A 58854-nucleotide genomic window follows, 5' to 3' on the forward strand; every position below is an offset into this window, starting at 1 on the left:
CTCAAAGAACTCAATAAGGTTTGTGAGGCACGACCTACCCTTCACAAAACTGTGTTGACTATCCCTAATCAAATTATTCCTTTCTAGATGATTATAAATCCTATCTCTTATAATCCTTTCCAACACTTTACCCACAACCGAAGTAAGGCTCACTGGTCTATAATTACCAGGGTTGTCTCTACTCCCCTTCTTGAACAAGGGGACAACATTTGCTAGTCTCCAGTCTTCTGGCACTATTCCTGAAGACAATGACGACATGAAGATCAAAGCCAAAGGCTCTGCAATCTCCTCTCTAGCTTCCCAGAGAATCCTAGGATAAATCCCATCCGGCCCAGGGGACTTATCTATTTTCACACCTTCCAGAATTGCTAACACCTCCTCCTTATGAACCTCAATCCCGTCTAGTCTAATAGACTGTATCTCAGTATTCTCCTCGACTACATTGTCTTTTTCCTGTGTGAATACTGACGAAAAATATTCATTTAGCACCTCTCCTATCTCTTCGGACTCCACGCACAACTTCCCACTACTGTCCTTGACCGGCCCCAATCTTACTCTAGTCATTCTTTTATTCCTGACATACCTATAGAAAGCTTTAGGGTTTTCCTTGATCCTACCTGCTAAAGACTTCTCATGTCCCAAACTGGCTCTTCTTAGCTCTCTCTTTAGGTCCTTCCTGGCTAACTTGTAACTCTCAAGTGCCCTAACTGAGCCTTCACGCCTCATCTCTACATAAGCCTCCTTCTTCCTCTTGACAAGAGATTCAACTTCTTTAGTAAACCATGGTTCCCTCGCTCGACCACTTCCTCCCTGCCTGACAGGTACATACTTCTCAAGGACACGCAGTAGCTGTTCCTTGAACAAGCTCCACATTTCAATTGTGCCCAGCCCCTGCAGTTTCCTTCTCCATCCTATGCATCCTAAATCTTGCCTCATCGCCTCATAATTGCCTTTCCCCCAGCTATAACTCTTGCCCTGCGGTATATACCGATCCCTTTCCATCGCTAAAGTAAACGTAACCGAATTGTGGTCACTATCACCAAAGTGCTCACCTACCTCCAAATCTAACACCTGGCCTGGTTCATTACCCAGTACCAAATCCAATGTGGCCTCGCCTCTTGTTGGCCTATCTACATACTGTGTCAGGAAACCCTCCTGCACACATTGGACAAAAACTGACCCATCTGAAGTACTTGAACTATAGCGTTTCCAGTCAATATTTGGAAAGTTAAAGTCCCCCATAACAACTACCCTGTTACTTTCGCTCCTATCCAGAATCATCTTTGCAATCTTTTCCTCTACATCTCTGGAACTTTTTGGAGGCCTATAGAAAACTCCCAACAGGGTGACCTTTCCTTTCCTGGTTCTAACCTCAGCCCATACTACCTCAGTAGACGAGTTGTCATCAAACATCCTTTCTGCCACCGTAATACTGTCCTTGACTAACAATGCCACACCTCCCCCTCTTTTAGCACCTTCCCTGATCTTACTGAAACATCTCAACCCCGGAACCTGCAACAACCATTCCTGTCCCTGCTCTATCCATGTCTCCGAAACGGCCACAACATCGAAGTCCCACAAGGTCCAAAGATGTGCAAGTTAGGTGGAATGGCCATGCTAAATTACCCAGTGTTCAGGGATGTGTAGGTTAGGTGCATTAGCTATGGGAAAAGCAGGTTTAGGGGGATGAGTCTGGGTGGGATACTCTTCGCAGGGTCAGTATGGACTTGTTGGGCTGAATAGCCAGTTTCCACACTGTGGGGTTCTGTAGAATAGTTTCTCTACCAGATGTTGGACTCAGTAGCATGTAGTTTTCTATTTTATTAGGAATCATTGAATTATAATGAAGTTTAAACTAATATGACAGGGGGATGGGAACCAAAGCAGGAAGCTGGAGGGAAGTAAAATGGGGCCAGAAATGAAAGGTGTTAGTGGGAAAAGTGAAAATGGAAGGCAGAGATGCCAAAGACAAAAATCAAAAAGAATCACGTTACATTATAATTCTAAAAGGGCAAAAAATGTCAAAAAAAGAGCCTGAAGGCTCTGTGTCTCAATGCAAAGAGCATTTGTAATTAGGTGGATGAATTAACTGTGCAGCCAGTTATTAATAGTTATGATGTAGTTGGGATCACTGAGGCGTGGTTCCAGAGTGACCAAAGTTGGGAACTCAACATCAACTGGTATTCAATTTTCAGGAATGATAGACAGAAAGGAAAGGGAGGTGGGTAACATTATGGGTTAAGAGCAAGAAGAAGGAAGGACATTAGTCTGGACACTGTGGAATCTGTTTGGGTGGAGTTGCAGAACTCCAAAGGGGGAAAAGCAGTTAGTGGGAGTTATGTACAGACCACCAAATAGTAGGTGTAAGATTGGGGATGGCATCAAACAGGCATTTACAGATGCGTGCAGTAGGGGTACAGCAGTTATTATGGCTAACTTCAAACTGCATATTGATTGTAATTTCACCAGTGAAGCGATATTGTTCTACTCCGCTTGGAATTTATATTGTCCAATCTGTTATGGAGAGTTGTCATTTCCGGTTTTGTTCTATATGCGTTTGTATATAGGGTCAAATTCTATATGTTTGTTGATTGCATCATGGACTGATACACCAGATACCAGGAGACAGTGGGTCAAGGATAAAGGAGGAATTGAGGGAAATCCTTACTGGTCAGGAAATGGTATTGGGGAAATTGATGCAATTAAAAGCTGATAACTCCCCAGGGCCTCATACTGTGCATCCCAAAATACTTAGAGAAGTGGTCCTCGAAATTGTGGATGCATTGGTGATCATTTTCCAGCATTCTGTAGACTCTGGAAGAGTTCCAATGGACTGGAGGCCAGCTAATGTAACCCCACTTTGTAAAAAAGAAGGAAGAGAGAAAACAGGGAATTTCAAATGCTTGCCTTTTTCCGGTCTTCTCAAGTGGAATTGCTCAGCATTCAAGTAAGCTGATATTAATTGTGGAAGACAAACTGGTTTATTTCGTGTGGAAACTACTAACCAATAGTGACATTCTATCTCACCTGCATTGTTTGTTGTAACATCAAAATAACTAACCAATTACATAAACTCAGCCTTTGGGTACAGGTGTAACTTTACTCTTCCAAGTCATTATCACTTAAGGCACTTTCTGTGCCATTGACTTCAATCCCATATTCTGCATACTACCTTGCTGCTTTTAGTTTGACAGCAAGTCAAACAGTTGGCATCTAACCTTCTTTTGCATGTGTATGCATGTGTGATTGACCATTTGATCTGACAATTAATGCGATTACTGAGTCAGAAACCACAGGTGGAATTTTTGTTAGAGTGTAAATATGGATCTGGGCTCCAGGATGTCCACCTGGAGTCAGGGTGGATTTTCTCGTGTAATTTTGTCCGAGTCTTTATTACATAAGCATGTGTGGTTTAAAGTCTGAACCTTTGTGGCAAGTGGCTTAGTGAACCAGATGGGTTTTTCTGACAATTGAACAATTGATTCATGGTCATCATTGAAACCTTTATTCCAGCTTTTTTGCTTATATTTGAATTTAAATTCCACCATATGAGTCAGGATTCAAACCTGGGTCCCCAGGACATTATCTGGGTCTTTGAATTAACAGTCCAGCAATAATATCACTAGAGTGTGACCTCCCCTAAACTTCACTATTATCAATCATGGAAAATCTGTGGATATAGCACAGAGACCCCAACTGAACTCTGAACATATCTGAGACAAGACAGGAGGCCTTAGCGTCACCTCATCAAGTGTGATACTGCAGATTAATCTTGAGCACAGGGATGTCTGCTTTCCTTGGGATGGAAATAATATACCATCTCCAGTGACCAGGACTACATGGACTGAGGTGGTTACAATCATCGGTGATCCTAACACCCAGGCATGAGACTGGCTACAGTAATACAAACAAAGAATGATCTTTTGCGTACTTCCAAGGTAAATGCTTCATGCCTCAATCTATTTCACTCAGCGTAGTTAATTTGTCACTGCACAAGGATGTAACATAAAAATTGAGTGCCATATCTTTATCGTATATTTCATGTGCAATGTCTCTCACTTCACTGGAAACATTTATTTCACTCTATTTGCAATGGGGTGTTGCTGCCCCTCTGCCATCTGCCAGAGGTCACATTTCTAACAGAAGCAGAATTGCTGGCCTCAGCACCTCAAGCACCACCAGATCACCCACCTTTCATTGCAACCGAGTTAAAATACAGATCATAGAGCTTCCACCAAAGTGCACCAAAAGTGAAAGGACAGCACAAAATGTGGTATGGGCCTGAACACCTCTCTCAAACATCATGTGATTCTGAATGAATTTCCATCAATTGTACCTTTTTGACCACACTGAACCACCTCTAATTAAGAGTCTTACACTTTCAAATGCCCCAATATTACATTCTTCTTTCACTTAATGCAAATAGGCAGTCACAGCAATGGGAATTTTTATCTTTAACTTTCCTTGTACTGATTTATACAGATAATGCCTCTTAATTCATTTGTCACTTTGCATCAGAAAACTGCACACAACTAATGGGATGCCCAATCTTGTGGACTTTATGATCTTTGCAGAGATAGCTGGAGAACATGGGAGCTCGCTTGCACTGTATTAGAAATTGGAAATGTTTGGTTGTCATGTGAGTTATCCTCCAAGCGGCTGATAGGAAACACCAATCAAGGAGCAATTTTTGAACTAAACTTTGATTAAGGATGGCATTTTGTATGATCTTTATGCAGGATCCACAATATAGAGACAAAGAAGAATGTCAACTTTTGGTGAATCTGAGTACCCAGGTTTATTTGTTTGAGATCCAGTCAGCAATCATCTGAGGAGGAACAGCCTGGTCCCTCAGAATGCATTGTTAAGGCATTGCTCTACCAGTTCAACTCTGGGTAATTTATCTAGAGTAGGCTGAAATTGGTGAGCACTGCACTGGCACAGAACCGTAGGCAGAGGAGGAAGAATTGGATAACATCTCTGATACTTGGAGGCGTGCTGGAGAACAGGCCGCCGTTAAGGCCGGTATACTTGATTAGCCTTTGAACTTGAGCCATACATAAGTGCAGAACATCTAACAGAACTGCCAGAGACCTAGCTTGGAACAAAGTGCAGTTTCTGTCTAACGCTGGGGCCCTGGTTTGACAGTCCATGGTTGCCTTGATGGTCTGGATGGCAAAGCATGGAAACGTCTGCTTTTTGGTTTGGCAAGAAGGGGCTGAAGGAGATTGACCTCACGTTCCTTAACTCCAGAAGGAGTAAGGTACCATTGTAAATTGACAGAGAGGATGAGTGATAAACACAAAGTATTGTCATCTCAGGACACTCTGGAGGTGCCGTGGCAGCACCTTCCCTCTGCCAATGAGTCACATGCCTCCATCACCTCAGGCTCAAGGAATAACACATGCGCATGTGCAGAAGCCCTCTATAATTAGGCTCTTTAGACTCTGGGCCTACCAGAGGCTACCTACAAACATTATCTGAGGCAAGATGACAGTCCAGTCTACAGGCTTTCAGAAGTCAGCTGCATCCACTGAGGTGGCATGACATTGTAACATTAGAACAAGGAAGGTGAAAGAATTTGAAATCATATTGCGAGTGTGTGTGTGTAAAATCTATGTGCAGTACTACTGTTTGATGAAATATCACTTTTGCATTCACTTCTGTGCTCTCATTCAATATGTCAAAAGTTCTAACTGTTCATGGTATCATTGCAGACAATGTGGAGACGCCATGGTGTAATTAAATGATTTGATGCACATTGAGTGCATTCTTGGGAGGAGCTGTAAGTTTCATTCATTGTTGTCATCTGGGAGAACAGGAACTTATTGGAGTGTGGGGAAAGCTGTGTTTTAGGAGAGATTCAGCACAGTGTAAGTCCTTAGCATTTCTTTCTCATAATGGGGAGTGCTTGCAAACTGATTTGTCACATCTCTGCAATGCTCCAGTATAAACTACAAACTTCACATTGGCCAGTGAAGTTAGGATTCAGCCTGAGAGAATGGAGTACAACAAGTTCAGATGGAGGCTGGGTGAAGGGAGCAAAGAACTTAAGGCGATTGATGTAACATCAACAGTTCGCAATAAAGAGAAAGGGTCCAGGTGGATTTGGAATTATAAGTCATGAATTTTAGTTTATGTAATGACCATTTTAAGACCAATGTGGGATAGAAAGTATTCTGAAAGGGAGTTAATTGATTTCATGTTGCTGCCATGATTACGTTCCAAGAAATACACACACATCCTCTGGTTTCATGAGAGTGAACAAAAAAGCAGTGTAGGGTAAGTAGAAAGTCGAATTCCATCAGCCGGTGTTTTATGTATAGCAGTTCAGAACAAATTGAGAATTTGTACAAAGAAAAAATGAACAGGATTCTTTCTGAATGAAATAATTTTCTGTTTGGCAATCTTTATACAGTTGCTGGTATAGAAAAGAGCAGAAGTATTTATCACAAATTAATTAATGTTTGAATTTTATTGATTTCATTTGGTTTATAGTAAGCATTTTAAGTGAAATATTGGCCAATAGTTTTCTTCCTGCTGGCATTGTGTGATTTCCTTTTTTTCTTAGAAATTATATCTCTCTATAGGAAGCGTAACAATTGCTTTAATAAAATCTGATGATTCTCATCACATACACAGTTAATAATGGCGTCAAGTGATAAGAACCAGAGAAAGAAAAAGTAAGTTATCTTAAAGTAATCTGCTGACGTGACTTATCAAAGATTTAAAAAGTTACTGCCATAGCTATGAAATTTTGAGACAAAGACAAATATTCATTCTCCACTTTCTTAATCTAGCAACCAGATTTAGTTGTTCTTCAATAATTCTTAGTAAAGATAAAACATTATTATAGCCCGTATCATGGAGAAATGAATAGCAACTGGATTTGGGACAGCAGTGAAGTTTCTGATTGACATACGCTTTTCCATTATAAATGTGTTCAGAAGCCAGTGTAAAAATACAAATATAGTGGTCATGTAAATCACAACAAGAAGTCCTTCTTTCAATGAGTTTGTGAAATAAATCATGTGGCTATCGATGAAGTGCTGCACAAAATTATAACTGCTAACCAGACTGCAAATCAAAAACTGTCATTGCATAGGTAGTTTGTACAAATAATTCTTTTTGGACGGAAGGAGGATATAGACCCTGCCAGTCAGTCTTTGGATGAAATCCCAAACGGTCATGTGGTCTGTGATAGCCCTCTCCTTCTAGAAGGTATTACCATAGTTCCATTGTTTTTCACACAAATGAATACTTTATATGCATGGGCATTGCCTTTCATCAAGGTTGTGATCTTGGAGAAATTTGAGACTTTTCAGGCATTGTTTAGTACTATCTGAGATAGTGTTTAATTAAGAAAATTTGATGTATTATAAAAGAGAGTTCCAGGTCATGAAAAGACCTTGCTAGGGGAATAGATCCTGATGATAAAACCAAGCAATCAAATGTTCATTCCTCACAATTACTCAGAATCATTGACAAAATCTCAGAATTCAAGCAGCTGATAAAAGTACAGTAAGGCACCTTGTATGTGAAATGCTGTTGTATTTTGTGATGCAGGTCTTGATGAATAGAATAGAATAGAGGGTTGGATAGTGACAATGAGTGATCATGATGCACAGAGAGACAGCCATCACATCCAAAGTCCATTTGCCCAGAGTTGGTATTCAGATGCCAAATATTCCAGAGAAGTCTTGTGAATGGTGGCACATGTTAATTGTGTGATATGCAGGAAAAGCTTTGGCAAGTTGAAATATTGTTGGACATTCAGAACAATGGCCAAGAGGAGAGGTCCATGCAGTGGTGGAATGTAGTTAAAAAGGGTGGAGAGTAAAAAAAACATGGTGCAAATGCTGATGGTGGGTCAAGAAGTGACTCAAGTATCAGGAACCAATTACGTATCAGAGAAAGACTCTTCAATTGTGCAAGAGAACATGCTTGCAATATTAGGAATGAGAGATATATAATTGTAATTAGAGGCTGTAACTTGAAATGAAGTGAAGACCATGGAACAGTCATGAAAAGGAGCTAGATGCAGAAGTGTTTGTCATTGTGAAGTTTTGGTGGCTGAAAACTAATAAGAAAGGCAAAATAAAGAGCATTAGATAGTTAGAAAATATTTGTGCTTGCAGATGGGACTTCTGTAAGGTTGGACTAATTGCAATTGCTGCAGGGTTTTGAAGAGCAACTGATTTGCTATAGATGTTAAAACATACTGTTTCAGAGTATTTTTTGTTCCTTTAGTTGCAATATCAATGGTGCATGAAAGAATTGACATAAAAATTATGTTTTTTGTGGTGTGATTGTTTTGAGCAAATTTTTTTTTGTGTTACCTGTTGAAACCGGTTGAAATGCAATGGGTGATAGCCATTCTTGGTTTCATTTCTCAGGCAATGCCGTAACCAATCAAACTCAACTTTGGCATCAAGGAGCTCAAGCAAAACTAGAGTCAGTGAGAATTGGAGGGAAAACTCTCTGCTGGCTGGAGTCATACCGAGCACAAAGGAAGGTTGCTGTAGTTGTTGGAGACAGTGGACCTAATAGTGACCTCTGGTGTATATACACCTCCAATCGAAACTATTCCAATTTAGCTCAACTTTATTGCTTTTCGTTTGTTAGCTATGTTTCTAGGTTTTCTCTTATGTGCCTTCATTTTTCTGACACATCTTATCCACCATGGTTTGAAAGTCCATATGTATTTAATCACTTGCATTCTTTACATTTACCCAGTTGCACACTTCAAATAAACTCTTAGGTTTATCAAACATAATTAGAGTTTAGTAAATGTGTGCTGGTTAACTTGACTATCGTATACACCTCCAAGTGCTTACCAGTTTTATCTTGACTTATGGCAGCTGCTAGAATCAGTTAAAAGTGTCAATTTTTCAAATCAGCATTTAAAATGGTTGTTTTGTGTTAATTATATATTTCTTACCTAAATATAATTCCATTGCAGTGAATATTTATAAGTATAGTATGTGCCAAATGATCCACGATAAACTGATCAAATCCTCTTCACTTCATCTTCCTCATACCTCTGAAGGATCTCAGTGGAAGATTGATGCAAAGATTCCTCTTTCAATCTATCCCTAATGTACAGTATTCCAAATACAATTGTATTTTAAAATACCACAACATCAAAAACAGAATGTTAACTTTTTAGTCGTGGAAATCACAGACATTTTACTGTGTTAAGGCACTATATTAATTCAAGATGATGTTGAAACAAATCTAATATAGTATAGATTCCCTCTTCCAGAAGAGAAGAGTTAGGGCAAGACTAAAAACATTTCGACTAAAAGTTATGTGCACAGGTTACTAAGATTGAAATGGGTATCAGCAACTAGGTAAGGTATTAACTACCACTAACATTAATTTTGCCTTCAAATGTCGCTGTCAGTGTTTGAACAAACAGAACTGATGACTTCAATGGTAAAGAGGTTTTTGTAACCAGTTACATAAGCCTGCATTTTCATTTTTATTTCAAAATCTGCTAAATAACTCCAGATTTTCCCAATCTTTTTGTCTCCTGACTTTGTCATTTATTTTGGCAAAGTTTTATAACAGATGATTTTCAAAGCAGAGGTATCAACATATCGAATATTGTATGGCAGCGAGTGGGAATCACACCTTGTGCTTGCTGCATTGTGAACCTTTCCAGTGGCTCGCGGACAGTCGTACTATCTGATATGTAAGACTTGTGGGCACTTCAATCTTTCTTGCATTTATTTAAACAAGTGTCAATGCAGAAATATTCCTTTCTTGGTCTTTTAGCATTTTAAGTTGCAAGTAACATTGCTTACTAATTCCATGACTAAATATCACACTTGATTAACATTGAGCTACACAGACAAAGAAGATCCAGTCATTTGCAAACCATGCAAATTTACTGACCAAGCTGCAACTAGTGGATTTGAGATGACTATCTGGTATATCACAAAAATCTTTATAAGTTAGCACCTTGTGGACTGAGTTGTAACTAATTTCTTTCACACATACACAATTATTTTGAAAACCTTGTTTCATCCTGGAAAATTAATTTTATATTTGTGCAATGTCATATTGATCAATTATGATAAAGGATGTGACCTATTTCTAAACTGTGTTTAAAGCTTATTCATGATTGTTCGACATCTACGTGTCATCTGTGTTTATGTCCTGAATGATTTGTTCTACTCTAAAATTTGATTAAAAATGGACCCTAATAAGTAAATGTTACCTTTGGCTTACTGTCTGTGGGAATAATTTAATGTTATTGGCTGATTACCCTGTCAGATGAAATCATTTTTGCGAGCACCTCCAGATTCCCTTGTCTCGGCACAAGAACAAAAGAACAAAGAAAATTACAGCACAGGAACAGGCCCTTCGGCCCTCAAAGCCTGTACCGATCCAGATCTATCTAAACCTGTTGCCTATTTTCCAAGGATCTGTATCCCTCTGCTCCCTGCCCATTCATGTATCTGTCTAGATACATCTTAAATTACACTATCGTGCCCACCTCTACCACCTCCGCTGGCAACGCGTTCCAGTCACCCACCACCCTCTGCGTAAAGAACTTTCCACGCATATCTCCCTTAAACTTTTCCCCACTCACCTTGAAATCGTGATCCCTAGTAATGGAGTCCCCCACTCTGGGGAAAAAGCTTCTTGCTATCCACCCTGTCCATACCTCTCATGATTTTGTAGACCTCAATCAGGTCCCCCTTCAATGTCCATCTTTCTAATGTAAATAATCCTAATCTACTCAACCTCTCTTCACAGCTAGTGCCCTCTATACCAGGCAACATCCTGGTGAACCTCCTTTGCATCCTCTCCAAAACATTCACATCCTTTTGGTAATGTGGCGACCAGAACTGTACGCAGTATTCCAAATGTGGTCAAACCAAAGTCCTATACAACTGTAACATGACCTGCCAACTCTTGTACTCAATACCCCGTTCGATGAATGAAAGCATGCCGTATGCCTTCTTGACCACTCTATCCACCTGTGTTGCCACCTTCAGGGTACAATGGACCTGAACACCCAGATCTCTCTGTGCATCAATTTTCCCCAGGGCTTTTCCATTTACCGTATAGTTCACTCTTGAATTGGATCTTCCAAAATGCATCACCTCACATTTGCCTGGATTGAACTCCATCTGCCATTTCTCTGCCCAACTCTCCAATCTATCTATATTCTGCTGCATTCTCTGACAGTTCCCTTCACTATCTGCTACTCCACCAATCTTAGTGTCATCTGCAAACTTGCTAATCAGACCATCTATACCTTCCTCCAGATCATTTATGTATATCACAAACAACAGTGGTCCCAACACAGATCCCTGTGGAACACCACTGGTCACAGTTCTCCATTTTGAGAAACTCCCTTCCACTACAACTCTCTGTCTCCTATTGCCCAGCCAGTTCTCTATCCATCTAGCTAGTATACCCCGGATCCCATGCGACTTCACTTTCTCTATCAGCCTACCATGGGGAACCTTATCAAATGCCTTACTGAAGTCCATGTATATGACATCCACAGCCCTTCCCTCATCTATCGACTTTGTCACTTCCTCAAAGAATTCTATCAAGTTGGTAAGACATGACCTTTCCTGCACAAAACCATGCTGCTATCACTAATAAGCCCATTTTCTTCCAAATGTAAATAGATCCTATCCCTCAGTATCTTCTCCACCAGCTTCCCCATAACTGACGTCAGGCTCACTGGTCTATAATTACTTGGATTATCCTTGCTACCCTTCTTAAACAAGGGGACAGCATTAGCAATTCTCCAGTCCTCCGGGACCTCACCCGTGCTCAAGGATGCTGCAAAGATATCTGTTAAGGCCCCAGCTATTTCCTCTCTCGCTTCCCTCAGTAACCTGGGATAGATCCCATCCGGACCTGGGGACTTGTCCACCCTAATGCCTTTTAGAATACCCAACACTTCCCCCCTCCTTATGCCAACTTGACCTGGAGTAATCAAACATCTATCCCTAACCTCAAAATCTGTCATGTCCCTCTCCTCGGTGAATACCGACGCAAAGTACTCATTAAGAATCTCACTCATTTTCTCAGACTCCTTGCATAACTTCCCTCCTTTGTCCTGGAGTGGGCCAACCCTTTCTCTTTGCTAGTCTCACAATTTCACCTGTCATCCATGGTTCCCTAATCTTGCCCTTTCTATCCCTCATTTTCACAGGGACATGTCTGTCCTGCACTCTACTCAACCTCTCTTTAAAAGCCTCCCACATATCAAATGTGGATTTACCCTCAAACAGCTGCTCCCAATCCACACTCCCCAGGTCCTGCCAAATTTTACTACCGTTGGCCTTCTCCCAATTCAGCACTCTTTCTTTAGGACCACTAAGAGGGACGGCTTGGTGGCTCAGTGGTTAGCACAGCTGCCTCCCAGCGCAAGGGAGCCGGGTTTGATTCACCACTGTCTGTATGGAGTTTGTACAATCTCCTGTGTCTATGTGGGTTTCCTTTGGGTGCTCTGATTTCCTTCCACAGTCCAAAGATGTGCAGGTTAGATGGATTGGCCATGCTAAACTGCCCATTGTGTCCATGGATGTGCAAGCTAGTTGGATTAGCCATGGGAAATACAGGCTTACGAGGGATAGGGGCTGGGTCTGGGTGAGATGCTTTTTGGAGGATTGATGCAGACTCAGTGGGCCGAATGGCCTGATCTCACACTATGGATTCCATGATACAAGCTGATTTTGGAAAAAGGTGATATCTAGAAAAATTAGTCTCAGAAAAATTATCACTTTGTTGCTAACTATAAATCTAGGCCATTGTCTGTAATTTTGTAATCCACTGTCCTAATTATCATAGTCATACAGCGTAGGAACAGTCCCTATAGCCCACGATATCTATGCCAACCCCAAACATTAGACTACACTCATCTATTTACCTGCACTTGGTCCATAGCCTACCATGCCCTGGCATTTTAAGTACTCATCCTGGTGCCTCTTTCTTGTTGCAAAGGTATCTGCCTCCACACACTCTCAGGCAGCACGGTCCATATTTCTAACACCCTCTGGGTGAAAAAATTCTTTCTTAGATCTCTTCTGAACACTTACTGCTCATCTTAACCTTATACCCTCTGGTCTTAAATACATCTGCCATGAGGATACAATTCTCACGATATACTCTGTCTATATCATTTATAATTTTGTATATCTCAATCAGATTCCCCCTCAGCTTCCTGTACTCCAAGGGAAACAAACGCAGCCTATCCGGTCTCTCATAAGTGAGACTTTCCATCCCAGGCAATATCCTGATGAATTTTGTCTGCACCTTTTCCAGTGCAACCATTTCCTTTTGATAGTGTGGTGACCAGAGCTGCACACAGTATTCCATCTGTGGCTTTACCTTGCACTCACAAGGATATGCCCTATGTGGTAAATGGAAAAGCCCTGGGGAAAATTGATGTACGGAGAGATCTGGGTGTTCAGGTCCATTGTATCCTGAAGGTGGTAACGCAGGTGGATAGAGTGGTCAAGAACGCATACGGCATGCTTTCATTCATTGGACGGGGTATTGAGTACAAGAGTTGGCAGGTCGTGTTACAGTTGTATAGGACTTTGGTTCGACCACATTTGGAATACTGCGTACAGTTCTGGTCGCCACATTACCAAAAGGATGTGGATGCTTTGGAGAGGATGCAGAGGAGGTTCACCAGGATGTTGCCTGGTATGGAGGACACTAGCTGTGAAGAGAGGTTGAGTAGATTAGGATTATTTACATTAGAAAGACAGACGTTGAGGGGGGACCTGATTGAGGTCTACAAAATCATGAGAGGTATAGACAGGGTGGATAGCAAGAAGCTTTTTCCCAGAGTGGGGGACTCAATTACTAGGGGGTCACGATTTCAAGGTGAGAGGGGAAAAGTTTAAGGGAGATATACGTGGAAAGTTATTTACGCAGAGGGTGGTGGGTGCCTGGAATGCGTTGCCAGCAGAGGTGGTAGAGGCGGGCACGATAGCGACATTTAAGATGTATCTAGATAGATACATGAATGGACAGGGAGCAGAGGGATACAGATCCTTGGAAAATAGGCGACAGGTTTAGATAGAGGATCTGGATTGGCGCAGGCTTGGAGGGCCGAAGGGCCTGTTCCTGTGCTGTAACTTTTTTTGTTCTTTGTTCGTTGATTAAATTCCATCTGCCATTGCTCTGCCTAATTTACCAGCTGGTCAATATCACGCTGTGGCCTGAGACCCTTCCTTACGACCAATAGCCTTGCCACTTTTCATGTCATCTGCAAACTCACTAATTCTACCTTCTGCATTCACATCCAAGCTGTTAATGTATATAACAAACAGCAAGGGTCCCAGCACCTGAACCATGTAGTACACCACTGATCAGAGCTTCCAAGTACAAAAACTGCCTTCCACCACTCTTTGTCTCCTATTTGTAAGCAAATTTTGGATCAATTTTTGCCAACTTGATCCCATGGGCAGTTTTTTTGGACTAGCCTTCCACATGGAACTTCATCAAAGGCCTTACTGAAGTCCATGTAAACCATATGAACTACACTACTTTCATCAAATAATGTAGCCACGTTTTCAAAAAATTCAATTGAATTAGTAAGATAGGATCTCCTCTAACAAACCCATACTGATTATCCCTGCCTTTCCAACTATTGATTAATACTGTCCTTCAGCATTTTTCGTCTAATAGTTTTCCTACCACTCAAGCCAACCTAACTGGGCTGTAATTACCTGGCCTGTTCTCAAACAGAGGAGTGTCATTAGCTATTATTCAGTCATCTGGCACTTCACCTATGGCCAGCAAGATATTAAATATGTCTCCCAGGGGCCCAGCAATCTCCTTCCTTACCTCCCATAGCAGCTTAGGATACATCTCATTAGGCCCTGGGGATTTGTGCATCTGTATGCCCATTAAACATCTAATACCTTCTCTTTATTAATCTTAACGTGTTCCAAAACCTTACTGTCCCAAATGAAATCCCCAGCTACAACATCTTTCTCCTGTATGAATTCAGATGAGAAAGATTCATTAAAAACCTCACATACGTCCACTGGCTCCATGCACAGTTTAAACCTTTGGTCTCTACTAGGTCTCATCCTTTCCCTGGTAATCCAAAATATACTTGAAATAAGTCCACAGAGGCCGGTATTTCATCACCAAGTCACTCTTTATTTACATATGGAAAATCCTTGACACTGATCCAGCTCTCAGTGAACAGGATGTCTGGCACTCATATTCTTACTTGTCAGGCAGGGCTCCTTGATTGGACCAGATTAACAGCCCCAATCAGGGAATTCATATTCTATGATGTCCACCTGGCTGACCTCATTACACTCACTACAATACTTACAAGAAGCCTTTGGATTTTTCTTGATCCCATCTGCCAAAGATATTTCTTGGCCTCTCTTTGCCCTAGTTATTTCCTTTTTCAGCAACCTCCTACATTCTCTATACTTTAGAAGGGCCTTCTTTGTTTTTAAAATACTGCATCTTACATATGCTTCCTTTTTATTTTTTACCATACTTTCGATATCACTTGACATCCAGGGTTCCCTGGGCCTACTGCCCTTGCCCTTCACTCTTAGAAGAATGCACTGCCCCTTAAATTTCACTATACTACTTTTAAAAGACTTCCATTTTCCAAATGTAGACTTACCTACAAGTAACTACTCTCAGCTACTATATTTGTCAGATCCTGTCTAATGATATTGAAATTGACCTTGCCCCAAGTTAGACACTGAATATCTGCGCTATCCTTATCCCTTTTCATAATGACTTTGAAATGTAGAGTTATGGTAACTATCCCCAAAGCATTTGCCCATTGAAACATCAACCACTTAACCAGCTTTATTCCCCAGGATTAGGTCTAGCACTGACCATCTCTAGTAGGACTATATACATACTAGCATAAAATGCTCTCCTGAATGCACTTTAAAAATTCCACCCAGTCTGATCCTTTATACTAAGATGATCCCACTGCTGTTCTTTCAGTTTTTACAACTATACTCCTGTTTCTCTCACACCTTACTGTGATTTGCTTCCATATCTGCTCCTCTGTTTCTCTCTGACTGTTGAGAGGCCTATCGTATAAACCCAGCAAGGTAATTGCCCCATTTTTATTTCTTAGCTCCACCCAGATGGCCTCATTTGAAGACCCTTCAATGATGTCCTCCCTCACTGCTGCAGTGATGGTTTGCTTTATCAAAAATGCAATGCCCCTATCATCTCTCTTACTTCTCCACCATATCCCACCTGAAACTTTTATACCATAGAATGTTGAACTGCCATACCTGTCTGTCCTTCAACCATGTCTCAGTGATTATCCACCAAATTGTTTCTCAATCAAAGGCTTGCAAAAACATACATATTTTCACATATTCTTATATTTGAGGTGCAATAACTTTAAGTTGCACAAAATATTCAATTTGTATTAGATCATATTGTTCATTCATGTGCGCTCTGCTGAAATGCACATCCTTAGCTCACTGAATATTGATGCTTCATCCTGAGCCATTTTCTAGATGTTTTTATATCAATGGTAATTTGCCATTGTCTGTCCCCCTCAGGGACAGGGCAAACAGGCACATCCCAAGTCTACATTGGCCAGCACAGAGCTATTGTCATTCTTCTGAACTACAAAATAGCCATTGAACCAACTGAAGTAATCAGTCCCTGATAGATGCTATGTTTATTTGTGTCTTGAATAAGGCCATTCCATACACATTTGGTGAATAACTACACAGAAATTTCCATGAACCAGTGCACTTCTCTAGCTTGCACCCTAGACATATTAAAGAAGCCATCCTCTACAGACAAGCCTTGTGCATACACAGGATCTGCTCAGATGAGAAGGAATGGACACCTAAAGATTTTAAAGGACACCCTCATAAGAACGGGATACAAGTCTCAACTCCTCGATCGCCAGTTCCAACATGCCAAAGCAAAAAACTGCACTGACCCACTCAGAAGGCAGACACAGGATACATCCAATAGAGTACCCTTCGGCATCCAGTACTTTCCCTGAGTGGAGAAACTATGCCATGTTCTTCATAGCCTTAAACTTGTCATCAATGACGATGTGCATCTCATCAAGATCATCCCTATGCCTCCACTTCTCACCAAACCTTAAACAAACCGTCATTTACAATAAACTACACAACCTTCAGAACAACATCGATGACAACACCACACAACCTCTGCAAGACATGTCAGATCATTAACATGGATACTATCATCACACGTGGGAACACCACGCACCATGCCCATGGAAGCTACATCATGTGACTCTACCAATGTTGTCTCTCTCATAAATGCGCAACAATCACCATACAGGAATGTTCCCTCCCAGTCAGGGAACACTTCTGCAGTCAAAGACATTCAGTCTCCAGTCTTTGGGTAAATCCTCCAAGGCGGATTTCGAGAATCACAACAACGCAGAATCACTGAGCAGAAACTGATAGCCAAGTTCCGTATCCATGAAGATGGCCTCAACTGTGATCTTGGGTTCATGTCGCGCTACATGTGACCACACCACTGTTCTGTATCTGTAAAATCTTCCTTATTGTCCTGTTTTGACACCATCACCTTGATAAATTGTTATGAGCTCTCTACCTTAATTACTTTGTGCAGTTTTGGATTACTTATTACTTTGGTTAGCCCTCGGCATGCGACTGTTATATCTATCATATTATTCTAGTCATTCAGTTTGTCTCCAGCACCATCTTATTTTTAATTTCTTGTAATTTTCTTTCTGCCCCATTTAATCAGATTATAGGTCACCTTCGCTTGTTATTCAGCTGTTGACACTTCAGTCAGACTATCTAACACTCTTGGTCACCTGTCACCTGCAGAAACTTATTTGACACTCCACTGGCATCAGTTGTATGATCTTTTGATCTCTCTGTCTGTGTGCTGTTCCCTGTCACTTGATTTGATCAAGGGTCTGCACTCTGAAACCTTGTGATTTTAAGTAAACCTGTTGCACTATAACCTGGTATTGTGTGACTTCTGACTTTGTCCACCTAACCTACACATGCTTGGACAGTATGGACATTTTAGCATGGCCAATCCATCTAACCTGCAGATCTTTGGACTCTTATTTAACCATACAAGCATAATCCTTGCCAGCAAATCACCACTTACGTGAGAGTGTGATGCACAAAGTAAAATTGAATTCAGTGGAAATCAGGGAAAGGATCTTCACTGCCCAGAACATACCTGACACCAGAAAAGATAGTGAAGAAGAGTTTTCTCCCCACAGATTTCACCAGATCTGCTGAATTTCTTAAACAATTTCTGTGCAGTTTATTTTCTTGTTTTTTTAAGATCATGGTGGTTGTTGGCGTTCAATCATCTCTGCTCCAGGACATCGCTGTAGGAATTCCTAGACCAGCTGCCTCATTGATGACCTTGCCTTTCAATATAGTGAGGATCACAAGAGCAAAATACCTCAAATACCATTACCAGCATTTTCTGCTTTTTTTTTCCCATAAGTGAAGACTTTCACTGATGATTATATAATTTTCAGTTCCATTCCCAACTTTCCAGGTAATGAAGCCATTTGTGCATGCATGTAGCAAGACCTGTTCAAGATATAGGTTTTGGATGCTCAGTGGCAACTAACAATCCTGCCGACCACCTTCGCTTGTCTTTCGATGGCATGATCATCATTGATACCCCTACCATCAAAATTACAGGATATAGGGGAGGGGAATTGGTGTGGAATGGTGGTTCTCATTGACCTGAACCTTAAATGGTCTAGCAACATAAATACTATGGCCAGGAAAGCAGGTCAGATGTTGGAAATTCAGTAGTGAGTGAGTCATCTCCTGATTCCCCAAAGTCTTGCCAACACTTGCAAGGCAGAAATCATGGAATCCCTGCAGAGTGGAATCCCTGTAGAGTGGAAGCAGACCATTTGGTCCATCGAGCCCACACCGACCCTTTGAAGAGCATCCCACCCAGATTCACTCCCTACCCCTATAGCCCTGCATTCACCATGGCTAATCTACCTAACCTTCACATCCCTGGACACTATGGGTAATTTAGTATGGCCAATCCACCTAACCTGCACATCTTCAGTCAGTGGGATGAAAGTAGAGCACCCAGAGGAAACCCACGCAGACACTGGAAGAATGTGCAAACTGCACTCAGTCAGTCGCCTGACAGTGTAATCGAACCCAGGTCCCTGGTGCTGTGAGGCACTAGTGCTAACCACTGAGTCACCATGCCGCCAAGTCAAGGGTATAGGGTCTTTACCTGGCTCAATAAATGCAGCTCCAATATCGCCCAAGAAGCTCAAAACCGTTTCAGGATAAAGCAGCCCATTTAATCGGCACCCAGTCTACCACCTTAAACATTCACTGTCTACAGCACCAGGGCACAATGGCAACAATTTGTACTGCAGGAATATGAAATTGCTTCTACAGTACTTCCTAAACTGCTCCCTTTGCTTCCTAGAAGTTCGAGGGAAGCTGGTGAATGAGAACACATCTACATCCACATTCTCCTCCAAGCAATGCATAAATCCTGTCTTGGAAAATATCACTATTCCTTCATCATCACTGGATCAAAATCCTGGATCTCAATTAACAGTACTTCATGTCAAAATTATTGCTCAGCACCTCAATTAGGAATGCTGACATCCCATAAATAAATACATTTCCTTTTTTTTCCCTCGCTCGCGCTTCTTCATCTTCCTTTTATGTGCATCTGTGTTATTCCCTTTAAATAGACTGGTTAAAGAAAATGGAGTGAAGAATATTAGATGGATAATATCATTACTTCCCCAGATTTCTGCCTGTACCTTTTTTCACAGAATGACAAAAGAAATTTAGAGTGTTCAGTTAATATCTCAAAAGGAGTATTTCTACTTTGGCACATGTAATACATACCTTGTGCATGGAACAAAAATCAAATATATGTTCAATAATCAATTAAATAATAAGTTAAATTACATTTTTAAAATTAGAACATTTAAAATATAATTTGTACATGTAATGAAAGAAAAAATAAAATTTGCTTTGTTTCCAGAGCAATCCTTACTTTTGCTGTCCAGTTTCTGCCCTAAGCAGTCCTGATTAAAGTATTGTACTCCTATCTCCACTTCCTAGATTTTGATGAAGTTTCTTTAGATACCTAACTTAATTAAATAACTGAATATTTTACATGGAACTGTTCTGTCCCTGTGGTTTCAGTTAAGTACTTGATTGACTTCATGACTGAATTTTACTTTTCATGCTGGTGATTTGTGTTTGAAAGGGAATACTTGGAGCTACTTCAGGCATCTTCCCATTAATTTTTGGGTCAGGTGGGTTTTTCACATTCAGCAAGCAGAACAGATGTCTGAAGGTCAAAATTGGCTTGACTTCAAACAGTTAATACATAAATGGTTTCTTCGACTGTTTTGATTACTTGACCTTTAAACACTGACTGAATGCCAGGATGAACTTTATGTCCAAATCTATTTGACATTGTGTGTCTGTTCAATGATATATGCTCTTATAATGACTAGGTGCTGGAGATGCTTTGATTGGGTCAAAAATCTAAATTTAGATTGGAGTAATAATTTGTAGAGTACAAAGATCATAAAAGTGCTGACCATAGCATGTGGTTGATTCTATACTGCCTTCTGGGCATTTAGGGATGGACAATAAATGCTAACATAGTATTTAAAAAATTCTCCAGATTTTTTTTTATGTGAAGAACTGACGAGATTCAATTTTAATAGACACTCATCGCTGGACAGAGGTTTGCCTACAGCTGCCAGCAGTATCATAGTGTAGCATGAGTATCCAAGCACAGAACCTAACCTTCCTTGAGAACACTGACAAGAATTCTGTTTTCTTTTTCAAATCTGTCTTTGGGAAAATGCCAGCTGTCTCAGAAGCTATTTGCCACAGCAACACAAGTGTAGTGTGGAGCTTGAGGCTTTGTACACTTCGTAGTTCACGGTGATTTGGATAAAACACGTATAAACAGTGAGAATATGATGGAGGAAAGGGGTGGAGAAAATCCAGAAGGAATTGCAAGGGAAAATCATAGAGGTAGGAGGAAGCAAGATACTTCTTACTGGTAAGGCTTTAGTTATTTGTTAAATTTAATTCTTTTACTTAATTTTTGGATATAAATTAAACGTGTAATTTTACACTTGACGATCCTTATTTTGATTATAAGTTAATAAAATGCATTCCCACTGTTAATTAGACTGTTTAAAATGGAATATGTAAACAAATACTTGGTGTACCTAAAAAAGCACCTTGTCCTTTAATTCTTAAAGCCATTGACAATTGCATGACATCTGTATTCAAGTTTGACCTAAGATGTGGTTATGTTTAGGGATTTACGTGATGTTACGTCAGATGATTTCAGGAAAATTGATCTTTCCTTATACAAGTGGATTCACTGGGAGGTAAGTAGTGGCTCCAATATCAGTTTGTTATAATGGTAGTCTGAATATAATACTGCTGCCCCTGGCATTGATGTCATAGAAATGTGAAGCTACTTCCCCAAGATTCTCTAGAGCTAGTAGTGCTATATTTTAAGAGTGAACTTGCAATGTCTCGATACTTCACTTTGACTGAGAATATCCTTTGATATATGTGAAGTAGGAAAGAAAAGTTGAGGCCTCATGTAAAAATGTGGACCGATGAGCCATAATGAATGTAATTTTTATGATCCATGAACAGACAGAGCCTGAACATTTTTGTCATTTAAAAACAGATTTTATATTCATTTGATCTCTCTCCAGCTTTGATCAAAATGCCAATTTAAATCAGGATTTGGTTTTGTACTCATTAATCTGCAAATATGTAACATTTCAGAAGTTCATTTTTCTTTACAAGGTCTTTGCTAGATCACAATTATGACAACTAGTTCTACTCTTAGCCTACATACTAAATAAATCACTACATTTTTCCAAAAACCAATCTGTGGAATTATATTCTTTTTTCTTGATTCAGGTAGAATATGAGAGTTCCCAACCTGCATCAAGCAGTTATTTCAAAAAGAATCACCAGTCTTTCAAAATTCAAAGTTTTCTTTCAGCTTCTTGGCTGTGAAAAGAACCTAACCTGAAAAGCTTGAAATGTCAACCACTGTGCACAAATATTTATGACCCTTTCCAAAAAGTATGCACGTACCTTTGAACCCAAACTATAAAATTTGTCTGTATGTGTTTTCCAAATGTAAACCCAACCCAATTGTTTCAAAATCTTCGGAGGTAGTAAAAACTGCCAATGCAGGATAACACAGCAAGGAGGGGTCAAGGAGGCCGTGATGAAACAAGTAAAGGTGAGTGTAGGTATGCATTAGTGGGGATTGGTCAGTGAGGTGGGAGATGCGGATAGGTAGGAGAGAAGATGGACAGGTCAATGAGGTGGGGGTGAGAGGGGATGCTGATCTTAGGATGAGGGCGTGGGTGGGGAGATTTTGAAGCTAGTAAAGCCCACATTGAGACCATTGGGTTGTAGGCTTCCAAGGCATAATATGAGGTGCTGTTCCTCCAGTTTCCAGGTGGCATCGTTGTAACACTGGAGGAGGCCCAGGATGGACATGTCGTTCAGGGAGTGGGAGGGGGCATTGAAGTGGTTCGCAACTGGGAGGTGTTGTCATGTGTCACGAACTGAGCTTAGGTGGAGGTTTTTTTTGGGGCCTGGGATGGAGGTGTTTTTTGGGGCCTGGGATGGAGGTGTTTTTTGGGGTCTAGGATGGAGGTATCATCCCATCAACCTCCAGATTCAATGCATCATTCTCCGCCACTTCCGCCACCTGCAATCGGACCCCACTATGAAGGATATATTTTCCTCCCCACCCTTCTCTGCCTTCCGGAGGGACCGCTCTCTCCGCGACTCCCTCGTCCACTCCATACTCCCACTAGCCCCACCATCTCCGCCACCTATCCCTCTAACCGCAGGAGGTGCTACACCTGCCCCTATACCTCCCCTCTCACCTCCATCCCAGGCCCCAAAAAAACCTTCCACATCAAATAGATGTTCACCTGCACATCCGCTACTGTGGACTATTGTATCCGCTGTTCCCAATGTGGCCTCCTCTACATCGGTGAGACCAAGTGGAGGCTCAGAGACCGCTTTGTAGACCACCTACGATCGGTTTGCGACAAACGACAACACCTCCCAGTCGTGAACCACTTCATCTCCCCCTCCCACTCCCTGGACAACATGTCCATCTTGGGCCTCCTCCAGTGTCACAACGATGTCACCCGGAAACTGGAGGAACAGCACCTCATATTCCACCTTGGAAGCCTACAACCCAGTGGTCTCAATGTGGACTTTACAAGCGTCAAAATCTCCCCACCCCCGACCTCTTCCCAAGACCAGCCCTGTGCCCCCCATCTCTGCCTCATTGACCCGTCCATCTTCTCTCCCACCTATTTGCTCCTCCCACCTTACTGACCAATCCCCACCACCACTTAGCTATACTCACCTTTACTAGCTTCATCCCCGCCTCCTTGACCTGTCCGTCTTCTCTCCCACCTATCTGCTCCACTATCTACCTACTATCACCACCCCCCCCCCCCCTTTATTTCAGAGCCCCCTTCCCCCCCCCCATTTCTGAAGGGCCCCGACCCAAAACGTCAGCTTTCCTGCTCCTCTGATGCTGCCTGGCCTGCTGTGTTCCTCCAGCTCCACACTGTGTTGTTTCAAAATCTTGCCCCTCAAGTTTCCTGTGATCCTGGCCACAGCTCTTAAATTTTTCTTCATTACCGTGCCATGTTACTATTAAATTTTACTTTCACTTTTTCAAATTCCTAGTCTTCAAAAATGATTTCTCCAACCACACCAAGCCTGTGATTGACATGGATACTGAAATTTACCACCACTTTCGTAATCTACAGTTCCCTAACTAAGCAATGAACAGGCACCAACCTTACCACATCATCATGGCATATCTCAGGCACTCACAATACAGTTCTCCACTTGAATGCTGCATTTCGGAGAGCACCAACACCTTGCATCATAATGCTGCTACTAGGTTCCTTTGTAATCTAGCGGGGATGGGCATCATTCTCATGTACTACAGTGGGATGCATCTCAGGACTCTTTATTTGCTGATATAGTACTCATTCACTTCATGCCCGCTTGGATGCTCACACCATCTCTGCCTTGTTTTTGCTCCTCACTGCCTTATTCAGAATGTTACAGATTCACAGTAAAAACCGAAAGAACTGTGGATGTTGTAAATCAGGAACAAAGACAGAAGATGCTGGAAAAGCTCAGCAGGTCTGGCAGCATCTATGAAGAAGAAATCAGAGTTAACGGAAGGGTCACCGGACCTGAAACGTTAGCTGTGAATTTTTTTTCTTCACAGATGCTGCCAGACCTGCTAAGCTTTTCCAACAGATTCACAGTACTTCTGCTTGTCATGTTTACCAAAAATGCACAGTTAAGCAGGTGGACACATTGATGTACAACATTATGCTACATCAAATTAACACATAAATGTGTGCCAGCACCTTAAGCAGCAAACACATTGCATGTACTTCAAACAAAGGCCATTTCCCAAAGACTAAGGGGAGTAGTCTTCAGTGTGGTGGTACTATGCCTTTAAGTCTCTTTTGGAGAGGTGTTGCTATACTGGTGATGGAATGTCTGGTTCAGAAGCAGTGGGTATACAGCTTTGAGCTCCGACTGTTTCTTTTTAAAAAATCAGACAGAAGAAGCATGAGTGGTTGGAGTCAGGTTCACAAAGACCCAGGGTTTTAGTTTTGCTTTCAGTTGGGGTTTTGGAGTTTGAAGTAACTCCACAGAGGCCAGTACCCCGTCACCAATTCACCCTTTATTTACACATGCATAGTACTTGACATTGGTCCAGCTTCCTCAGAGCCAGCTCTCAGAATGAACAGAACCTCTGACACTCCTGTTTATGTCTGTCAGCCAGGGCTCTCTGATCAGACCACTTTAACAGCCCCAGTCAGGGAACTGATATTCTATGACCTTGTTATAATCTGGCTGACCTTGTTACAATCACTACACCCTTCTCCTCTATAGGATAGGAATTGCAGGATTCAGGAACCATGGATGACAGGGGAAATTGTAAGCTTACTCAAAAGGAAAAAGGAAATGTACGGTAGGTCTAGGCACCTACAAATTGATGAAGACCTTGAGGAGTATAGAGAAATTAGGAAGGAACTTAAACGCAGAATTAGGAAGGCTATGAAATGTGTTTAAGCAACAGGGTCAAGGAGAATCCCAAAGTTTTATGCACCTGTTAGAAGAAAGAGGGTAACAAGGGAAAGAGTAGGCCCACTCAAGGACAAAGGAGGGAAGTTATGCGCGAAGCCACAGGAAGTGGGAGAGATCCTTAATGAGTACATTGTATCAGTATTCAAGGACATTCAGTAATCAAGGAGAAGGACATGACTGATGTTGAGATCAGGGATGAGTGTGTGAATACTCTAGAGAATGTCAATGTATCAAAGGAGGAAGTTTAAGGTATCCTAAATTGCATTAAGTTGGATAGGTCCCCAGGGCCAGATGGGATCTAGGAGTATCATGGAGTACAAGAGTTGGCAAGCCACGTTGCAGTTATACAAAAGCCTTGTTAGGCTGCATTTGAAGTAATGTGTGGGGTTTTGGTTGCCACAGTACGAGAAGGATGTGGAAGCTTTGGAGAGAGTGCACAGAGGATTTACCAAGATGCTGCCCGAGGGCATTGGCAATGAGGATAGGTTAAAAAGACTAGGATTGTTTTCACTGGAAATTATGAGAGGCATAGATAGGGTGGATAGTCAGAGGTTTTATTCCAGGGTTGACGTTTGAATAACAATGGGGCAAAGGTTCACAATGAGTGGGGGAAAGTTCAAGGGGGTACAAGGGAAGTTTCTCACACAGAGAGTGGTAGGAGCTTGGAACGCACTGCCAAGAGGACGTGGTGGAAGCAGTCACATTTGTAACATTTAAGAGGCATCTGGATGGTTACATGAATAGAGGGGGAATAGAGGGATACAGACTGAATAAGGGCAGAAGGTTTTATTTAGTTTAATTAGGGCATGATGATCGACACAGGCTTGGTGGGCCGAAGTGCCTGTTCCTGTGCTGTACTTTTTTGTTCTTCTTTTGTTCAGAGGATGATGGCCTGTTCTTTTTCTTGTCCTTGGGCGTTTTCGCACCGGATCCAGTTCTTCCTGCCTAGCCTTGGACCAGATGGCACGTACCGAACCATAGCCTGCCTCTTGCACCTGGAGCATCTTGGGAGAAATTCATCCTCTTCTTCAGGCGGTAAAGGTGTCGAGGCTGCAGTACCTGCTGTGTCCATCTCAAACTCCAAGTTTCTTTGACACTATATAGAGGTCTAGAACCTACGGGTTCTGACAGTCTTTCTGGCTGTTCTGAAAGGTGTGTATGTTTGTTCCTACCCAGTTTGTAAATTTGCAGCATTTATGGGTCCACATGATTGTTCAGGGCTGCCTCAGCTAACCGAATTTTGTACGTCATGGGACCTGACCTGACGTTGTCTATGCCTCTTACCCATGCAGGGCCATTTCTGTGGTTTTGGCACCAAACTTTGTTTACTTCAGGGGACAATCTCTTTTCTTTAGAGGAGTCTTGTGTCTGTCATTGGCGTTCCTAATGCCATTTCAACCTCCGCGCCCCCTCTTCACCACACCCCACCACCCCAAGTCCAGGAAGATCAGATTTAACCTGGTGCGGTGTCTTCTCCCCAAGAACAACTCTGCTGGAGTTTTCCCTGTTATTGCATGAAGGGGGGTCCGATAAGCAAATAGCAACTGGAATATTTTGGCATCAAGTGAAGCTGAAAGCTGTTTATTTAAGCATGCCTTCAAAGTTTAGGCTGCTGTTTCTGCCAGACCATTGGACTATGGATGGTATGGAGCTGTTCTTATATGCCGATTGCCATTTAACTTTAGGAAGTACTCAAATTTCCTGCTGGTAAATGATGGCCTGTTGTCTGAGACCAACACTTCCAGGAGCAAAAGATGCTCACAGGTTTTTTACTGACATCCCCATGTTGGACGAATGAACTGTACGTATGTCCAACCACTTTGACTAAGAGCATCCACAATGTCTAAGAATGTTGAGCCCATGAATGGGTTGGCATAGTCGACATGTCGACACGTAGCCAAGTCCAGGGTTTACTCAGCCATTCCTGCGAATGTGGGGGACTTGCTTGGTGGCATTTTTGTCCTTGTTGGCACTCTGGGCACAATTCACCAATGCAGCTATGTCTGCAGCGAATACTGACCACCAAACATAACTTCTCACCAACATCTTCATTTTGGATACTCCTGGATGCCCCTGCTGGAGTTTAGCCAATATCTGGCAGTGACCTTTGCTCCCCTTAATAAAATGCCATCCTCTGCAATGATCTGATATCGTCGGGTCCAGAAAGGTTTCCTTTTGTGATTGCAATGGCACTTTTGATTCCCCCATCACAATCAGCTATTTTGGTTTAGCCAGGACCGGATTTTCTTTGCATCAATAGTCTGATATTGTTAGTGGTGACCAGAAGAGTGTCCACAGAACTTAAAACTAGAACAGACTCTTCCAGTGGCACCATCACCGCTGGTGTATCTGCCAATGGAAGGTGGCTCAAGGCATCCACGTTTGCTACTTGGCCTGCCAGGTCATGACCTATCATCTTGTAATTGCACACACTTAGAATGAGAGCCCATTACTGAATTTGACCTGAAGCTATGGGCAGCACAGCCTTTGAGTATCCCGAGCAGGAGTTTGTGATCTGTTACTGTTACAAATTTATGGGTGTTGGTGGAACTTCCTCACACCAAATATGACTGCCAAACCATCCTCCTCTGTCTGGACGTATGTGTGCCCTGCATCAGCCAAAGTGCTGGAAGGATATACTATTGGGCATTCCACTCCATTGGGCCATTTGTGAGCCAATGGTATTCCAATACCATATGGGAAGGCATCGCATGTCCACTTCCGATCTCGCTTGGAATTATAGTGTGCCAATACTTTAGACAATGATAGCTGCTTCTTCGCTTCTCTAAAGTCTTGGCTACATGACCATTTCCAAGACTGATCCTTTTTCAGTAGCAGATGTAAGGGTACCAGGACGGAGGCCAGGTCGCGTATGAACTTTCCTTGATAATTCAGGAAAGATGTAAGCTCCGGTACAGACTGGGAGCTGGGGCACCTTTGATTACCCTCGCTTTATCTTCCAACAGGTGTAACCCAGTCTTATGGACTCTCTAACCCACATAAGTCACTTCTAAGATCTACTCCCGTTTTGGAGACACTTCTAAGGACTATGCCCAAGTTCTCTAAGTGATCCTTATTGGTCTTCCCTAATATTAGCACATCATCCAGATAAATGGCAACCTTGTAAAACGTTCTCCATTTTCTGCTATGTCTGCAATACAACACTTTCTTCCAATGAGGCCAACCAAGTGCCATAAGATGTCCCCTTCACATTAGGTTCCCGTACATGTCCTATCTGGGGGTCTGTTGCAGTACAGTACATATTGAGGGCACCACTTAATCCTTGGATTCTTTGCTTCACGCCCCCCATTTAATCCCAGCAAAGTTTCATGTTAGTATGGGCACTACAGAAAGGCAGTTACAATGACATTCGCTCACAGCTGATGATGAAAAGTGAACGTCTTTAAAAATATGATGATGTATTTACAATCATGTTTCACCCATACCACTTACATGCCCTCAGAAGGTGAGCACCAGTGGCAGAGCGACAGTGTGAGTATGTACATACATCTACTAGATATGGAATGTGCTGGACCTGGGTCTCCATGCATCCACCAACCTCTCTACTGAAGCAGCTAGACACACGCATGCCAGAGCTAGCACAGTACACATAGTATTGATGTCTCCTCCAACCTTCAATCCCATTTTCCAAGTGTCTCTGACAATCCTGCCTGCTGCTCCTGTGTCTAACTGTGCATTTGAATGAAGTTACTAATTGCCAACACCTCTCCTGCTGGGCTCTGGCAGCCCTCTCAATACTAGTGATTTTTGGCATTTCCTCCTCAGCTAGCCGCAGGCATCTACCAGTAATCTGCTCACCAGAATATGCTCCCAAGTCTAATCTAGCTAGAGTATCCACCAATATATCACTATCTGAGCTGTTGGAAGATGCAAGAGACAGCATAATTGGCGTTTTCTCTGAGGGATCTGTGGGTTCTTCCTCAGAAGTGCAGAAGATAATGTTTTGAGGGGCCGGTCTCTTCGGAGAGACTGTACAGATGCCACTGGTGCCTGTAAGATTGGAGAGAAAATGAGTTATAAGTGTGGAAGTTTGGTTATGTTAAGATTGTGCTTGTTGTGCTGTTATGGGAGAGCAGTATTTTTATTGCTGGTGAGCACAAGAGCGGTGCCCATAGAGGCATGTGCATCAACAGTAAGAATTCTTCGTTCCAAAGCGTAAAATTTCACAATGTCATTTTTGCCTGTACTTGTACTTACTAGTGGCACTGCTGAACATGCAGCTTATGATCCTGCAGCTTATGATCCTGCATCTTTGATTTTGAAGTACTGCGTACCTGATTCTGCAAATCTATCATCCATTTGGGAAATATTCTTTAACTTATATCTAGAATGAATATTAAGAGCCAGAAGCTTTTTAACTCAAATAGAGTCAATGTGAGGTAGCGTAGAAAAGATAGCGGTAACCTGTTCAGGTAAAGTGGGGAGTTTATTGACCTTTTTCCTCCACGGAGCATACCTAAATACAGTCGAGACCACACTGACCTGGTTTGAAACCTCACAGCAGGCAGGCAGCATTTGGTGTTACGGCCTCCTCTGCCAATCCTGGACGTAGTGGTCTACCCTTCTGTGTGACCCTGTCCATGCAGACTTCCAGCTCCCTGTCCGCAAAATGGAGTGCCAATTTTCTCTTCTCTGTCATCTCTGGGGCAAATATTACAAATCATGCAGGGCATCTCTGACATCTGGGTGTGCAACCGCCTTTTAAAGGTGATGCAGTTGCTAAGGATGATGGTCTATTCCAGGATGAGAAGGGTGCTATTGGGGCATGATCAGTAGCTAATGAGCCAAGTCGGGGACAATAGTGTGAGAAAGCTGGAGAAATCCTCCATGAACTTGATAGAAATGTGGCTTAGCCAAATTTGGTGACATTCAGTGCTGAGTATCTCCACCTTGCCACAAGTTGCTGGCCATCTTGCAACACATACTGTTTAACATGTCAATATTTATTTAGCAAATTCTGGCTGTTCTGTTGCCCAACAAACAAATTGTACCAGGTTTTCTGAATTTGTATTTTATTTGTTGGCAAGTTGCTATCTATCAACGAACACATGCAACACCTTCTCCCCAGCCTCAGTTCTTCCTGCTTCTCCACCTTGTGTTCATATTGGAGGCCACATAGCTCCAGCAATAAAAAGACAGATAGATAACCTGTTCCCATCCTCCCATCAAAGCGCTTAAGGAATTACTTATGTTGTCTCTTATATCTTTGTATATCAGTATGCTTTTTAAAAAAAAATTACAAAATGTCAACAATAATAGCATATTTTATATAATTATTATTGATGACTAGGGCCGAAACGTATCTGAGCAGGTTGCTATGATACAGCAAGTTGAACAGTACAATGCCACCGTGTCAGCAGAGCAACATATTACCACCTCTGTGGAGATTGAGAAAACAAGAGAAGAACTTTACCAACTCTTTGGGCATGGAGACGTGGTACGTTTTACTTCAGGAATGTTAAAGAATAGGCCATCATATGAAATGAGTATGTTAAACTAACCCATCTATTGACATTTAATAACACTTGTATTGATTTAACAATGTTTGAGTTAACAACCTGTCAAAATGACCAGTGGAGTGATCTTTTTTGCACTCAATTATTGTTTGGTAGACAACTAAGCAGCTACATTTCACTTGCTTGCCTCTTTGTGCACCCATCACTGGGAGCAACTGATTTGAGCAGAAACTTGAAGTCAGCAAAAGGTTTTTCAGTACTTGCTACATTACTTAGTATAGATTTTTGCAAAGTAAAACAATTGTAGGAGGAATCAAATGCATTCAAAAGATATTAACCAGCAATTAACCTGCAAATTTTGTTGACTAGGTTTTCTCCTGCTGTTATGTATTCAGCTTGTATTAAGTAGGCTCAACTGGCTGAATGGCCTACCCCTGCTCCTATTTTCTGTGTTTGAGTGTTCCATTTGGGAGGTTATCAGAGATTCTGGTTGCTGGATCATTCTGGTTTGTATGGTGCCAGATAACAAAAATTTTGCTATACCTGAAACAAGCACTCATATAAATTTGAAGGAATAAAAATCAGACTAAACAATGCTTGCTTTGTGTGTATACATGCCTTAGGTTTTCATCAGCAAAGATGTTGCCAGACATTTTGGGTTTAATTCGGCATCAGAAGCTGTAAAAGGACTTTACAACCGAGTAAAGCCAGGGTAAGTACAAGAGGAGATCTGAAATATAGGGCAACAAAAACAGAAATTGCTGGAAAAACTCAGCAGGTGTGGCAGCATCTGTGGAGAGAATGCAGAATTGACATTTCAGGTCTAGCAACCTTTCTTCAGAACAGCAGCATGTGGCTCAGTGGTTAGCACTGCTGCCTCACAGCGCCAAGGATCCAGGTTCAATTCCACCCTCGGGCAACTGTCTCTGTGGAGTTTACACGTTCTCCCCGTGTCAGCGTGGGTTTCCTCCGGGTGCTACGGTTTCCTCCCACAATCCGAAGATGGGCAGGGTAGGTGGATTGACCATGCTAAATTGCCCATAGTGTTCAGGGATGTGTAGATTAGGTGGGTTATAGGGGGATGGGTCTGGGTGGACTTGTTGGGCCGAAAGGCCTGTTTCCACACTTTAGAGATGATGAGAGCAGACTTCCACAGATGCTACCAGACCTGCTGAGTCTTTCCAGCAATTTCTGTTTTTGTCTCTAATTTCTGTTTTTGTTTCTGATTTCCAGCAGTTCTTTGTGTTCTTTTTTCCTGAATTCAAGGGCATTTTTGTCACATTCCACCACCATTAATAGAATTTTAAAGATGAACATTTGATGTAACTTTAGGGCTTTAGTACCATTCCGCCACCTGCCTTCAAGGCCATTGCAGCTAGCCTCTATGTTCAAGCATCTGCAGCAGTGTGAACATGGAATTTACCTTAGCGGAGCCTGATGTAAAACATGCAGAATTAGGTGGAATATACAGTGGACTAGCAGGTCATTCGGGCAAACCAATCCAAATCAATATTTAGGCTAATCCTGATCCTTCGTCCAACTATTCGAGTGTAACTCATTCCCTTTTCCCTCATGTTTATCTATGCATCTGTCTCATTCATTCCATTTCACTTGTCCTTGTGTTACAGCATACCACATTGTTTGGGTAAAAAGTTTCTTCTGAATTTTTAGTGATTATCTTATATTGCTCTTCCCCATAAGTGAAAACACTGTTTGCTAACTTCATCCCTCAGCCTTCTCTTTTTGAGACAAGAGTAAGATAGTTATTAGTAGAAAATTAGAATTTATAGAATTTATAGAATATTTTGGACATGAGATGAAGGAGTGGAGTGACCTGGAACCTGCTGTCTTTAAGGGTGTTGGAAGGAAATTGATTAGCATTTGAAGGAAATAAACTTGCGAGGTTATGAAGATGGGGAGAGATGAGAATGACTAGATTGCACTACAAAGAGTTGGCATGGATGATGGCTGAAAGTGCTATATCTATGCTGTAATAAATTTGTGATTCTATGAGTGAAATCTTACCATATTTGAAGATTTTGAGCTTGGGACCAAAAGCAAATCCTGGCCACACACCTATATGAACTTACCAGACATAGCAAATCAATAGTCAATCTTTAGTTTGCTGTCCTGAAATTGAACAGTCACCCAGCTCATGGGAAAGCCTTCAGCTTTGACCTGCAGCCAGCCCCATCAGAAGAGGAGGGCACTGCTATGGCAGGCAGGAGAATGTAAGGGTGCTTACAGATTGAAGAGGCCTTCAGGTGATGAATTTTTAAAAATACTTAAGACTTGGCTGCCAGGCCATATTTGTGGAGGGGCTGGCCTATAGCCTTATTTCAGAAAATATGCTGACAGGGAATATAAGCAATGGAAGGTTCAGATCCCCAGGTCAGCTGCTGGCAAGAATTCCCCACCCCGCAGCTGGGCTTCACCTTCAGTGGGTGTCCATCCACTGCCTAGAAGCACCCAGTGACCCCACTCTGCCAGGAAGTGAGCAGTTAAATATTCTGAGGAAGAGTCACTGAACCTGAAACATTAACTCTGTTTTTTTCCTTCACAGATGCTGCCGGACCTGCTGAGCTTTTCCATCAACTTTGTTTTTGTCCTGATTTACAGCATCCACAGTTCTCAGTTTTCAGTTAAATATTCAAATTGACTTTCCATCGCTGCTTGGCACCGATGCTCCCACCTCAGTTTTGGCAAAATTGGCAATGAAAGGGAACTCATCAGCCTACCATTCCAAAACCCTCCAGTCCTATTTTCTCTAGAAATAACCAGCATGTCTTGGTTTTTTGTGGTTCTATTAGCCTGAATTTTTAAGCATGTCTAGCAGCAATCTCTTTGTTTCTGATACTCTCAGTGCCCATTATTTTGATTAAGCTCTTCCATCAATAATTGCCCTTCCTCAAATGTAAATGAAATGACCATTGAAAACACAAAATTACACTATTATGACCGGTAGACCTGATTGTCTTTTTGATCTTTAGTGCTTACCTAATCTGTGCCTGGGCTGAGAAGGGAGCTGATGCAATGGGTCCTGATGGAATCTTTCATTCAAACGCCTTTCCCCCTGAAAATGTTGTGGATACCCTTGGAGCAGGAGATACATTCAATGCAGCTGTATTATTTTCATTGTACAATGGTAGGTCTATCTTTGATGATTTGATACATTTGTCTTTTTGTGGTGGATGTGCTATGATTGTATTTTATTGACACTAAGTCAACCTCCAGGTGGGTTTCCTCCGGGTGCCTCGGTTTCCTCCCACGGTCCAAAGATGTGCAGGCTAGGTGGATTGGCCATACTAAATTGCCCAGTGTTCAGGGATGTGTAGATTAGGGGGATGGGCCTGGGTGGGATGCTCTGAGTGTCGGTGTGGACTTGTTGGCCTGAAGGGCCTGTTTCCACACTGTTGGGATTCTATGTAAAAAATATTGAAAAAAATAAACCTTAAGAAAAAAAGTTTTCTCCAAAGATAATCTCATTTGACTTGCTGCACATGTGCCTTAGGGATTGCATTATTCTAACGTTTGTCAAGATAACTAATAGCTTTTTAAAATGTATTCTCCACAGTGATGCCCATATGTTTTTTTTAATCTTGTGAATTCACAGTGTTACAGTGTACGAACACATTCTACCAAAGTCAGTTAGGTTGTACATCCTGAACTTGTGAGTGACCACGATGAATGAAAATTTAGCCTGACACTCTTTGCTGTGTATTTCCCACAGGCAAATCTATTCAGGAATCGTTGATATTTGGTTGTCAAATTGCAGGGAGAAAGTGTGGAATTCAAGGATATGATGGAATTGTCTGATTGGAGAAATGAATATTCACTGAGCATAGAAACTAAGGAACCTGGATATTCTTGCAACCATCTGATAGGTGAATACATAAAAATGGTTTTGATGATTTCCTTTGATTTTGAAACAAATAAGCACAATTATTTGATTTTCAATTTATTAAGGAGAATAGTTAACAGAAAAAGAGAAAAGCTAATTTCACTGGTTAGAGAGTCAGGTGTTAATTGCATATTAATTGATGGTGGGAATTGACTGAAGATTCATTTGTGCACCTTTATGTAGGAACCTATGGAATTGTTGAGTTGGAAGGTGCATATTGGTAACATGTATCTCTGCAAATAAATGGTTCTTAAAGCATGTAAAGATTTCCTCCAGTCTGATCCTTCACTGTCTGCCTTTCTGGAATATAAAGTCAGACCCTTCAGGGACAAGATTAATTTAACATGCAAAGGATCATAGAAATTTGAAACTCTCTTCTTCAAAGGGAATTGGTGGTAGATCAAGACTAAATTTAAATCTGTCGTCCAAAGATATCAATGATCTCAAAATTGTAACAGAAAGGAGGTATATGGAGTTAAGATTCAGATCAGCTGTGATCACTTTGAATGGTGGAACATGGAGGGGCAAAATAGCCTGCTACTTTTTTCCATTCACAGGACGTAGGCATGGTTGGCTAGGCTAGCATTTATTACCCATCCCTAATAGCTGATAAGGCAGTGAACCACATTGCTGTGGGTCTGGAGTCACATGTAGGCCGGACCAAATAATGACATTAGTGAACCAAGTGGGTTTTTCTGACAATTGACAATGGTTTCATGGTCATCATCAGACTCCTAATTCCAGATTTTATTTGAATTCAAATTCCAACATCTTCTGTGGTAGGATTTGAACCTGGGTCCCCAGAACATTACCTGGATGTCTGGATTAACAGTTTAGTGATAATACCACTAGGCCATTGCCTTCTGTATTATATTGTTTCCATATAACCCTTCATGTGAGAACATAGGAATTGTTAAAAGAAATAATATTATAGTCAATCTAATATACCTTCTACGATCCTAGAAATCACATGATACAGCAATAATGAAATTATTGACCAATCGTATCAGTCTGCAACTGACCCAGACATGGGGTATGGAAAGTCCCCTGTCCCAGAAAGATTTGGTAATCATTGTTCTGAAGTCATCTGTTCATCTCAAACTTTCTACTCTAAAGTTGAATATATAAAGATGAAAATGAGTAAATCCATAAATTTGGTCTCGACCTAATTTTGCAATGGAATGACTTGACTCTTGAAAATGAGGTTGCTATTTCAGACATGGGTGATCAATTAATTACATGGTTTTGTGACAACAGTTCGCCATTTGTAAAACTTGTATTTTAATAAGATGGAGGCTTACAGTGAATATTGGTAAAATTTGTTAACCAGGGACTATTTGGTAGAAAGAACATTTCCCAATTCTGAAGAAGGGTCACCGGACTCAAAGTATTAACTTTACATTCTCTCCACAGATGCTATCATATCTGATTTTTTGCTCAATTTTCACAGGTGCCAGAATTGGTCATCAATCATTGCTGAGAAATCATAAAAAACATTTTGGTACCTTAGAGCAATGGCTACGACTGGGATTAGCATCTTGGACAGAGTGCTACAGTAGTACAAGGCAGTAGACTGGTTAAGTGAGTTTGGTAAATCAAAAGCAAAATACTAGGGATATTGGAAATCTGAAGTAAAAACCTGCTGGAAATACTTGGGTTAGGCAGTATCTGTGGAGAGAGATACAGAGCTAACATTTCAAATCAATGATCTTTCATCAGAACTGGGAAAAGTTTAAAAATGCAATAATGTTTTGCACTAAATGCAATAAGGGCAGCACGGTGGCTCAGTGGTTAGCACTGCTGCCTTACAGTGCCAGGTACCCTTGAGTTTGCACATTCTCCCCGTGTCTGCATGGGCTTCCTCCGGGTGCTCCGGTTTCTCCCACTGTCCAGAAATGTGCAGATTAGGTGGACTGGACATGCTAACTTGCCCACAGTGTCCAGAGATGTGTAGGACAGATCGATTAGCCATGGGGAATGCAGGGTTACAGGGATAGGATAGAGGGGTGGGTTTGAGTCTTCAGAGGGTCCATCTAGACTCGATGGGCTGAATGGTCTGCTTCCACACTGTTGGGATTCTATGATTGCCGTAATGAAGCAAACAAACAAACAGTCTCATTGTTTAGCATTGCTGCCTCAAAGCCAGGGACCCAGATTGGTTTCCAGTCTCTGGTGACTGTCTATGTGGAGTTTGCACATTCTCTCCGGGTGTGCCGGTTTTCTCCCACAGTCCAAAGATGTGCAGATTAGAGTGGATTGGCCATGCTAAATTGCCCAGTGTCCAGGGAGGTAGGTAATAAAAGGCAATGAGATCTTAAAAACAAGATATAGGGAGTTAGGATGCAAATTAAAAAGCATGCCTCAAAGTGTAGTCAAGAGCAGAGGAAACCTGTTTTCCACCTAACATTGGTCAAGACCTCTCAGGATCTTAGTAAGTCTTTCAACAAAGGTTCTTCATGGTAGGCTCATCGAGAAGATTACGATGCGTGGGATCCATGGTGACTTGGCCAATTTGATTCAGTTTTCTCCTTCACAGATGCTGCCAGACCTGCTGAGCTTTTCCAGCAATGTTGTTTTTGTTCTGGATTTACAGCATCCACAGTTGTTTCGGTTTCAATTTGATTCAGAATTGGCTTGTTCATAGAAGACAGAGGGTAGAGATCGAAGGGTGTTTTTTCTGGCTGGAGGTCTGTGACTAGTGGCATTCCGCAGGGATCTGTACTGGGACCTCTTCTCTTTGTAATTTATATAAATAACTTGATGAAAACAGATGCATGGGTTAGTAAGTTTGAAGATGATGCAAAGATGCAGGGGAGTTGTGGATGGTGTAGAAAGTTTTCAAAGGATACAGCTGGATATAGATCAGTTGCAGATATGGGTGGAGAAATGGCAAGAGCGAGGTTTTGCACTTTGAGAGATCAAATGTTAAGGGAAAGTATGACAGGACCCTTAACAGCATTGATGTACAGAGGGATCTTGGGGTCCTAGTCCATAGCTCCCTGAAAATGGCCACACAAGTAGACAGAATGATAAAGAAGGCATATGGCCTGCTTGCCTTTATTGGTCTAGACACTGAGTACAAGAGTCAGGAAGTGAAGTTTCAGCTTTACAAAAGTTTGGTTAGGCCAGACTTAGAAGATTGCATTCAATTCTGGTTGCCACACTACAGGAAGGATGTGGAGGCTTTTGAGAAGGTGCAAGAAAGGTTTACCAGGATGTTGCCTGGATTAGAGTGTAGTAGCTGTAAGATGTTGGACAAACTTGAACTATTTCTGCTAGACCATCGGATGCTGAAAGGCGGCCTGATAGAAGGATATAAAATTAAGAGACTGGTGGAAGGTGATTCATAGGGTGGATATTTGGGAGTCTTTTCCCCAGGGTGTCAAATGCTAGGGGGCATAAGTGTAAGGTAAGAGAGGGAAAATGTTTAAAAGGAGATGTACAAGGCAAGTTTTATTTAAAGAATAGAGGATTATAGGTACCTGGGTACCACTGCCAGGGCAGGCAGCAGAAGCATGAACAATAGTTTAAAAGGCATGCAGACAGAATCATGGTCAGACTGTGAACAGAAGAACATGGATCATGTGCAAGCAAATGGGATTAGTTTAGAATGGTCAGCGCTGAAATGAGAGACTGAAAGCTCTGTTCCTGTGCTGTATTGTTCTGTGTTCTATTAAAAGCCCTTCCTGCCACCAAATATGCCATGCGGGTATAAAACGCCTTCTCAAATATGCAATCATGAATAGTCTCAAGTATAATTTCTATTTTTGAGATCCTATTAATCAGGAATAGTCATCATAACTGGAAACTACACATACAAAAAGCAACATCAGGTAGATGCCATGGCAATTTTCATTATGGAAAAGTCACACTCAAAAGAGAGGTAACAATAAGTTACAACTTGATTTCCTAAACAGTACAAAAATGAATTTCATCAATACAATGCCTAAAGTCATCTTGCGCTTCTATAGAATAAATGTGGTTCAGAGAAAGGAGCTGCACACAGTGACTCCCTACAGCTGAAACTCTGATATTAATTGGATTGGTAATGGATTGGTGAATTTTAAAATTTCTTTCTGTTTCTACATGTGTTTGAACCAAGATCAGGAATGTACAAGCACTATATTAAATGGATAGTGTAATTTTTACATATAGTAATTGATGAGTTATTTGTAGTTAGTGGAGAAGTGATACAGCGATAGTATTGTCACTAATCTTGCAATCCAGAGCTTATGGTTAATCCTCTGGGGACATGGGTTCAAATCTTTCCAAGGCAGATAGTGAAATTCTAACTGAATTAATAAACATGGAATTAAAAGCTAGTCCAACTGTAACCATGAAATCATTGTCAATTGTGATAAAAACACATCTGGTTCAATAATGTCTGGCATACTTGCAACTCCAGACCCACAACAAAGTAGTTGATTTGCAACTGTACTCAGACTCAGTTGACTTAGAAAATTGAGAATTTGGACAGTAAATGCTGACAGCAGCATCCTTCCCATGAAAGACTAAAACAAGGCTTTAATTAAATAAAACAAGTCCAAGATATAACAAAACGTGGAGGCTATGGACAGAGTCCCTCTCAAGTTAAAATGTCTCCAACTTACTCTGCAGTAAGAAATAAAGAGAGGGGGAAGAATTTCCACCTAGATAGTACACCCCGGGGAAAACAGATGTTCAGGAATAGAGATGTAATGGATCAGGAGCCAGGCACCATGGGTTGAAAAAGAGATTGACATGGAGATTGTACCAAAAATTATCTTTTATTTATTCGTGGGATGTTGGCATCACCGACTAGGCAGCATTTATTGCCCATCCCTAATTGCCCAGAGGGCAGTTAAGAGTCAACCACATTACTGTGGGTGTGGAGTCACATATAGGCTGGACCAGATAAGGATGGCAGTTTCCTTCCCTAAAGGACATCAGTGAATCTGGTGGGTTTTTCCAACAATCAACAATGGATTCATGGTCATCATTCATTTTACATGATGGCTAAACAAAGCAAAAATGAGTTAAATTAGTTAAAATTCGTCACAGCAACACAATGTACAGAATCAAACAGCAGGTCAGAAGGCAATCATCTACTGGAAGGAACCAGACATAGTGGGAATTACTGAGACATGGATAAAGAATAATCAGTGCGGAGCAAAATATTACAAACTAAAACATTTTTAGAAAAGACTGAGATAAGGGACAGACAGCTGGAATACCAATGCTTCTTAGAATCACATTATGGATGTGGAAAGAAAAAACAGGATAATAGAGTCCTTACAGATTGAGAAAAGATAATAAAGGATTCATTACACTAATAGGTGTCCCTTACAGACTATCTATTTGTAGAAGGGAGGGGGGAGGAAAAATATGCAAAGGAGTAAAAAGAACTCCAAAATAATCATGGGGAATTTTAACTGCTCCACTTTTAACCGTACAGAAGAAGGGGTGAGAGGGGATAAGAGAACAGAGAAACTATAATGTGTGCTCGATTCCTACTCATCAAATATGTAAAAACTTCAACACAGGAAGATTTATTGATGGGGAACAAATTAGTGCAAAGAAGAGAAACTGAGGAACATCTAGGCAACAATGACTGTAATATAACATTCTTCTCTTGATATATTAGAGTGGATAAAAATATGACAAAAACCAAATTAGTAGATTGGATAAAATCTGATTTTGAGAGGCTGAGAATACAACTTGGGAAAATAAATGGGCAACTATTTTGGCAGACTGTTATTTAGAGGAACATTTAAATAGTGTTCAGAGTGCAGGAAAAATGTATTTTGCTAAAAGGAATGAATATACAAAGGGAACAACTGAGCAGTAGAAAAAAAAAGTGTATATTAAGAATGTAGATGGCGGAGGAATACAGGGTAATAGATTGAGATGAAATTTGGAGAGACGTCAAACAATTAGGTAGGCAAAGAGAAATAATCAAGGAATGTGAAACTAAACAGTGAAATACTTTACAGGTACATCAGTGTAAAATAGAAGATGGTGACGGAAATAAGACCGTTAAGGACATATTAAACCAAAAAGGTAATGACAGGACAAGTAGAAATTTTGAGTAACTATTTTGTTTCTGTGGTTACCAAATGGATAAAATGGGTAGAATTGACATTGGTTGATAAGATGAACAAGAAGATAATGCACAAAGTTTTTAAAAAAATGCATTTATCAATCTGAACAAAATTGATAAAACCCTAATAGATAGAGTCATCCAGCACTGCAACAGGCCCATTCAGCCGAACTCAGCCTTGCTGACCAAGTTTCCTAATCTAAACTAGTCACATTTGCCTGTTTTTGGCTCACATCCTTCTAAAGCTTTCCTATCCACATATCTATCCAAATGTCTTTTGTACCCACCTCTACCACATCGTTCCATATACTCACCACCCTCTGTGTGAAAATGTTGCCCCTTGGGTTAGTTTTAAATTTTTCCCCTCTCAGCTTAAACCAGTGCTCTCTAGTTTGAACTGCCCACCCTAGGGAAAAGACCTTGGTTATTCACCTTATTTATGCCCCTCATGATTTTGTAAGCCTTTATAAAGATATAATAACTGGTTGGATAAAGTTGTAGAGTCAAAGCAGTGTCAGACAGGTAACGCATTTCCTATTTTTGAGAAAGGCAACAGAATATGCCCAGGGAATTTTAGATGGGTCAACTCAACATCAATCTTAGGCAAATTCCTGATTCCTTTTTTCTGAAAGGAAAATTAGGACATCTAGAAATATAACAACTAAGCCAGTATGAATTTGAAATTTTTTTGCATAACCAACCTTAATTTATTTATTAGAACAACAAAACACAGACACAAAATCACAAGATTTAAAAAAAAAATCAAAAATACATTTGCAGATTTCCTAAAACAATTTACCAGCTGAAAGAACATAGGATTCTATACTCGTTTTGCTGACTATTTGGGCAGGCATCACTGAATGATTCAAAAATCACAGAAAGGTAGCCATTGCCTTTTCAGTGCTAGCTGTCTGCGAGAACAAGTCTGTTAAGTCTTACTTCTCTGCCTTTTCCCAATAGCCCAAACATTTTTTCAAACTTTTATTCAACTTCCTTATGAAAGTCATAACTGAATCTATTACTACTGCACTCCTTAGACAATACCTTCCAAATCTGCGAGTTCTATTACCTAAAAGAACGAGGGTAGCACAAGAAAGGGAACTGCCTGTACATTTCACTCCAAACCACAACCATCCTGACATCCAACTACATGGTATATCTATACAAACTGCAGTAGTTTAAGAAAATGGCACACCACGAGTTTCCCAAGGGTATCACACAAAAAAGAATTGTATTTTAATGTGAAGGAAAATGGTAGTGAGGCAAAAAACAAAGCAAAGCAATCAGATAATCTGAAAACTCAGGAAACAGGAGTTCACCAAGCTTTATCCAGTCTATCAATAAAAATGTCTGATCAAAATGATCATCAGGTCAGGAACGAAATTACAGATACGTAATTACTTATAACAATCCTATTTAAATGGCTTTAACGGCTCTGGAGAAGAGTTATTCTGGATTTGGAAACATTAATTGTTTCTGTCTCCATTGATCCTGCCTGATCTGCTGAGTTTCTCCAGCACTATTTTTAAATCAGATATCCAGCATCTGCAGTATTTCACTTATTAACAATTATGGTGCTCTCTTTTAATTTGTGAACTTAGTCTATAAACGTGGAACTTGTCCAACCCAGTCTGTGTAACAAAGATGCAAGATGACATATCAGGACTGGATACAAACCACAGGAAGCACAAGCTTCATCATTTCCTCGTTATTTTCCAAATTCTTGGTTGGTACATCTGCAGCTTTCATTTCAATATCTTCCCCATCTGCGAGATCAGGATAATCATCCCTCTGTGCACAGAGAAGTAAAATAAGAAAGTTCGCAAATAAATTTACAATAGTCTCTTGTACTGGAATGTGATTTGATTTCACTATTAGTCTTTCTACTTTGCTAATAAAATACAAAGAAATAACAGAAAGCAGATGTTTACAGGGTAGTTTATTCATCTTGCCATTTACCAACACTTTTCGAGCCCAGTTATCCTGTTTTGATTTCTATAGTGACTATGCTCTGTGTAAGTATGTTTGACAGGTGACAAGATGGAATATTGTGATTTAGGCCTTCACAGATTATGTTTTATTCGACTTCTTTGACACCATGTGGGCCAATGGTTAGAAGGATAATACTTTTAAATAGAAATCGTTAAGTTTGTGAAGACAAAGCTTGCTATTTGGGAATAGGAAACAAAACACGCGGGAGGCACAGAAATTCAAAGCATAATAAAAAAACCTTAGCATCAAGGTCACCATTGTCCAGACACAAGTTGTTTTCCTCATCACAGACATATCCAAGGTACTTGCAGAAGGGGACAAAATGTTGGAGATGGAATGGTAGTTGTAAAGACATAAGGGCGAAGAGTGGGATGATAGCTGAAGGAAGGAGAGAAAGTGTCTAAGAACAATTAGCCATTATAATTTCAGCAATCACAAGGAACTGAAAAGGATATTGATGGGCATAAGAACATAAGAAACAAGAACATGAACAGACCATATATGGCCAATCAATCCTGCACTACCTTCCAAAAAGATCATGGCTGATCCTGTGTTTCAATCCACTCCACTCTGGTCCCCTATCTGTGGATTTACAGACATCACACATCAGACCATATTGACTTCAAAAATATTCAGTGTTGGTGCATCCACAGCACTCCAGGGTAAAGAATTCCATAGAACATCAACCATTTTAGAGAAGAAATTTCTCATTGCAGTCATAAATCATCAGCCCCAGTTCTAAAATTGAGTACCCTTGATGTAAGTTTCCCACTGATGGAAAACATCTGTTTCTGCTCTGTCAAGTCTGATCATAATCTTAAACACTCCCAATGTAATCTTTCAGAGTGCTGCTCCTTCGTCAGGGGAAAAGTCAAATTGTGATTGCAAGTAAACCTGTTGGACTATAACCTGGTGTCCTGTGACTTCTAACTTTATTGGACACGTATTCTTGAGGCCTGGCGAGGGTACACAGTAGCCGGCAAGCCTATGAATCTAACACGGTACAGATTCAGGCCTACTATTTACAGGGCCCTTAGCTTGGAGCAGCAGCCGCCACGATGCAAGGATGGACACAGTAAAACAGGTGAACTGCAGGAATACCGCGGGAATCTGTTGACGTCAAAACTGGAGAAAGGTTCCGGATTGGCGAGCACTGAGCACCTCACCATTACTGGTAAACCCGTTCTTGTCTTACAGATTTAGAGCGGTGGAAACATTGTTACAGACAACTTTTTCAGAAGCTTAGTGATGGAGTAGGAAGTTGAAAAAATAAGTCTAATAATTCTAGTCAAGGCATTAGTTGTAAACTTGAGACGTCAGGAGAGGCCAGCTGAGTGAAATGTGTGACTTGTCCCATGTCAGGAGTCCTGGATGCTGTCAGATGCCTTTTAAATGTTGTAACTGTACTTGCCTCCACGACTTCCTCCTCCTTCTCCCTATAAGCACATCACCATCTGCATGAAATAGTTACCCTTCAGATCCTTTTTAAATCTTTCCCCTTTCACCGGAAACCCATGTCCTCAAGTTTTGGACTCACCCATTCTTGGAAAAAAATCCTTGGCAATTCAACCTATCCAAGCCCCTCATGTTTTTATACACCTCTATAAGATCACCCAGCCCATTCAGCTTCTCCTGATAACTCAAACCCTCCACTCACAGCAACATCCTCGTAAATGTTTTCTGCAACCTCTTGAGTTTAACAACATTCTTCCCACTGAAGTGCAAAAATGGCCTTGCTAACGTCCTATACAGCCACACCATTCCATCACAACTCCTAAACTCAGTGTTCTGACCAAAGAAGGTAAGCAGGCCAGACACCACCTTCACTGCTCTGTCTACCTGTGACTCCAGTTTCAAGGAACTACGCACCTGCACCCTAGTTCGACAACACTCACGAAGGCCCTGCCGTGAACTGGATAAGTCCTGCCCTGGTTTGCCGTACCAAAATTTACATTTATCTAAATTAAAATTGGGCTGCCAATCCTCAACCCATTGGCACATATGAATAATAAAGAAACGTCTAAATGGTGAGGTTGTAGAGCTCTGAGATTCAAAGAAATTTGGGTGTCCAAGTGCACAAATTGCAGAAGTTTAATCTGTAGGTATAGGAAGTAATCAGGAAAGCTAATAGTGTCATGTTTTATTCTGAGTAGAATTGAATGCAAGAGTAGGAAGGTTATACTTCAGTTATACAGGATGTTGTTAAGACTGCACATGGAGTGTAGTGCACAGTTCCGGTCATCGAACTTACGTTAACATGTTGCAAGCAGAGTAGGGTTATTAGACTAATACTTGGAATAATCAGATTGCTTTGGGAGAAGAATCAAGGCAGGCTATGTCTGTATCTTGTAGAGCTTAAAAGAGTCAGCAATGCCTTTATTGAAGTACATAGGATCCTGAGTGGACTTGACCTGGTGTAGATGGAAAAGATTTTTCCTCTAGATGGAGAATCTAGAATTAAAGGGTCATCATTTAAAAATATAGGATTGCTCATTTAAGGCAGAGTTGAGGATTTCTTTTTCTCTCAGAAGGTGACCACTTCTGGTTTATGTTTGAGACAGCAGACCCACCAACACAGAATTAGAATCCATTTGGGCCACTTTTTCTCCAGAGGTAAATGCAGAAGCAAACTGTTTGTAATCAAAATTTATGACCCTTAATGGTCATAATTTCCAAAACAATAACATTATTTTGTAGAATTAATGATGACAGAGAATTATCAAAGTAAGTGAATAAGTTATAACAGTCATAAATAGCATTAAAAATATTCAACTCACTGATAAGAAAAAGAGAGAATAATTTTGCGTACAACTTATCCAAACCACTGGCTGCTTTACATTTTACCCAAAACCTGGAAAAAGTTCTCCATACATGCATCTCTCACATTTACATTCAGAAGAAGTGCATTGTTATAATTTGCACTTGGATAGATGCCGGAGGACTGGTGGACAGCCAGCGTGGTAACTTTATTCAAGAACTGAGCAAGGGATCAATCTGAAAACTCCAGGCCAGTCATTCTAACCTCAGGTGGCAAGGAAACTATTGGAAGAAATTCTGAGGGACAGAATCAATCTGCATTTGGAGAGACTTCACCTGACGAAGAATCAGCACTCCTAAAGCTTGTAATTTCAAATAAACCTGGTGCCGTGTGACTTCTGATGTTGCATTTGGAGAGGCAGGGATTAACCAAGAACAGTCAGCACGGTTTTGTTAAGGGGGGTCACGTCTGACAAACTTGATTACATTTTTTGAGGACCTGACCAGGTGTGCAGATGAGGGCAATGTTTTTGGTACAGTTTTCTTGAACCTCAGCAAAGATTTTGATAAGATCCTGCATGGAAGACTAATAGCAAAGGTAAGAGCCCACGGAATCCAAGGAAATTTGGCAAATTGCATTCATACTTGGTTCAAAGATCCCTGCCATTTTAATTTAAACCCTCTCCAATCACACTTACGAATATTCCCACTACAATCTCAGTTCGAGTGTTGTCCAGGTGCAGCCTGTCCAGCTTGTACTGGTCCCACCTTCTCTAGAATCATGTCCCACAAATCTGCAAACCCTCCACTTTGTCCAATATATCTTCATCCATGTAATCATCTGATAAATCCTGCTATTTCTACTCTGACTACCTTTGAGGCCTCCTTTTTAATTTGCATTCTAACTCCGTATATCCTGCTTTTAGGTCTCATTCCCTTTTTATTACCAACCTCTTTGGTACTGATGTGTATCCCGATAACTGTCTGTCTACCCTTCCACCCCAGAATGTCCACTCTGCCAGAGTAGCCACTCTGTGAAAACCTTGACCATAGCACCCAGAAGGTAATATATCATCCTAGAATCTTGCTTGTAGCCACAGAAATGGCTCTCTATTCCCTTACAATCGACCACCTCACCGATTATGATGGCATTCACACATTGGGAATGCGGAGACATGGAGTGACAACACAGACAGCCGGCAATAGAGACAGATAAACAACACACTGAATTGAGAACAGAGTGAGACATAGAGACAACACAGTCATGGATACAATAGGGTTTACTACTGGTGTAATAAGGCTTTATTACACTGTGTTATGGTGTAGATGGATAGGGTTTATTACGGCGTAACAGAGCTTTATGAGGCTGAGTTAGAGTGTCGAATGATAAAGGTTATTACTGCTCTAATAGAGCTGCATTACATTGTGTTGAAGTGTAGATTGATAGGTTTTATTACTGATGTAACATAATGAAATAAAACTCTGTTATACCAGTAATAATGCCAATCAATCTACATTCAAACACAGGTGTAGTGTAACAAAGCTGTTACACCTGTAATTTACCTTATTAATCTGCACTATAACATAGGTTAATACAGCTCTGAGAAACCAGTAATAAAGCTCTGTAACAACAGTAATAAGCAATCAACACTCTAACACCGTGTAGTAAAATTCCGTTACACCAGTTATAAACCCTATCAACCTGCCCTCTAACACAGTAATACACCTCTGTTACACCATTAAAAAACCATAACAATCTACACTCTAACGCAGTGTAACAAAGCTCTGTTACACGGGTAATAAAATCAATTAATTGACACCGTAAAACAGTGTAATAAAGCTCTGTTACATCCGTAAGAAACCGTACCAATCTACAGTTGAACAGTGTAATAAAGGTTGGTTGGCTCGTCGAGCTGGTTTATTGTTCCGCAGATGTTTCGTTACCATGCTGGGTAACATCACCAGTGCAGCCTCTGATGAAGCGTCAGTGTGTTTTCCCGCCTGGTTTTTAAACTCTGGAGTCCCTTGAGCTGGATGGCCTCACTTCCAGTTTTCCTTCGTAGTGGAGTGTATATGGGGTCGAGTTCTATGTATTTATTAATGGCTTTCTTCATGGAGTGCCAGGCTTCTAGGAATTCCCGTGCCGGTCTCTGGTTAGCTTGTCCCAGGATTTTGGTGTTGTCCCAGTCGAATTGGTGGTTCTCCTTCTCCATGTGGATTGAGATGAGTGAGTATTGGTCGTGTCTTTTTGTAGCCAGTTGGTGTTCATGTACCCTTGTTGTTAGTTTCCTTCCTGTTTGTCCAATGTAGTGTTTCTCACAGTCTCTGTCATTGTATTCCTTGCTAGTGGTATGTCTATTGATGTAAATAGAGCAGTGACATCAAACGATATCATGGTCTCCTTGTCGCCTATCCTTATGTCTTTGATGGAGTTGAGGAATTCTTGGTCTGAGTGGATTGACTGGGGTGACTTGTTGACTAGGTGCCCGAGTCTCCGTTGTAGTTCCTTGGCTAATCTGTGTGATGGAGTGCCTGGTAGGGAGACTGTGGGTCTAAGGAGTACTTCCGGCTTGTGCACTTTTGGGGTGTGTTGGTTCCTTCGGGTTTCATTCTCAAGAAGTCTGCTTTGTTGATCTATCCTGCTTGTTTCAGTCTTTTTAGCGTGTAGAGGATTTTGTTGCCTGGTTGCGGTGTCAGGTCAGTATGTACTGGCCAGTATGTGTTTTCGTCGGCTAGCAGTACCTGTGCCTTGGAGATGTAGTACCTTTTATTCAGTATTACTGTCATGCGCCCTTTGTCTGTGGGTAGTGTTGTGATGTTCTTGTCCTTCTTTAGTCCTTCCAGGGCCTGTCTTTCCAATGTGTTGAGGGTGTTGAGTTCGCTCCTTCTGGTTAGTGTCGGGATTACTGTCTGTCTTATCGTTTGTTGTATTTCTTCGTTGATATTGTTGGTCCTTAGTGTGGCTTTCAGTGTGGCTAGGAATTCTGTTTTGTTGGCGTCCCTCTAGTTGTAGTTCAGTCCTCGGGTGAGAATGGCTTTTTCCGTGTCTGTCAGTTTCCTCTGAGAGGTTTCTTATCCAGGTGTCTGTTCTGTTGTTGTCGTTTTTGTGGGTAAGTGTGGCTAGCTTGTCTTGAAGGGTCTGTCTTTTCTTGGCTCTTGCGGTCTGTTGGCTAATGTTGATGGCTCGTTCCATGTCCGTTGTTCAGTCTTGATTGGTAGCTTCCAGGAATAAAGTTTTTTGGCAAGTAATTTCTCTGTTGTATCTGTGGAGCCAGTTGTGTGGGTTGTTTAGCATTATCCTTACCCTTGCCATTTTGTTTTGCTGTTTTGCAGGTTTGTGGGTTGTTGATGGGTGGTTTGTATCTCACACTGCGTTGTAATACCTGGTTCCTGAGGCATCCATGTAGGAAGTAGAGTTGTTCGCGGGTTGCGTGCTCTCATTTGGTGCAGTTTTCCCATTTTCGTGCCAATTTGAGCATGTTACGCCCGTAGGTCTCTAAGGTTTTGGAGTAGATTTGTAGCTCGCGTTGTGGCTGTTGAGGTTGGTTGGCTTGCTGAGCTGGTTTGTTGTTCCGCAGACGTTCCGTTACCATGCTGGGTAACATCGTCACTGCAGCCTCCGATGAAGGTTGGAAAACAAACCAACGCAACCTCAACACCCACAACCTGAGCTACAAATCTCCAAAACCATAGTGTAATAAAGCTCCATTACATCACTCATGAAACCTATCAATCTGCATTCTATCACACTGTAACAAAGCTGTGCTGCACCAATAATAATTCCCAACAATCCACACTCTAACCATGTAATACAGCTCTGTTACACCAGTAATAATCCCTTTCAATTTAAAGTCTAACACAGTGTAATAAATCTCTTTATCATGTAATAAACACCATAACAGTGTTGTAACACTCTATAACTGAAGTCATGAAACGTATCTGCATGCTAACACAGTACAGTAAAGCTCTGTTAGACCAGTAAAACAAACCCTATCAATCTATACTCACATAGTGTAACAAAGCTCTTACACCAGCGATAAATCCAAAAAAATTGACTGCATGATATAGTGTAATAAAGCTCTGTTGTTACATCAGTCATAAGACCCATCAGTCTACAGGCTAACACAGTGCAATAAAGCTCTGTTAGACCAGTAGTGATCGCTGTCTACACTCTATCACAGTGTAATAAAACTCTCCTATGCCAGTAATAATCTCTATCAATCTACATTCTAACTCAGCGTAATAAAGCTCTGTTACACCACTGGTAAATCCTATCAATCTACACTCTCACAGTGTAATACAGCTCTGTTACACCAGTAATAATCACTCTCAATCTACAGTCTAACACTGTCGTAAGTCTCTCTTACACCAGTAATAAACACAAATAATCGACACCATCACACATTGTAATAGAACTGTTACACAAGTCATAAAACCTACAAATCTACATGATAACATGGTGCAATAAATCTCTGTTAGACCAGTGATAAACTCTAACATTGTGTAATAAAGCCAAAGCAATAAACCCAAAATATTGACTGCATAACACAGTGTAATAAAGCTCTGTTACAGCAGTCATAAAACCCATCAATCTAAATGCTAACACAGGGCAATAAAGTACTGTAACATGAGAAATAATCCCTATAATTCTGCAGTCTAACAAAGGGTGTTACACCAGTATTAATCACTATCAACCCACACTCTGACACAGTGTAATATAGCTCTGTTACACTAGGAATGAATCCTATCAAATTACACTCAACAAGTCCAATCAAGCTCTTTTACACAAGTAATAATCACTACCAGCCCACACTCTAGCACAGTGTAACAAAATTCTGTTAAACCAGTAATAAACCACAATTAGTCGACACTCTAACATAGTCTAATACAAGAACAAAAACAAAGTTGCTGGAAAAGCTCAGCAGGTCTAGCAGCATCTGTGAAGGAGAAAACAGAGTTAACGTTTTGGGTCCGGTGACCCTTCCTCAGAACTGTCTATTGTCGAAGATAGGTTCAGTACTGATGTAACAGAGCTATCCATCTATATTATCACACAGTGTTTAAAGCTCTTTAAAAACAGTAATAAACCCTGTCAATCTACACTGTAACATAGGCATGGGGTGGCATGGTGGCACAGTGGTTAGCACTGCTGCCTCACAGCGCCAGGGACCCGGGTTCGATTCCAGCCTCGGGCGACTGTCTGTGAGGAGTTTGCACATTCTCCCCATGTCTGCGTGGGTTTCCTCCGGGTGCTCCTGTTTCTTTCCACAGTCCAAAGATGTGCAGGTTAAGTGGATTGGCCATAATAAATAGCCCATTGTGTTCAGGGAGGTGTAGATTAGGTGGGTTATAGGGGGATGGGTCTGGGTTGGATGCTCTGAGGTTCGGTGTGGACTTGTTGGGCCGAAAGGCCTGTTTCCACACTGTAGGGATTCTATGATAATTCTATGATAACATTGTGTAATAAAGCTCTCTTACACCAGTAATAAACCCAAATAATCTACTGCGTGACACAGTGTAATAAAGCTCTGTTATATCAGTCTACGCACTAAAACACAGTGCAATAAAGCTCTGTTAGACCAGTAATAATCACTATCAATCTATACTCTAATACAGCGTAATAATGCTGTTATACCAGTGGTATACCCTATCAATCTACAACCTAACAAAGGGCAATAAAGCTTTGTTACACCAGAAATAAACCCTATCATTCTACAGCCTAACAATGTGTGATACAGCTCTGTTACACCAGTAACAATCACTATCAATCGACATTCTAACACAGTGTAATAAAGCTATCACAGCAGTAGTATACTTTAACAATCTACACTCTAACGTAGCCTAATAAGGTAAATTACTTACGTAATAGAAGCTTCATTAATCTACACTAACTGTAATAAAGCTCTGTTCCACAGTAATAAACCTTAACAATCTGCACTGTAACAGCGTAATACACCTCTGTTACACCATATCAATCTACACTCTAACACAATGCAATAAAGCTCTGTTACACGAGTAGTATACCTTATCAATCTACACTGACAGAGCTTTATCACCATGTTACATCGTAATAGTCACTACCAGCCCACTCTAAAACAATGTAATGCCGCGCTGTTACACCAGTAATAATCCCAATCAATCTACGTTCTAACACAGTGTAATACACCTGTTATACCAGTAGCTTACCTAATTAATCTACACTTGAACAGTCTAATAAAGCTGTTACATCAGTTATAAACCATTTCAATGTACACTCTAACAATATAATACACCGCTGTTAGACTAATAATAAACCCTATCAATCCACACTCTTAACACACTGTAATAAGGCTGTTATTTCACTAATAAATCCTATCAACCTACACTCTAACGCAGTGCAATAAAGCTATGTTACACCAGTAATAAACCCTAACAATCTAAAGTCAAACATCATGTAAAGATCTATTGCACCAGTAACAAAACACTATCACTCTACACACTAACAATGAAAAAAGCTATGTTACACCAGTAATAATCCCGATCAATCTACACTCTAACAGTGTAATAATGCTCTGTTACACCAGTGGTAAACCCTATCAATCTACCCCCTAACACAGGGCAATAATGCTCTGTTCCACCAGTAATAAACCAAACTGTAACAAAGTGTGATAAAGCTCAGTTACATGAGTAAGAAACCCAATCAATCTACATTTGAACATAGGGTAATAAAGTTCTTACATCAGTTATAAACCACGATCAATCTACACTCAAACATAGTGTAATGCAGTTTTGTTACATTAGCACTGAACCTATAAGGCTACACTTTTAACACAGTGCAATAAAGCTGCGTTACACCAGTAATAATCCCTATCAATCTTCACTCCAACATGGTGTATCAATTGAAACCGTAAGAGTATAATAAAGCTGTTACACCAGTAGTCCACCTTATCAAACTGTACCGTAACACAGAGAAATTAAGCTTTGTGACTTCAGTAATAAACCATATCAATCTACACTCTAACAAACAGTAAAACACCTTTGTTACACCAATAATAAACCCTATCAATTCATACTCTAAGACACTAAAAAAGCAGTTACACCAGTGATAAATCCTATCAATCTACACTCTAACAGTGCAATAAACCTCTGTTACACCAGTAATAAACCCAAACAATCTAAAATCTTTTGCACCAGTAACAAAACACTATCACTGCATGCTAACACAGTGAAAAAAGTGTGTTACACCAGAAATAATCCCCATCAATCAACACTCTAACAGTGTAATAGAGCTCTTTTACACCAGGTGGTGAAGTAGAGGCATTAGTGTACTTTCTTAACTGTACTATCAACGTGAATGGATCGGAACAGATTGGTGATATTTAATCCTAGAAAACTAAACCTTTCGACCATCTCCACCTCAGCATCATTGATAGATAGGGGTGTATCTTCCAGTCCACTTCCTGAAGTATATGACCAGCTTCTTCATTTTCCTGAAATAGAGAGATTGTTGGCTTAACAGCATGCCACTAGGCTATCTTTTTCCTGTACTCTGTCTCATCGTTGTTGAAGATTGGACCCACTTCATTGGTGTTGTTAGCAAACTTGTAACTAATGTTATAGAAGAATTTGGCCACAGTCGTGAGTGTATGAGTATAAGGAGCATGATGCAGCACAGTGGCTCAGCGGTTGGCACTGCTGCCTCATAGCGCCAGGGACCCCGGTTCGATTCCAGCCTCGGTCCATGTGCAGTTTGCACATTCTCCCTGTGTCTGTGTGGATTTCGTCCAGGTGCTCCGTTTTTCTTCCACATTCCAAAGATGTGCAGGTTAGGTGGATTGGCAATGCTAAATTGCCCAAAAAGTGTCCAAGATGTCCAGGCTGGGTGGATTAGTCCTGGGAGATGCAGGGTCATTGGGATAGGGTAGGACGGTGGGTCTGAACGGAATGCCGTTTGTTGGGTCGGTGTGGACTCAATGGACCAGTTGGCTCGCTCCCACACTGTAGGGATTCTATGTAAAATTCTATTCTGTAGCGGGATAAAGTACACAGCCTCATGGGGCACCAGTACTGGTGAAGAAGGTGTTGTCAACTGTCCTTACTGATGTGGTCTGTGGGTCAGGAATTCAAGGATCCAGTTGCAGCAGGGGAACAGAGTCTCAGAGTTTGGAGATGAGTTGGTGGTACTCAGATATGCTTGTTGTTTGGTTGAAGTTGCAAGTTTGGAAGGTGCCCACAAAGAAACCTTGTTAAATTTCTGCAGTGTAGATGTACACCACCACCACTGTATGTTGATGAAGGGATTGAATGTCTAAGATAATAGAGCAAATGCCAAGCAAGCAGATTACTTTATCCTGTATGGTGTTAAGCTTCTTGAGTATTGTAGGAGCTACATGCAGAGAAATGACGTGTATTCCACATTTCTGATTTTCTCTAGAAGATGGTCAACAGGCTTTAAGGAGTCAGACAGTGAGTTACTTGCCTCTGAATTCCCAGTCTCTGACTTTTAATAAGATCATGGCTGATCTGAGTATTCCAAATTCCCATCTTCCTACAATAACCTTTCAGTCGTTTGGTTATCAAAAATCTATCTATGCTTGGCTTAAAAAGATGAAAAGGCCACTTCTCTGCAAGTAGCTCCTTCGATACTCAAGAAGCTTAACACCTTTGAAGAAGAGATCCAAAGACTCCAACGTTTGGAGAAAAGGAAGTTCTCCTCATCACCATTAAATAGGCTGCAACTCCCGCTTTGCGAAGTGACCCCTAGTTCTAAAAACTTCCATGAGAGGAAACATCTTTTTTTCCGTTAAGACGTCCCAGAATCTTACGTTTCAAATGATTCACCTCTTACTTTTCTAAACTCCGTGGATAGAAGCTGAACCTGTCTAACTTTATTTTCATACCATCAATGGGCTGGTTGTGTCATTAGTCTCATAATCCTTCTCTGAATTGCTTCTACTGCATACACCATCATTGTTAAATAAGGAGATAAACAGTGTACACAGTACTTCTGACGTGGTCTTACCAATGAGCAATTTAGGTAAAGCACAACTTCCTTACCTCTGCATTTCACTTGCAATTATTGGTAACATTCTATTAACTCTCTTAGTTACTTTCTTTTTTCCCTGCATACTAACGTTCTAAGATATCTGAGACGCAGTTTGGTGCAGTCCATGAGTTGGGGTGTGTGACCCCGAGCACACAATGTCATTACAATGATCATTGCTGGTGAAGCCATAGATCTGGCACTGAAGTGCAGAAGCATTTTCTAAGTGAAGCGGAGATGTGTCATGAAGGTTTATAGAGGCTGGCACATGTTGGATGTTAATGTCCATGGGGATGTGATGTGTGTGTGTGTGTGTGTGTGGCCAGCGCCCATGGAATATGCGTTGAGAGGTTGGTGCCCCATTTCCAACATGTATTTGTTTAGAGAAAGTGGGGATCTGAATTTCCAGGTGTTTGCTCTGGTTTCCTTGTCAAGTTTTTGCAACACTGAACTCGTTTAAGTTCAGTAAGGTGAGAGCTGACCATTGGTGAGGCACTTAAACTAATTACAAGGTGGTTAACAACCAATAATCCCTACGAATCAGTACTTCACTATTGCCTAGCAAGAATCATGCTACACTATGCTACTTGTGAAAAGCTTAAAAGATGGTGCAAGTTACTCCTGGTGTCGTCTGACTGGTCACTTGATTCTGCCACACATCCTGCCATAACTTATTTCACTTCCACAGCCAGAAGACTAGGTTGTCTGTCTAGTTTTACACCTTTTTGACTTTTCTAATAACAGCTTGCCGCAACCAAGTGGCTAACTTGTCCATTTTTGATGGTAGTTAAGACTAAGCCACGTGGCTGAGAGTTTGGTGTGACATATAGACCATGCCAGGTGAGGACAGCAGATTTCTTTCCTGAGAAAGGTTTTATTGAACCGGATGGGTATTTACAACAACCATTGTTTCATGGCACCATTACTGAGACTAAAAGTTAATTTCCAGAATTCTGAAATTAAAAGCAACTTCCACCAGCTGCAATGGTCAATACTGAATCCATGTCCTCATGGTATTAAACTGGGCCTCTGGATTATCAGTTTAGGAGACATTATTGCTAAGCCACTGCCTATTCTCAAGCATTTTAGCCTTTTAAGTCCGAGATATACACTTTTACTGCTCCATGAATTGTAGTTAGAGTTGTCCACCACTGACTAAACATAAACCTCTTGTTCACTTCGGACCATTCCTAACAGCAAATTCTGAACCCATGAACATTAATCTCCAAAAAAAATTGTGGTTGTCCAATTTTGCACTTGTCTTCATTGCTACCAAATACATTTTTAACAACAATCTGTATTACCGATGCTCAATTGCTGTTTCCACTTTGGGACATCACAGGTTTGCATAGAAATCTGATTATGTTTGTTCAGTAACTGCCAGTACACAATCTTCTTGTACTGAATTACTTCTCAAGTGCTTAATTGCTATAGTTTATTTTCTCTCTTTAACTCGTATGTTAAAAATAAATCTAATTTTTTAATACATTTGCCATCTAAATATACACCTGCTTTTATTTCCCCAATAATTGTGGGAGCTTATTGTATAACTACTTTGTAAACATTACTTTACAAAACAACTATTTGCTAGAGGTGAAGAAAGACCAGAGGGCATAGCTCACTGTGCGCCTTTAATTGCTCATATCAAAAATAAAGTCCATGCATATCAATCTGTTCTGAAGCTGCAGAAAGTAATTCATATTTACCCTGCAACAGATACCATCTCAGAGTCCATCTACTTTGGATATTTATTTTCACAGTAATGATTTTCTCCCCCTTCCCAAAGCTTAACTATGAGCATGACAATCTGACAACAGGGCAGCATGCTCGGTGAGTAAACCTATTGCAAGACTAAGACATTAAAACACAAAAGGTCCAAAAAGTTCGTTCAAAGGTTGGGGTTGTTAGCTGACTTCAGCCAGTCTAGAGTACAGGGATTAAAATTACTGTCAGCCTTCTTGCCAAAGATTAGGAAATCAAAATCGTCATTCTTGTTTCTAATTGCTCTCCAACAATCCAGATGGAAATTGTTTGTGACCTGAGAGGTCAGAATTAGGCTGGAAATAATCAGAAAAATATCACTAAATCTCCATTCAGGGGTGCACTGTATAATGCTGACAAACATGGATGGCTTCTCAGCTTCAACATATACGAAAGGGCATTAATTTAAATAATTTAAACTGCACCGACCACTGAACTGGTTGCTAATTATGGCAGAAATATTCATGGATTGATAAAGGCGTTTTAAGCACATTGTTAACATATTTCATCACTAAAAATAGCTAGTTTAAAACTGATTTAATCAATGTTTCTTTTCCTAATGAGTAGATTTCTTACTAGCAATTCACGTACACAAATCCAGTTATCCTCAAAATCTTCAATGCTGCTCTGCAAAATGCGGGACTGGTGCAGAAGGAAAGAGATTGAACAGGATTTAACAATTAGTTTACAACTATTTGCTTTGGTTTGAAACACTGTATCTCCAGATTTCTAAGTATATAATCAGATTCATCTAAAATCCAAAATACGTACTGCACAGAAATAAATTATTTCTTGCGTGGTAAAAGATGCAGTTAAAACAGTGGGAAATTGAAGCATGTCTCAGTTTCAGCCCACTGTTTTTGTTTTAAAAAGCTGTAAATCAGGTGATACAAGGAAATATAATAAAATTAGAGCATATATAAAATAAAGATACTTACAACATTAAAGCATAAGACAATTACCTCCAGAAGAATAATAACATTATACAAAAAACACAAAATGACAAGCATTAAAAACTCACTTTCCTTCCGGACAGCAGGCACCTTATTTCTGAGATAACAAGGTGTAGAGCTGGATGAACACAGCAGGCCAGGCAGCATCAGAGGAGCAGGAAAACTGATGTTTTGGGTCTGGACCCTTCTTCAGAAATTGGCAATTGGCAATTATATTTTCTGAAGAAAGGTCCAGACCCGAAACATCAGCTTTCCTGCTGTGTTCATCCAGCTCTACACCTTGTTATCTCAGATCCTCCAGCATCAGCAGTTCCTACTACCTGATTTCTGACCTCTGTCACACAATGATACAAACAAAAAAAATTCTAATGAACAAGAAAGATGCAGTTTCAGCTGAAATTACTTAACTCCCACACAGCACCATCTACTGATGAAAACTCTACACTTCTACTGAATGATTTTTTTTTGAGACTGAGTCCTTGAATATTATCCTTCATAGTACTTTTTCGTTTGAGAAGGGTACAACGAGGTTCTTCATATTCATTTTGTCACAGGAAGTCTTAGAATATAAAAAAGAACAAAGAAAATTGCAGGGGTAGTAGGAACTGCAGATGCTGGAGAATCCGAGACAAGGTGCAGAGCTGGATGAACACAGCAGGCCAAGCAGCATCATAGGAGCAGAAAGGCTGACGTTTCGGGCCTAGACCCTTCATCAGAAATGGGGGAGGGGAAGGGGGTTCTGAAATAAATAGGGAGAGAGTGGGAGAAGATGGATAGAGGAGAGGATAGGTGGAGAGGAAACAACCAGGTCAAAAAGGCGGGGATAGAGCCAGTAAAGGTGAGTGTAGGTGGGGAGTTAGGGAGGGGATAGGTCAGTCCAGGGAGGACGAACAGGTCAAGGTGGCGGGATGAGGTTAGTAGGTAGGAGATGGGGGTGCGGCTTGAGGTGGGAGGAGGGGATAGGTGGGAGGAAGAACAGGTTAGGGAGGCGGGGACGAGCTGGACTGGTTTTGGGATGCGGTAGCGGGAGGGGAGATTTTGGAGCTTGTGAAATCCACATTGATACCATTGGGCTGCAGGGTTCCCAAGCGGAATATGAGTTGCTGTTCCTGCAACCTTCGGGTGGCATCGTTGTGGCACTGCAGGAGGCCCAGGATGGACATGTCGTCTGAGGAATGGGAGGGGGCGTTGAAATGGTTCGCGACTGGGAGGTGCAGTTGTTTATTGCGATCCGAGCGTAGGTGTTCTGCAAAGCGGTCCCCGACCCTCCGCTTGGTTTCCCCTCAACCTCTCCACCCCTCTCACCCACTCCAACCTCTCCCCCGCAGAACGTGCAGCCCTCCGCTCCAATCCCAACCTCACCATAAAACCTGCGGACAAGGGAGGTGCAGTTGTAGTATGGCGCACTGACCTCTACATCGCCGAGGCCAGACGCCAACTCTCCGACACCTCCTCCTACCGCCCCCTTGATCATGACCCCACCCCGAGCACCAAACCATCATCTCCCAAACCATCCACAACCTCATCACCTCAGGTGACCTCCCACCCACAGCCTCCAAGGTCATCATTCCCCAACCTTGCATCGCCCGCTTCCATCTCCTTCCCAAAATCCACAAACCTGAATGCCCTGGTCGACCCATTGTCTCCGCCTGCTCCTGCCCCACCGAACTTATCTCCAACTATCTGGACTCCATTTTCTCCCCCTTGGTCCAGGAACTCCCT

General features: G+C 41.2%; 1 protein-coding gene across 1 annotated transcript; it reads left to right on the forward strand.

Annotated features, from left to right (window-relative positions):
• The first annotated feature begins 6648 nt into the window (after positions 1-6648).
• Positions 6649-34810, forward strand: khk (ketohexokinase). The gene is made up of 7 exons (XM_048598398.1): positions 6649-6683; positions 9542-9697; positions 21325-21397; positions 30502-30648; positions 31291-31379; positions 33658-33812; positions 34398-34810. Exons 1-7 carry the CDS (start codon positions 6649-6651, stop codon positions 34481-34483), a joined length of 741 nt encoding a protein of 246 aa, XP_048454355.1. The 3' UTR covers positions 34484-34810.
• The last annotated feature ends 24044 nt before the right edge of the window (positions 34811-58854 follow it).

This window comes from Rhincodon typus, chromosome 6 (genome assembly GCF_021869965.1).
Source record: "Rhincodon typus isolate 14 chromosome 6, sRhiTyp1.1, whole genome shotgun sequence".
NCBI classification, from domain to species: domain Eukaryota; kingdom Metazoa; phylum Chordata; class Chondrichthyes; order Orectolobiformes; family Rhincodontidae; genus Rhincodon; species Rhincodon typus.

What these genes read in the sequence shown, in the direction of transcription:
- khk (XM_048598398.1), top strand. Translation starts at nt 6,649, where the DNA reads ATGGCGTCAAGTGATAAGAACCAGAGAAAGAAAAA. An exon ending in TCTTTGGGCATGGAGACGTG is followed by an intron (nt 30,649 to 31,290) that starts GTACGTTTTACT and finishes TACATGCCTTAG; the next exon opens with GTTTTCATCAGCAAAGATGT. An exon ending in TACAACCGAGTAAAGCCAGG is followed by an intron (nt 31,380 to 33,657) that starts GTAAGTACAAGA and finishes TTTGATCTTTAG; the next exon opens with TGCTTACCTAATCTGTGCCT.